General features: G+C 34.4%; 2 protein-coding genes, 3 long non-coding RNA genes and 4 other non-coding genes across 32 annotated transcripts; 7 read left to right on the plus strand and 2 right to left on the minus strand.

Annotated features, from left to right (window-relative positions):
* Positions 1-19,178: 19,178 nt before the first annotated feature.
* LOC110922123 lies at positions 19,179-21,045 on the plus strand. Its single transcript, XR_002582901.2, has 2 exons — positions 19,179-19,640; positions 20,861-21,045. It is a non-coding gene; the product is annotated as an uncharacterized LOC110922123 (long non-coding RNA).
* Positions 21,046-24,975: 3,930 nt separating this feature from the next.
* LOC110922058 lies at positions 24,976-31,034 on the plus strand. Of its 23 annotated transcripts, none has more exons than XR_004881815.1 (11): positions 24,981-25,474; positions 26,178-26,258; positions 27,272-27,360; positions 28,345-28,440; positions 28,547-28,886; positions 28,951-29,020; positions 29,099-29,410; positions 29,586-29,675; positions 29,981-30,058; positions 30,340-30,428; positions 30,625-31,034. It is a non-coding gene; the product is annotated as an uncharacterized LOC110922058 (long non-coding RNA). The 23 variants fall into 23 exon arrangements; XR_004881821.1 differs by having other exon boundaries at positions 24,984-25,474; positions 28,547-29,020; positions 29,230-29,289; positions 29,362-29,410; XR_004881816.1 differs by having other exon boundaries at positions 24,984-25,474; positions 29,230-29,410.
* An 11,544-nt stretch (positions 31,035-42,578) lies between these two features.
* Positions 42,579-44,884, plus strand: LOC118487452. The gene is made up of 2 exons (XR_004881829.1): positions 42,579-44,532; positions 44,614-44,884. It is a non-coding gene; the product is annotated as an uncharacterized LOC118487452 (long non-coding RNA).
* On the plus strand, positions 43,040-43,116 carry LOC118490046. Its single transcript, XR_004888052.1, has one exon. It is a non-coding gene; the product is annotated as a small nucleolar RNA R66 (small nucleolar RNA).
* LOC118490062 lies at positions 43,189-43,278 on the plus strand. The gene has a single exon (XR_004888068.1). It is a non-coding gene; the product is annotated as a small nucleolar RNA snoR118 (small nucleolar RNA).
* Positions 43,487-43,586, plus strand: LOC118490055. The gene has a single exon (XR_004888061.1). It is a non-coding gene; the product is annotated as a small nucleolar RNA snoR69Y (small nucleolar RNA).
* Positions 43,618-43,693, plus strand: LOC118490056. Its single transcript, XR_004888062.1, has one exon. It is a non-coding gene; the product is annotated as a small nucleolar RNA snoR53Y (small nucleolar RNA).
* Positions 44,885-46,470: 1,586 nt separating the features above from the next.
* On the minus strand, positions 46,471-57,630 carry LOC110922048. Its single transcript, XM_022166375.2, has 15 exons — positions 56,500-57,630; positions 55,475-55,669; positions 55,313-55,387; positions 55,058-55,225; positions 54,325-54,710; positions 53,510-53,636; positions 52,790-52,978; positions 52,635-52,721; positions 51,956-52,110; positions 51,748-51,867; positions 48,395-48,620; positions 47,974-48,033; positions 47,093-47,266; positions 46,893-47,002; positions 46,471-46,809 (listed from the first exon to the last, which is right to left on the minus strand). The coding sequence occupies exons 1-15, from the start codon at positions 56,683-56,685 to the stop codon at positions 46,644-46,646; spliced, it is 2,424 nt and encodes an 807-aa protein (XP_022022067.1). The 5' UTR covers positions 56,686-57,630; the 3' UTR covers positions 46,471-46,643.
* A 1,236-nt stretch (positions 57,631-58,866) lies between these two features.
* On the minus strand, positions 58,867-66,036 carry LOC110922037 (dual specificity protein kinase splA). Of its 2 annotated transcripts, none has more exons than XM_022166372.2 (14): positions 65,723-66,036; positions 64,944-65,480; positions 64,435-64,819; positions 63,067-63,673; positions 62,660-62,700; positions 62,450-62,518; positions 62,233-62,333; positions 61,796-61,874; positions 61,594-61,692; positions 61,072-61,140; positions 60,908-60,957; positions 60,730-60,811; positions 59,606-59,700; positions 58,867-59,482 (listed from the first exon to the last, which is right to left on the minus strand). In XM_022166372.2, exons 2-14 carry the CDS (start codon positions 65,426-65,428, stop codon positions 59,323-59,325), a joined length of 2,322 nt encoding a protein of 773 aa, XP_022022064.1. In that variant the 5' UTR covers positions 65,429-65,480; positions 65,723-66,036; the 3' UTR covers positions 58,867-59,322. The 2 variants fall into 2 exon arrangements, with proteins under 2 accessions (XP_022022064.1, XP_022022060.1); XM_022166368.2 differs by having other exon boundaries at positions 64,944-65,483.
* Positions 66,037-72,089: the final 6,053 nt, after the last annotated feature.

A 72,089-nucleotide genomic window follows, 5' to 3' on the forward strand; every position in this document is an offset into this window, starting at 1 on the left:
TTTTCAATCGTTAAAAGAGTTACGCCGATAAACGCCGCAAGCCCCTTGAGTTCGAAGTTGGTGATCACGTACTCCTAAAGGTTTCACCTTGGAAGGGGGTGATCCGATTCGGCAAGAAAGGAAAGCTAGCGCCTCGATACGTTGGACCCTTTGAGATTCTGGAAAGAATTGGCAAAGTGGCCTACCGACTCGAATTACCGGAGGAACTCAACAACGTTCATCCAACTTTCCACGTTTCGAACCTCAAGAAGTGTCTAGCCGAAGAGAATTTGCATGTCCCTCTCGAGGATTTTCAAGTGAACGAAACATTACATTTCGTGGAAAAGTCAGTAGAAATCATGGACCGAGAGACCAAGAAACTCCGACGCGCACACATTCCTATAGTGAAGGTTCGCTGGGAAGGAAAACGTGGCGTCGAGTTCACATGGGAACTCGAAAGTGATATGAAAGCTAAATATCCACATCTCTTCATTACGCATGCGCCTTAATTTCGAGACGAAATTCCCTAAAGTAGGGGAGGCTGTAACAACCCGACTTCCCGGAAGGTCAAAGTCAAAGTCAAGGTCAAGTCATGTCATTACTCAGATCTGACATTTTGTGCTTAATTGACTTGTACTCTCGAGATTCGATAAATAGTTTAACCCATTGCAGTAATCGATATATTGTTTAAACGATATTTTTAAACTATGTTTTACAACGCTTATTCAAAACGCAGTTATCGCAATTAACACTATTACAACGCATACTATTTAAACGCATATTATCGCATATTACATTGCTTGTTTATAATAAACGCTATCACATCGCTATCGCATCGCAATCACGTCACAAGCTCGAATCGCAGATATACGTTATGCATTTTATGTGTTACGTGTGTTACTTGTGTGTTTACTTATTTAATGTTATGTGGTTATCTCAACGCAACGCTTACTCGCAACTCACTTAAATGCAACGCAACGCTCAACGCACGAAACGAAAGTTGGAAAACTAATTCGCACCAGTCGTCTGATCGAATGACCATTCGATCGAATGATCATCCGACTGGATGAACATCTGATCGGACGGCCATCCGATCGACTGGCCATCCGACCCTCGCACTCTGCACCGCCTTATCTCTCTCTCACCCTATAAATACCCACCAGTCACATCACTGTTCACTGATGTGACAGCTCCATCCGACCTACTCGCTCCCAACTCGTTCTCAAGCACATTTCACTCGATTCCAGGCCATTTTCCTAAGTTTTCTTCCTAAATCTTGTACTTCCATCATCACTACACACATCTCTATCTTTTTCACCATGAAACCATCTGATTTAGACTCCTTGAAGGTGACGTCATCTTGGTTTCTTATGAACACTGTTGTGTGACCTCATCTCATCGAGAACGGTTCAGATCTAAAGGATTTCCACACTCATAACTTGAAAACTTGTTGAGATTTCGACATATTCTCAACATTTATCAATTGTTTTCATACTTTTCTTCAACATTTCTTCACTTGTCACTAAAAACCGATGGAATCTAGACTCATTCAGGCTCTCTACTCATTCTCTAGTTGAGAACCGTGGATTTCCACCAAAGAGACGACCGACTCTCGGGTTGAACATGAAACTCCATCAAGAATAGTTAAGTCTGATCGAATGGGGTGATTCCCATCCGATCGGCTGAGTCAAACTTGGTATGACTTCTGTAACACCCCGAAAACGGGTTTGGTAATCAAACCCCGTTAGCACTAAAAGACGGGTAAAATACCGTTAGCGGTAAAACTTACCCGGTAAATATTAGGATTTTAAATAATTAATCCTGATATTAAATAAGAAGTGAATAAAAGCTTTTAATGAAATGAAATTTGTAAAAGTCCGAGTAACGGGACTTAAAATAAAAACGGGTTATGACTTCCCGAACCCGTTAAGTTAACTAGGAATATTAAACCTAGTTAATAAGTGGGAATATTAATGAAAATAATTAGGTTGTGACCTAATTAATAACTAACCAAACACGAGGGACCAAAGCCGGGTAACTTGAAAATGGAATTATAACTTAAAAATATAACACAACACACACACTAGATGTGTGTGTGCGTGCGTGAAGTAGTCCAGGAGAAGGAGCAAGAGCTCCAAACCCTAGCTCCAACAATCTCAACAAATTGAAGCTCAAATCAAGACCCAAATCGATGCATGAACACATATAAATGATCACCTAGTCGTGGGGATCACAAGGTATGTCGAATTTTATGATTTGGTGATACTTTGAGATTATGATGAACAATCATAATCGAAATTCTAGAATGAATATTGAATCTATGAGTGTTATTGTGATGAAATCTTCGTTTAGAAACAAACCCTAGTTGAAAACTTGATGAATTGAGGCCCAAACTAGGGATTTGATAATTACCCTATCATGTGTTAAATGGGTTTTGTAGAAATATGGTGAACACTCGAATTAAGATGCTAAATGGATGAACCTTGATGTTGTGATGCTAGTTCTAGGTGTAGTTCATGTACACTAGACATAGAGGCATGATTTTGATACTAAAACTTGGTTAAAATGATGAACATGATTAGAGAAAATATGCTTGTAAATCTCGCCTACAAGGTGTTTGTTAAAATGCCCGAATGAATATTGAAAAGAGGATTTTATGAAAGAAATGCGTAATTGGCTAGTTTGACTAATTACGTGAAATATGGGTTAAAACGGATTCTAATCATAACGATGATTTAACTTAATTATGCCTATTGGATAATTAAGGGTAGTTGACTCCTAAAAGTCAAATTAACCAATGATGATATCGAATAGTAGTTTTGGCATGAAATCCGTAAAATGAAATAGTCATAAGTAAAGATGACTAATCTAATCCTCTTACGGATTATAATAATAGTTTGACACTCTCTACAAGCTAGGTGGAGGCTTGGGAAAGAAGCGGTCAAACGAATCAAGCACGAGAAGAAAAAGCGTATTCGGGTGCGAGGTAAGTATGGCTTACACTAGTCTTGTATTTTAGAATATCCTCTTATCGTATTAGTTACGAATAAGATAAATACATAATTGCGGTATGATGTTCCGGCGTGTAGACGCACGGAACAAGTTAGATAAGCATGACAAGAAACCATGCTGATGGATTAGAAAAGACTTAAAATCAGTAATTCGATTACTTTATGACAAATGGAAAATGAAACGTTGGAATGGTTGCCTTATAGGGTAAACCAAAACAAACAATAAGGGTAAAACGGTAAATTGGTCACGCGTTGACCATAACTATTGATTTTGAAAGGCACCGTATAACGTAAGCTATGATAGGCTAAAAAAGCGTTAGGGAACGGTCAATAGGTGAAATGACCGCACGGTGTAAACCGGGGCGAGTCGTATAGATGAGTTGGTAATAAATGCCATCTCGTCAACCTAACCGGTCACTTAGACCAAACGGGTCAAAAGGTGAAGATATCACCTCTTGACAATAACGACTAATGATTATTGTCGAGTTATATTATTTCAGGAGTAAATGTGAAATGGGTATTAGCAACGCCATGGATTAGCGGTTATAAAAGCAAGGTATTAAAAACGGGTTGATATATTGATCCGCGCCAGGTATGTGAAAAAGGGTAACACTCATTTAGAATATGTGGTTCAACGAGTGCTAATAGAAGTCAAAATAAACATTTGGTTACTTGATAAGTAAACCGAATGTTTAATATAATGAACATTGCGTTGGGAAGCTTAATGACTTTTCAAACAAAATCATAAGTTAAAAGAGGGATTGCGGGTCGAATATACTTCCAAAAGTCCTTCATCGTAAATGATTGGCTAAACGGACTAAAACGCCCTTATAAGCTAAATTGGACAAACTACCTTTAAAGGTAGTTTTGAAACGAGTTTTACGATCAAGTAAGTAATTGAAATAAGTATTAAGTCGCAAAGGATGTAAACCTTTGGTCAAATGACTCCATACGAGTCTTTGTCGTGAATTTAGTAATCCGACGAGAAAAACTCGGATTATATAGATTTCCCCCTTAAGTCCACCACAAATAAGTTTGTGGTGGAAGATCACTTGATAAGAAATGTTGTATGTTAATGCTAGAAATGAATGAGAGCGTTTCATGATCAAAATATGCATAAACACCCTTAACGGGTCAAAATATGCATATGAGCGTAAACGGGTTTAAGATACGTAAGGAACCCGTGACTTGAACCTAATATGATAGGAGTTATTGAAATTATGATTACCGTGAGAATAAGGATCAAACAAACATGTTTCGTTTGATAAAAACATGAATGGGTCAAAATTACGGCAAATTGGAAAAGCTGGATGCAGAGTCCACCGTAAATTACGGTGCCACCGTAATTTACGGTGGAGATGAAAAGTCTTACGGTAGCCCCCTACTGGTTTACGGTAGGGGCATGTAAAACCAGTGGCCACCGTAAATTACGGTGCCACCGTAATTTACGGTGGAGGTCAGGTTGAAAATGTTGTTTTGTTATCAATTGTTTCTCGGACCCGTTTAGACACGTTTAAAACCCTGTATGACTAAGCATTTCATGTTTATGAAATGTAGGTACACTATGGGATGCCGGAAGACGATCAAACTGAAGAACCGAACACAATAAAGACTCATGCTTCCGCACATTGCCTCGTTGTAAATTTTAACGACGAACCCAATCACGTTCGTAGAATAGCTTATGAATTGTAAAAGTTTTAATTTACTCGGAATTTCCTAAGGATACATAACACTAAATACATGTCTGTATTCGTAATTTATACGAAAACCTTTAAAATAATAACTAGAGTGTTACAACTTCCGTTGTTTGACACGTCGTCACGCCATCGCCGTTAAAACTTCAACTTTTAAAATTAGAAAATTCTACAAGTTTTCAAAGCAACAGGTCGCCGATCGAATAGCCATCCGATCGGATGACCATCCGATCGATGACTATTCGGGCAGGTGATTTGTTCTTTACAACCTTTAAAACTTAAACGATTTGATCAAAACTTCAAAGAATATCACACTTTCAATCGAATAGCCATCCGATCGAATGGCCATCCGTCCGGATGACCATCCGATCGAATGACTGGATTTATACTACAACGAAAACTTCAAAAGTTCAAAACAATTTGCAATACACTCACTCATTCGAATGATCAGCCGTTCGAATGGTCATCCGTCCGGATGATCATCCGATCGACTCACCATTCGACACCTAACTCATTCGACGCACTGTTTACACGCTGTTCAACGCTTACCTATCGTTCTATACTCAGGCTAATCTCCACGCGCTCCATGCAATCCAAGATTGTGTTTATTTACTAAACACGCTCTGTAAGTATACTCGAACCCTTTTTCGCTTAACGCACTTTTGGGTGTTACATACGTTCTCTATATCAAAACACATCAACACACAACGCAAACACTTTTTAATGCTAACCGCTCTCGCATGTTATACGTGACTCGATGAATGCTTGTATGTTATGTTTACACAGTGATTGTTGCCTGACACCTTAGCAACGATAGTACTATAGTTTGGACTAAGCACCTGTCGTGGATAGGGGTTGTTAAGGGTTTTACTTCACATGGTCACAGTGGTGATAGTGTGTTGCGCATTCTACACTCGCAGTCATGTCGGTTGCATATGTCATTGTCGATAGCTTACTTGCTTCACATTTCTACGTGTTACATGCTGGTTATGCGTAAATGCTTTCGCTATACTATATGTTATCAAACTTGTGTACTCACCTTTACACTCTGTGTATTGACTTTATTTTAATGTATGTGACAGGTTGATAGGATGCTTGCTTTGATGAATGAATCGAGTAGGAGGTCTAGAAACCCACCAAATAAGAAATCTGAGTTGTCGGAACAGTTTACTTGTTTTTGAGAAACTCTGTCTGTAATAACTGTTTTTACATTATATGTTATTGGTATGGGACTTTAACGTTAAATATATTGTCATTAATAGTTGTTATGGATTCTCTTGAACAATCTGTTGCGCTCAGTGCCACGCCCCGATGTTTCCGCCATCGGTTGGGGTGTGACATCTCACTCTCTTATTCTTACCATCACTGCTACCACCCTATCATAGAAAGATTTGTCTTGGTCATCGCACCTTCGTTGTTACCGCCACCACCACATTCCAACTTATATAGCACATTAATAAATCAAACTTGATTATTTCATTAATGATGTGTGTCGTGTTTAAGTGTTTTGGTTTAGTTAATTTAGTAACTCTTAGCATGATTAGGTGGGTTAACTTAATAACTTTTAATCATGATTTTTTCCAGTTTTAAATTTATAAGAAATGATTATTACTTAGACTAAACACACACACAATAGGCAAGTGCAACTATCGTTTGTAGTAAAGTTTATGTAAGAACCAAGTATCGAACCCGAAAATACGACTTTCAATACTTAACTTTAAATTACCAACTAGTTGATTGATTATCTTTTGCTATTTTTATATTAAAACCAGAAAATAAAAGCAAGTAATAGAGAATTATTAGAGACTATCAAGAGCACGAAGAGTGGTGCTTTGGATATCCGAGGTCCACTTGGGATGAATCATAGTTAAGTTATTAACAAGTGGTGAGGTTAATTAACTCAAAAACCCGGCTCCTAGCTAAGGTTACCGATGAATTTTTATTAGATTTACAAAATGTGACTTTAAGGTTAAAATAGAATTAGAGCCGATTAAAGATAATTCATTACCCAAGCTTAGAGGAAGGTTCTTTTCAAGGAACAATCCCCTAATCTTGGGTTAGTTACATCCAACTACTCTTCTTTCTTTTACATTGGTCTCATGGCTTGTGATCCTCTAAAGTGCACATCTTCGTCTCACTTCAAATATACCCAAGGATATATCAAAGTGCTCCCCACGTGTGCTAATGACACTTGTGATTAGTTAGGGTGATCGATCTTTTATAACGGGTGACGTTATAATAATAAAAAATATATAAAGACGTATAGTATTTTAATATGGGTTCACCAACTCTTGGTTCGCGCCAAGCCTAACATATAGAACGTTCTAGACAAGTCGCATAACCAAGTTTTGGCTAATCATTAAGGCCTAGCATATAGATCGTGCAGGCCAACAATGATATTCTTGATAAACGAGGGTTGATCTTAAGATGTGCCTTCACAAATGGGTCAACCACTTCTCTAAGTTCGGATTCCCCTTATTAGTATACAGGTTGTTACACACCATGAGTGTATTAATAAGCTTCACATCCCAAGGTTATCAAGAACTCCCACAAGATCAAAGACCAAAACAATTACAAGCTCAATACGAAAGAAAAAGAGTATAAGGAATTATTAAAGACACAACACACCAGTTTGCCAAAGATTAAACATTTAATTCATACCAAGCTTCATCTTCAACCCAAACAACACAAAGAGTTTAGCCAATGACCATAACTTGTCCACAAACAATGATCATAGAGTGGATCAAGTATGAAAAGATCAAATAACTTGAAGAAGGGTTGTTGATTACAAGTTCTCTCTCTTTCTCAAATTAAGCTATTACAAGTGTTTTCTGGGAGTGATCCCAAACTCCCTGGGACACTAACCAATGCCTCACCGCAACAAGCTTTTGATTATCTTCTTGGACCATTACTTTCTCTGATTGAAGATCTTCCAGGTCACGAGAAGCATTCCTGGCACAAACTTGATAGTACTTTAGGACCTCCTCCAGCTGCTCCCGGTCTCCCATCAAATGATTACGCTCCTCGTCCCAACCTGTCTCTTTTTTCAGCATTAACGCCTCCAGGTGATGCAGGTTTTCAGATACCTGAGACAGCTCGGCCTATAACAATAAAGAAAAAGGAGAGGGGAACAAAGATTAACAGTACTGAGAAAGTAGTAGGAAAACAATAACAAGGAAAACATGTCTTCTTCTCAACAAGCGATCTATCGGCATTCACAGTCCGAGACTGAAGAAAGGCACCACGAGATTGGGAGGTGGCCAACCGTTTTACCAAGTCCTCTTTCTCCAGAGCCTTCACACGAGAAAACATCCCTACTCCTTTAGTAAAACCCTCACACAACGCCAAACAATATTGATCCTAGAAAATTCGAGGATCCAAGGAAGAATTGATGTATCGATGGGCTACATGAATGGAGTTCAACATAAAGTCTCGGGCTACCTCCCCGGTATTAACGATAGTTAAGGAGGTGATCTTCTAGTTAGGGACAAGGGGAGTAGCATAGCCTTCTTGAAAAAAAAGGGCTAAAGGAGAAGCACTGGTAGTGGCATGAACCGGTGGGAGATCCAAGGGAGCTTCATCCCATGTTGGTAACTTAAAAGGAGAGGAACTAGTAGCAACATGGGCAAAACCCAAACCCTTAGGTGGATTTTTTTGATACCATCGAAGGAGACGAAACTGGAACGTCAGCAAGGGTCTTAAACAAACTACCCTGATATAAAAAAAGGAGAAATGGGGAGGAGAACACAAACACGACAATATGAATACTTGTAGAAAATGGCAAATATAACATGAATACAAAAACAATTTTCAAAACAAGCCTAGCAGATGGCTTAGAAACTTTCAAATGTTTAGAAAGGGAACCTTTACCAATAACCGAAGGGGCTTTCGAAAAAAATCCCAGAAAAGGGTTGTCACACTCTCAAATTTCACATGCGGAGTATTACCGCAAGATGTGTGACTGACCAGGATCATACCACCAATCATATGAACAAATAATTAAAATATAGAAATCAATCACCATTAAAGTCTAAGTAACTAAATATTCAACACTTTTTCATTATTAGATGTAATGTAGTATGTAAATATTTATTATTAATTATTTTTATTAGATTTTTTAACTTACTCCTATGTAGTTTATGGGTGTATTCTCGGGAAGCGCCAAGCCAAACTCTGATGTCAAGCGTGGGCCCGGTTAAGACAATATAGTTTTGTGCCAGAGTGGGGTGGAGGGTCCGCTAAGCGAGTGCGATACCTATCGCCTGTTGTAGAATATCGCCGTTTAAAAAAAATATAAATATATTAGACGATGAGGGGACACAATCACACAATAAATATGTTTTATTTTCTAATCACAGTTAAAGTACAAATAAAGTATAATTAATCACAAAATATAACCTCTTCTAATTTTTTTTAATGATAAAGAACGACGTGTAAACCACTGTGACACTGGGTGCTGTGGCCAAGGTCGACTACTCGACCACCGCCAACCCCTTGGCTCTTCTAGATACGTGGAAACCCTACCTCCACCTGTTCAAAGGCACGACAGTGGAATAATCGATAAAACTTTGCCTCCCATCAAAGATGAACCGACGCCATCCGTATTCGCCCTTCACTGGATGACGCAGAAAATAACCTCTTCTCCTTTTAGCAAATTGAATTTCTATTTACTAGTGGAAGGATAAGCACGTTTAGCACTAACAAAATGAATAGAGTGAGGTAATTATGATATGGATTTCGTGTTGCCATTTTAGGTTTCATCAATGAATGCTACCACCAATATTTATTACTTTCTAAACAAAAATTATTACTCAACTGTGTCTAAAGTGTGAAAAATAAATATTGTTACTATGTATTTTTTTTATCTAGGGTAAATTATATTTTCCGTCCTTTATGTTTGTATTTGATTGCAATGGATGCCCTTTAACTTTAATAATTACAGTCACAATCATTTATTTGTAAAAACCATTACACACTACGTCCTTTAGCTCTAACATGATTAAAATTTTCAGTTAAATATGATATGTGCTTTGCACATGAGGGTAATTTTGTCTTTTAACCTATACAAGAACTATTTGTGTAATTAAGAAGTCGTTTTGTCCTGCACTTGGATAAGAAAAAAAACAAACTTTATAACAAAACCCCTACTTCATCCCTTTCTCTCTCACCGCCGGCAAACACCACTTCTCCGACCATACCCTATTCTAATTCCCATGGTGCTTTTTCAACATTCTTCTACCCCTACCATCACAAACAAACCACCACCATCTTCAACCACATCTCTATGAACCAAAGAAAAAAAGTTAAATCATTTAAACCATCTTCAATCACATCATCTATGAACCAAAGAAAAAAAATAAATCATTCAACTTTGTTACATAATCATCTAAGAACTAAAGAAAAAAAAATAGGGAAATTGGTCTGTAATAATCTCATCTAGACCTTATTGGCCATTAATAATTCCACCTCAGAATATTCCCCCCACCAGTCCCACCTTTCACATATTTTTCAATGGTCCCCTGTTAAAAAAACTTAACGGAGTTAAGCTTTTTTTCCAAATTACAAACAGATTTTTTAGGGCTTTTGATTAGAACGACGATACGAGTCCATTGATATAAAACTTGCCTCGAAACGGTGCTCCAAACGATGAAAATGGCGCTTCAATTCGGGTGTTTAAATTTCCAATTAACCAAAATCAAGTCATGGAGCACCATTTCAAAGTAAGTTTTACATCAATGGACTCGTATCATCGTTCTGATCAACAGCCCTAAAAAATCTGTTTGTAATTTGGAAAAAAGCTTAACTCCGTTAAGTTTTTTTTAACGGGGGGACCATTGTAGGAAAAATAGGTGAAAGGTGGGACTGGTGGGGGGAATATTCTGAGGTGTGATTATTATTTACCAATAAGGTCTAGGTGGGATTATTACAGGTCAATTCCCCAAAAAAATAAATCATTCGGTTCAAGGGTAGGGAGGATGAGCTCGATGCCAACCGATACCACCGGTTACGGCACCGGTATATGAAGGTAAAAACCGGTAGCGAACCAGTACCAGGAACGCCAAAAGTCGGTACCAAATTGGTACTTAAGATCTTTCGGTTCAGGAAATTCGGTACAGGTACCCAGTACCATTTGCTCATCTCTGACCACTGGTTTCATATGAACAACATCATTACCATACAACTTTTTGTTGATTTCTTTCGGTTATCTTTTAGTGTTTTTTCATTCTTTTTATTCTTGACAGCGGTTCCGTGCGCAACGCGCTCGTAGTGATTTCAAAACACATGTAAACACAAACTAAATAACAAAAGAAGTTCGAGACAACGCGACGACAGTGATAAACCTAGTTATAGTAAATTATTGATTTAGTCCTTGGGGTTTAGTCTAAACTGCAGTATTGATTATTTTTGAACAAATGATCAAAAACACACTATGATTTAAAATTCTTGCTATTTCAATTCATCTCACTAACTCCATCAAAAAACCTTGTTAACTTCTAGTCACGCGTAATTCATATGATGCCTATTTTAGTAACCCCCACACACACACACATTATTAAATACTTTACCTTCTACTATCTCATCTTCCTATCTTTAGTCTCTGTTGCGACTCCGTGAAATTTTTTAACAGTTCCGCATAATATCAACGCCCCGCATCACGTTGGTTAACATGAATATTTCATTTTTATAAAGGTTCGACTCAACGTGTAGGTTTGTGTTAATGTTTTAACGTTATTTTTGTACACTCTTAACACAACGCGGTGACATGCGGCTTTTCGTTTTCTAGTTTAAAAAAAATGTTAAAAGAGAATAAAAAATGTTGTTAAATGAGAATAAAATACAGAAGGTAAAATTACATAACCACTTTTCAAGTCAGTGGAGAAACCAGCAATATAATGAACTATTACTTTATTGAAAAATCGAATTTACTATAGCTAGACTATTTATCTATATTATGGGCTTTTGATTGTTACCATTACCAAAATTAATATATTACGATCTATGGGTTTAATCAAGCACGTCATCTTATATATTTAAAAAAAATACAAAGTAATTTTTTTAACTAAGATATATTATAGATATTTCATCACTAAATAGTAGAAATCTTCACCTATTTAACCAACTCCATTTAATACCTATTTCAACTAGTTACCTCCTTGAAGAACAAAATACACAAGGTAAACTTTGCAATCATACAGATCTTATAAACCATAAATAGATAGTAACATTTTTTTTTTCAATTTTTACATCAATTGTGTAACTTGCTAAAATGATATTTTTATGATAGTTTTTATATCTTTTCGGTGTTTGTTGTAAACTTCATGGCAATTACTTTGAAGAAGACATGGCCCGTGATCTTTGTAGCCCTAGTGCTAGTCTCAGGAACCACTAGTGCGGATATATATCTTGGGTGAAAGGTCGGGTTTGGCCAAACAAAGAATCCAGGAAATACCGAAGATGAAAAAAGTGGCGTAGGAGTGGATAATCATAACTCGTATCATTCTGCAAATCGTCCACAAACTGGCAACTAGTTACTTAAGCAAAATCTTAGGTAACCTTACACGAGGTATGTTCGTGATGTTGTTATGAATGAATAATGTCAATCGAGTGGGATCAAGTCTTATCGAGTGGCCAATGAAAGTTTTCTACTTTTTTCCGTTTGGTTTGGTTTTGTCTGATAAATCAAGAAACAAGCATGTGTGTGTTTTATTTGAGGGTATGTTGTGACAAACCGTTTCGATAATGTTTCAAGCAAAAACTAAAATTCGTAGTAATATTATTGATTTCAAAAGTATGTAATGTATTACAAAATGCTAAAGAGGTGTTAAAAAACGTTTGGGTAGGTTTTAACAAAAGAACCTACCAAACCGGTCTAGTTGGTTCGGTCTAAACTATTTTTTTCTATTTTCTTTTTTCCGTAAAATCATTAGTTTTTTTCTTTTCCCGTAAACTACATAATCCAACACATACGTTATTGCATACTTCAAAATAAATAAAAATAATCATAACAAATGTTAGCTCAAAAGATGAACCAAATCATTAAACCCAATGTTTTAAATACTTGTATGAACCGACTGGTTATACCAGTTAAACCGGATATCGGACACGAGTCTTGTACGATAAAGGCCGGCAAAACCCGAATACGGTATGTCTTATGTATCGGCGGTAAATCCGGTTCTACTGGTTCAAACCGTTGAATCGGTTTGCATTATCTTACGATTTGATTTCTTAATTTTAATAAAATACGATATCAATGTAATATTGATATTCCATATTTCCGGTAATTAATCTAGTGTCTTCTATTCCAATATTTTATCGTTGTTGAAACTTTCATTCACCTCATACAATGCAATATTGTTTATAATTAATAAAAATATTCTTAAAATGCTTAATAGTTTACAATAAAAATAATTGTTTTTAGATAAAACTATGATCAGTTGCATAAATCCTCGTTGAGATTGGATTGTTTTTTGAGATGAATTGTTTTTTGAGATGAATTGGTATTTATGGAATTTATAGGGTTAACTAGTAACGCAGTTCAACCGCCCGATACAACCCGGTTCAACTAGTTGAACCATTTTAGAGCCCAACCAGTAGGACTTAAAAACTGGTTTTTAAAACATTGATTAAGCCCCTTTTTTCAAGAAATCTCAAACTAACCAAATTGATCGTTTAACTTCAATTTAAAAGGTTTTATCGGTTTATAAAAATTACCTGTCTGGCGTATTTCCACTTAGTAGACGAATATGCCTCTTAAAGAAGATGTGTCATGTTCAAACCTAAACAAGAGATAATAGTTTAGGATTATTGGTGTAAAGAACTAAAATTGGTTATCAAATTCATTTAGTGATTATGGTTTTCAGTGTCAAATAGTTATCGAATTTCCCAATGCCATTGTAGAGAAAATATAGTTCTCGAGATAACACAAAAAAACTCTTACTAAAAGCTAACACATACAAACCTCAAATAACAAGTTCATTACACCAATAGGTGTTTGGGATTGCTTATGAAAAATAACTTATTGACTTTTCCAGCTCCTTATATTCTTTATCAAAAAGTCACTCACTCTTAACTTTTCCATTTCCCTCTTTTCAAAGCCTTAAAACCTCTTTTTCAAATCATTACCCGGATATCATTTTCTAAAAAAACTCATTTTTCCAAAATGTTATAAGTCAATAAGTTGTTTTATAAGCAATCCCGGACACCCCTTATGTGTGTATAACACATATGCGCTGCTCTTATTCCAACTCTTCTTATTATATTTTTTTAATTTAAAAAATTAACTAAAAGATCAATACAAAGCGAATATTTCTTAAATCTTCTTTAGAGACTATTTAATATTTTTACATAATTTCAATCATATCTTCTTTCAAAATATTCAATTAGAATTTTAAATGTCATTAATAAATATCTAATATTTAATTTATTTAACCCGTTGGCCGACATTAATTCCAACTTAAGAAACTCATCAGCACAGTCCCAACTTTCAAACTATTTTCTTCCACTGAGCTTTTTTCTAATCGGATTTTAACCAAATTAGTTTTTTTAGCTGACTTGGCTGATGACGTGACACAAAAACATCAATCATTAAAAAAACATTTTTTATATGAATCAAATTTAAGGGACTATTTTATAAATTAATCATCATCGTCGCATACATCTTATCTCTCTCACCATTATTACCATCACCACCACCACCATACCATTACCACCCACATTTGACTACCAGTGTCCCACCGTTATCACCACCACCATACCATTAGCCCACTACCGCATTAAACCGCCACCATCCCCCTCTCCCCTCCTTTCTATGTTTCCCTTTTCGAAAATATATCTACCTCCATCTAAGACCACCACCACATATACCTCTCTCTCCCTATCTCTAAAACGCCATTTGTGGTGGTGGTCAATGGAGTGTTGTTGAACACGTGATGGATTATAGATCTTAGAGATGTGAAAGAAGTGTTGTTGAACATGAGATGGAACACCAAATTTGGTTGTTTTTTGGGTTGAGATTGTTGTTTTCAGAAGGTGGTTGGCGACGAAGGTGGCTGAGGATGGGGATGGGGATGGTGTCAGGTGGTAAACGATGGTAGTGATGCTAGTGAAAGGTGGTGATGGTTGTGAAAGATGGTGGTCTGAGATGATGGGGAACAATGGTGATGGTAGTTAGGTGGTGATAGCCGGAGTTAGCTGGTATGATGGTGGTGGTGGCAGTCTGGTGTGGTTGTGGTAATGGAGGTTATAGGGTGAGACAGAGATAGAGAGAGGGAACTTGTTGCAACATCCACATCATCGTTTACGTCAGCAAATAACTAACTAAGTTAGGCCCTAGTTAGAAAAAGGATTTGTGGAGGAAAATATTTTGAAACTTAGGACTATTCTAAGGAATTTCTTAATTTGGGATTAGTGTCGGCCAACGAGTCAAAATTAGCTTTATTAAAATCCAATTTCTGTTATTAAAATACAACATTGTTAAATGAATTATATGCATGTAAATTTACATGTGTTTGTATATTATAAAAAGTTACATATGTGCAAATTTAAAATATGCACGTGTGTAAGTTTTTACCATTTATATATGTTTACACAACCTTTTAAAAGTAATTTAGAGATAATAGATGAATTAATTGAAGAGGTAATTCATATGTTTATTTTATCTATATACTTTTCATAATAAATAATGATTTTGATTAGTTTATCGTGATTTCTTACAGTTCTCACAATGAAAGAGGGATCATATGACAACTTTAAATATTGTGATAAAAGTGAGAGTTCACGATAAACCAATCAAAATTATTATGTATTATGAAAAGTCTACAAATGCAAAATATTAAAATCACTAACTATTTTTTTCTCAGTTTTAATAGAATCTATACTATATAAAAAAAGAAACCACTTTTGGGACACTTATCATCATATTAGACCATCTCTTATAGATAATTATAATTTTAGTTTATAATTTTAGTTTAATTTCTTCTAATTAATTATAGATAACCCTGCTACTTAATATTATTTAGTTTAATCTATCTCTTATACTAAAGCAAAATAGTGGTTGACTATTTGACTTTGATGTGGCTATTCTCTTTGGCCAGAGAATTGGGAATTTGGGCGGCATTTTCCTCTCCTCTCAATTCTCAATCAATTCCTTCATTCTTCTTTCAAAAGCTTCTTGAATTATATATGGAAAGTTGAATAATTCATCAATTACTGGAAGATCTTTTGCGAATATATAGAAGCGTTTCCATTCTTAATCTATTAAAGATAGATTGGTTCATTTTCTTCATTCTATCTAAAAGTGGTTTGTTATTCATCTGTTTCTGAGTCATGGTTTCTTTCAATCGGCGTTACAGACTTACAATCATCGATCGTTTCTTTCAATCGGTGTTTCAAACTCTTTGATCGTACCATATACAGTTGATTTCAACAGGTGTGTTTATCAGAAACACTAATTTTAGGGTTTCTGATGTAAAATTGTTCATCAGATACACTAATTTTTTGTTAAAGAAAATACAAATTGTATTTTTTTTTGTTGATTCAAGCATAAATACGGATTCCTCAGGAGCGGGTTGGATTAGTCCCGTGAGTTCATCTCTCTTGCTTCTTATTTGATTCCAAAAACTAGGGTTAGGATTTTGATTTTTGTTGATTTAAGCACCTACCAAATTTTTTTTGTTCAATTTGTGTGGTTTCAGGAGACAAGAACGATTGGATATTTTTGTACGATTATGGATTATCTGTAGGAAAGGGAAATTCTGATTGGATATTTTTGTTCAATTTGATAATTTATTTGTTAATTTCTAATTCAAGATACACAAAATATGAGATTATATGTTTATTTTTTAATTTTTGTATTTGATGTGATGTCTTCTAGGTGTTTGATGAAATGCTACATATGATCAAGTGGAGCAGTTGTTAAAATTCTCTTTGTTTTATGATTCTTATGTTTTCCAATTGCCTTTTTTTCTACTAATATAATTATATAACATGTACACTTGCAGACAGTTTGTGCATATGCAGAATGCATCAGCAACAGAGTATGTCTTTCTAATGCGTCTCGCCTGGCTATTAAGGTAACCACCATATCCATTATTCATGATACCAGTTAATTTTTGTATTTGGTAAATGTTGTGAGTCACACATGATTGGTTATAACTAGATACATGATGTTTGATACTTTGATGTAATGCCTCACTGATCCGCTAACAAGTGTGACTGAGTTTTAGTATTCTTCATAAGAAATTTGTAAACTGGTAATGATCCAAAGGTACGCTTGTAGTCGAGTTTATAAATGATAATTATATATTGTGGATTTTTGTGTGTTATGATGTTTGTTTGATGATTTTTGTTTTCTTCTTTCCACTGTAGCTGGTGGTTTAGGTATCAATCTTGCACACCAGATATTGTCATCATTTTTGAATCAGATTGGAATCCTCAGAATGATCTGCAGGTTTGGGAATGTATGATATCTATCTCTATTTATAGTCACTACATACTAATTTCATGACTTTTGTTAGGCAATGTGCAGAGCTCACAGAATTGGACAACAAGAAGTCGTTATAACATATTATAAAGTAGTATAGATTATGTATGATTATGAAGGCTTCAAACTTTGCATTGACATTTGAAAAGTTATTATTTTGTTGGTTTACCGTCATTCTCTAATTTACTAATGCTATATTATTACAGCAAGCTGCTATTGCAATTGTCATGGATGTAGATGCCACCTTGGGGAAGAAAAAAGTTGCAGAGCAGATGGGTTTTTCATGGTCTACATTGACCTTTTGAATGAGGACCTTCATGAACATCAGGTTTGGTTTGGTTAGGTTTGATTCTTATTTCAATTTTTTTTCGTCTATTACAAGGTTTATTTCGTTCGAGTGTAAGAAAACCCTTATACTATTGCTATTGGGTTGTGTTTTATGTATTTTGAATTAACTTGATAGTTTAATTATGTTTAGTTTTGTTTGTTAGTTCTTTAATTTTAGTATGAAGAGTCTGCCCACCAGGTCTTCAGTTATGTTAAAGTTGGCATTTTGAAGCTTATTTGATCTATTGTTTTTACTTATTTCTGACTTGAAAAGGTAGTGGGGCTTGATAGTTTGATTACGTTCTGTTTCTTTGTAAGTTCTTTAATTATAGCTTGAGGAGTTTGCCCATCAGGAGCTCCAGGTGTGTGTCAAAAGTCATCAGTTATGTTAAAGTTGACATTTTAGGCTTATTTGTTCTAATTTTTACTGATTCTGACTAAAAAGGGATTTGGATATTAATAGTTTGATTCTGCCTGGTTTTTTGTTAGTTCTTAAACTTTAGTAGGTAGAGTTTGCCCACCAGATGTTTTAAAAGACATTAATTATGTTTAAATTTTAATTTTAAAGTTTTTTTGGTCTAATTTTTTTACTAATTTTTTCAATGCAGTGCATTCTGATTGCTTTGAACCTGCTTCTTAACCAGGTATTTTTCAACTCGATCCTCTCGGATCGTTATTGATGTTCTCGATCATATATATCCGTAATGTTTGTCGTTTATTTCTTCTGAAGTAATTTATCGTGTTTGAGATTTTGCGTGATTTTAGTTTATCATTCATTCATACATATGTTGTAACGCTTCGCTTTTTCGTAACTTTCCTTATTTAGAAAGCTTGTAATATATTCCTATTTTTAGAAAATTTGAATCTCTTCTAATCGTATTTCGTTTCGTATCATTGTAATCCGAGACTTCGATCGCAAAAAAAAAATTTAATAATAATAATTATTTCATACGAATTCTACTTCGTTTATTTTTACATGCTTGAACGTTTGATCCTTATACACATTTGATACATACTCGTACCCTCGTGAACACCTGCGTAACTTGCAAAGCAATACGCGATTGTAGATATCCTATATGTGCAAACGCTTGATTACACGTTCACAATACACAACCTGTACTTTATTTAATAATAACTTATTATAGTTTCATGTTTTGCATAAATTAAACATTAATCTATATGTATATATATGGTTAATAAATTAGTGAATTATATTAATATACCATAATATATATTGTAATGAATAAAAAGCAAACACAAATTGTCAAATATGAAAGAAAGTTAACTGGCCATTTCGGCCGATCACATCACAGCCAACATGGCTGGATTAACTTATTATTATTTTTTTTTTTATTTCATTATATTCCACTATTATTCTGTTAAGAAAAAATAGAGATTTTTTTTGCCTTTTATATCTAAAATAAGGAATAAAAAAATGGACAAGAGATGAATGCTTTTAGCTGATCTCGGCCAGCATTAGGCGCACCAAATGGGCAGTCCATGCCCAGCCCATAATCAGCACACATTAGGTTCACTTTGGCCCATTTTTTATTTTATTTCTCATTCCACTAATTAAAATTTCTTGCGTTAATATGAAACATGGGGATTTCAATGGTCAATTAAATAAAGGATATCCAACAGATTGTGGCCAAAACTTTAGGCCCAATCCCTAAAACTATAAATGCATCTCATCTTCCACACAAGTAACCCTAGCCCCCTTCTACCCTTTCACTCAAACCTCTGCATCTCTACACTCCGGCAACCAGAGCCGAAGTCCGGCGAGCTCCGACGACCCCCCTTCTCTCCGCTCAAGAACCACCATCACCCTCCCCCTCCCTCGTTTTCATTTTCTCACCAACCGCATGAAGAAAAGTCATACAATGCTCGTTCACCGGAGCTCGTTAGAGATCGAAGTTCACGACGGAGCTGTTTGGCCATGTTTCGCTTGCCGAGCACGTAGCCGAAAACACCTTCCTTGCACCTCTCGGATATCTAAGCTCACCGGAGCCGCCCGAGGTTCGCGACGAAAACACGTCATCGCCACAGTCTCATTCGAACCCCTTCACATTCACCGGAGATTGCCGGAGGACCCGTACTCAAGTCGGAGACGTCCGAAGTCACAACGGGAACCACGCCACGTATCGTTCGGTATACTTTCCTTATCGTACCATTTTTTTATTATTCCCTTATAAATCCTTTCGTATACAATGAACTACTGAAGAACCACATTTGCCTTTTTGCTTAAAAAAACTTTGATTTGGAAACTCATCATTTTGATATTTGCTCGAATTTACGTAAACAGTTACATCTTCTATTAATGAAAGCACAATTTACAATACAAACTGAGTTGAGTGCTTCATAAATACAAGTTATAAAATCAGTTGGGTTGTTAGTGTTTGGTTTTGTTTTGTTTTAAAATGAAGAAGACAACTCACGGGACTATGTTTAAATGAATTATAAAAACCCAACAAATTCCAAGATGAAGCCAGTGGTGGCCGCGTGAACGGAAGGTCGCGGGTTCGATCCCCGGCCTTAGCACGTTCTAGGCCAGTTTTTGGGCTATTTTTAACATTATTTTTGTTAATCAATTTTCCTTTTAATATAACAACCGAAAACAATCCATTTCAGATTGTATTTTTTTTCCTTTTCTTTATTTTATTTTAATCTGTTAATAACCAACCTTAACTAACCCATTTATGTGAAACCTTTAATTTATGTTAAACCCATATTGTTAGAATGAGATAAAAGAAATAGAATATTTGATTAAACAAATTATAAAACTTGAATGTTAGAAATTGTATTTAAGAATACAAGTTTTAACAAATTCGTTATATATTTCCAAATCTCTAGGATAACTATTTCGTTTGTTCTATTGGATTCTCTCCATCTTTACTCGTGCGATACTTCAAGGAACTCTCATACGCAATCAATATGAGTATACTCGTACTTTTCCCCTTTTATTTTTACCACTTTTGGGGCGTAACATGTTTACCTATTGAAACTTACACATGAACTTTTGTCTAAACACATGAACATTCCTATAACATGCTTGTATATGTGATGGCTTGATACTTTAAATTTGGGTGATTCTTATGTGTTGAACTTATCATTAACTTCGTACGAGCCAAACCTTGACATATGTAGCGCTATAGGATTAACGACCCGCCTCTACTGAAACTTTGGTTATGTCATGAGCAAGTTGCGTTTTCTTGGTTTGATATGTTAGACACATGCCATATTTAATGTTTATCTTGAATCGCATGCTTGCTATGAGGAATTGTTCACACTTTTATCTTATGCTATGTATGTACCAAACTTGTATACTCGCCTTTGCTTTTGCATTGAACTTTATTTTAAACATGTTACAGGTTGAGGATGATGATGCTGCTATGAAAAGAAGTAGCGTTGATGCCTAGATACGCATATAGACGTTTAGGTTTAATATGTTGTATCAATTTTGATTATGTTGTTATGTATTTCCTATGAACTTGTTGTTATTCGTATTTCTTGTATTGTTGACAATTTACTTATGAAATGAAACCGGTTTATTAAATGTTGTCACAAATAGCGTTATGAAGTCTCTTGCAATCTTCACACTTCGTCTCATCCCGATGTTTCCGCCACTGGTTGGGGTGTGACAGATTGGTATCAGAGCCATAACTATAGGGAATTAGGAAAAGTAGGAATGCTTTAATCTAGTCTATAGTTTTAGAGCTTTATTCTTATGTTTTACTTGAAACTACTTGCATGCTACCTTATTTGCTTTTATTTGTTCTCTCCTGATCTTTTAAGCATATATGTCCCTTATGTGTTAACACTTGACACGCTATACTTGCCTTATTATGTGATAATACATGTTTTAGTTTCCCACTCATTATGTACTATTCTCGATACGCTTCATTGTGCGTTTATATTTGTTTGTTTATTCCTTTAACATACTCTTTCCCTCATGCATTTTACTCGATATTTCTAAATCCGAAAACACTCATAATACACAAACGAGACGGCTTCACCAAAATAGGCGTGAAACCCACAATTTGATGAACAACTCTCAATCCATCTAATTTTCTTTTTTTATGAAATTCGCGATCAAGATAGGAGTGAAATCCTCACCTTGATGGAGAAGTTCAAATTCTAGTGGACCCTCGTCAAAGTGTTGAAATTAAATTTTGACCCGACGAGTACCAACCACACTTAGGATACGAAATCGTCAAGTTAGGGGTGAAACCCGCACCTTGTCGACTAGTTCCACTCCTTGATTTTTATTAATCCCGCCAAGTCTCGAAATTTCGATTGATCTGGGACATGTAGTAACCGGAAGGGTAAATACCGTTAACTGACTTGTCGGCGAGAGTATTTTACTTATTAGGCCAAAGCATGCTCCTCAAATTCAAAAGACTTTTCGACCACTTTGGTTAGTCAAAGTTCCGTTTTGGAACCATCCAAATTTTGATCAAACATGTGTTTCTATTATTTAGTTTATACGATGCAATCTTTCAAATTCGAATTTACCTTCGATGTTCTCTTTTCACGCACAACATATTGAATCTTTTCATACATTTATACATATGCATGATTTCAAAACGACACTCAATTTTGTTTATATTCTTTATAACACCAAAATGGAGACATATCATCGAGATAGGAGTGATTTCCTTACCTTAACGATTAACTCCACTCCTTCTTTCTTAAAACGACCTCACCAACGAGTTAGGGGTGATTCCCTTCCCTAGGTGATCATTACCAAAATTTTGCGTTCAAAAGAGAATTCATCATACAACACAATCATATTTTACACTTAAATCGTTTTTCATTCGTCAAAACCCATACTTATGCGAATTCCAAAAATTTATTATTTTATCAAACGTATTCCTTAATCTATTTCACGTAAATCATATACACGAAAATTCTTAATCATGTCTTAAAACGTTTTATTTCCCAAATTTTCAATCTTTACAAAATACGTTATGCATAACCAATGAGTACTTTATGTTCCTTTACATTTACAAACTATACTCTACCTTCCCAATCAACTCAATCTATTTTGATTCGATAAACTCAAATAACTATACATGCACGTCATTTCACGTGTTCTAGTTTATACCTCACGACTACTTCACATGTACTACTCAGTTTTGTTTCTTTTATACTCAAACCTCTTAATCTTATATGTATTTATATTCATACCATATATAAAATCATTAACTCATACACTAATAATTGCGATTTATACATTTTACGTTGTACTCATATGTTACACTTATATTCAAATTTATATTCATATTCTTAGAATTATACTTACACTCACGTTTACACTAATATTGATATTCATGACAATACATTTATGCTTATACTCATGTTCATATCATTCTCATACGTCATATGTTTATACATACATTCGCATGCGTATTCATAACTTACACTTATACTCATACTTACCTTTCATACAAACTCATGATTCATACATTCGTGCCCGTACGCGAGCGGAATCAGAGGGATTCGCTTACGTGGGTCCTATACATACTTAAGCATGGACTTGCTTACATACTTTATTCTTATACGCACACATTCTTAGTTTTTGTTTTTGTGTACCTACCCAAATTCATACACAACTAGTACAAGCTATGCGGATCATGCGACTATCAATATAATCACGGGTGCACACGGGATTATAGTGATAGGCGTATGAGAACCATAGAGTGTACTACTGCGTATGGTAAAACACGGAACGTAACATGACCCGAACACGAGACTGGCGTAACGTGGTCAAAACATGGTGGATACGCCGCTGGTAAATTCTATATATAAGTGTTTCCCCATGTTACCAAACTTTCGTAAGACGTGCCATGAGAAATTCAGTGTTTTGTGGACCATTTTAGACCTAATACCAACTTTAAACAACTCACAAACGCGTTACATCCGATTATCCATGACGAGACCTCATCCCTAACCCTACGTTCGTATATCCGATACTCATGCTATTCTTATACTTGTATTCGTTTATTAAAGGTCAATCGTTCACTTTTATACTCCTATTACTCTCCATTATTCTCTGTCTTTTATACGAACCTCGTTTGCAATAAATCAGTTTAAACGTTCGAATTCTAATCTACCTCCTTACTTTTGAAACTACCTTTCGGTTCTTATTCATGTGCAAACACCCGTAGTTGGCCGTTACCTCCAAAACCGTTTTATGTAAACGTAAAACCTTCTCATTCCTCTCAATAAAACAATTTTCTACAAATATGCGATGGAGTACCACCCTTAAACTTTCGTACAAACTACCACATTTTTCATCAAAATACAAACCGTTTTGTCAAATTTCTCTCCTTATGCGATACATTTTGATACATCTCCAATTCGAGTTATTCAAACTTGATTAAACTCGCTTTACCTATACACGCACCTACACGTTTTCACTTATGTTTGATGCCTCAAATCATTTTAGACAAACGAACTCTTTTACAAACCTGTCTCTTCGTTGTTCAAACTTCATACTTTTCAAAACATCTCAGACTTCAAAGTCTCAATTTTAAACAATCCTCTTCTGTTTAACAAAATCCTTTTCAAGTCTTCCTTTTGAATAAATTTCGGGACGAAATTTTCTAAAGGAGGGGAGACTGTAACGCTTCGCTTTTTCGTAACTTTCCTTATTTAGAAAGCTTGTAATATATTCCTATTTTTAGAAAATTTGAATCTCTTCTAATCGTATTTCGTTTCGTATCATTGTAATCCGAGACTTCGATCGCAAAAAAAAAAAATTTAATAATAATAATTATTTCATACGAATTCTACTTCGTTTATTTTTACATGCTTGAACGTTTGATCCTTATACACATTTGATACATACTCGTACCCTCGTGAACACCTGCGTAACTTGCAAAGCAATACGCGATTGTAGATATCCTATATGTGCAAACGCTTGATTACACGTTCACAATACACAACCTGTACTTTATTTAATAATAACTTATTATAGTTTCATGTTTTGCATAAATTAAACATTAATCTATATGTATATATATGGTTAATAAATTAGTGAATTATATTAATATACCATAATATATATTGTAATGAATAAAAAGCAAACACAAATTGTCAAATATGAAAGAAAGTTAACTGGCCATTTCGGCCGATCACATCACAGCCAACATGGCTGGATTAACTTATTATTATTATTTTTTTTATTTCATTATATTCCACTATTATTCTGTTAAAAAAAATAGAGATTTTTTTTGCCTTTTATATCTAAAATAAGGAATAAAAAAATGGACAAGAGATGAATGCTTTTAGCTGATCTCGGCCAGCATTAGGCGCACCAAATGGGAAGTCCATGCCCAGCCCATAATCAGCACACATTAGGTTCACTTTGGCCCATTTTTTATTTTATTTCTCATTCCACTAATTAAAATTTCTTGCGTTAATATGAAACATGGGGATTTCAATGGTCAATTAAATAAAGGATATCCAACAGATTGTGGCCAAAACTTTAGGCCCAATCCCTAAAACTATAAATGCATCTCATCTTCCACACAAGTAACCCTAGCCCCCTTCTACCCTTTCACTCAAACCTCTGCATCTCTACACTCCGGCAACCAGAGCCGAAGTCCGGCGAGCTCCGACGACCCCCCTTCTCTCCGCTCAAGAACCACCATCACCCTCCCCCTCCCTCGTTTTCATTTTCTCACCAACCGCATGAAGAAAAGTCATACAATGCTCGTTCACCGGAGCTCGTTAGAGATCGAAGTTCACGACGGAGCTGTTTGGCCATGTTTCGCTTGCCGAGCACGTAGCCGAAAACACCTTCCTTGCACCTCGTCGGATATCTAAGCTCACCGGAGCCGCCCGAGGTTCGCGACGAAAACACGTCATCGCCACAGTCTCATTCGAACCCCTTCACATTCACCGGAGATTGCCGGAGGACCCGTACTCACGTCGGAGACGTCCGAAGTCACAACGGGAACCACGCCACGTATCGTTCGGTATACTTTCCTTATCGTACCATTTTTTTATTATTCCCTTATAAATCCTTTCGTATACAATGAACTACTGAAGAACCACATTTGCCTTTTTGCTTAAAAAAACTTTGATTTGGAAACTCATCATTTTGATATTTGCTCGAATTTACGTAAACAGTTACATCTTCTATTAATGAAAGCACAATTTACAATACAAACTGAGTTGAGTGCTTCATAAATACAAGTTATAAAATCAGTTGGGTTGTTAGTGTTTGGTTTTGTTTTGTTTTAAAATGAAGAAGACAACTCACGGGGCTATGTTTAAATGAATTATAAAAACCCAACAAATTCCAAGATGAAGCCAGTGGTGGCCGCGTGAACGGAAGGTCGCGGGTTCGATCCCCGGCCTTAGCACGTTCTAGGCCGGTTTTTGGGCTATTTTTAACATTATTTTTGTTAATCAATTTTCCTTTTAATATAACAACCGAAAACAATCCATTTCAGATTGTATTTTTTTTTCCTTTTCTTTATTTTATTTTAATCTGTTAATAACCAACCTTAACTAACCCATTTATGTGAAACCTTTAATTTATGTTAAACCCATATTGTTAGAATGAGATAAAAGAAATAGAATATTTGATTAAACAAATTATAAAACTTGAATGTTAGAAATTGTATTTAAGAATACAAGTTTTAACAAATTCGTTATATATTTCCAAATCTCTAGGATAACTATTTCGTTTGTTCTATTGGATTCTCTCCATCTTTACTCGTGCGATACTTCAAGGAACTCTTATACGCAATCAATGTGAGTATACTCGTACTTTTCCCCTTTTATTTTTACCACTTTTGGGGCGTAACATGTTTACCTATTGAAACTTACACATGAACTTTTGTCTAAACACATGAACATTCCTATAACATGCTTGTATATGTGATGGCTTGATACTTTAAATTTGGGTGATTCTTATGTGTTGAACTTATCATTAACTTCGTACGAGCCAAACCTTGACATATGTAGCGCTATAGGATTAACGACCCGCCTCTACTGAAACTTTGGTTATGTCATGAGCAAGTTGCGTTTTCTTGGTTTGATATGTTAGACACATGCCATATTTAATGTTTATCTTGAATCGCATGCTTGCTATGAGGAATTGTTCACACTTTTATCTTATGCTATGTATGTACCAAACTTGTATACTCGCCTTTGCTTTTGCATTGAACTTTATTTTAAACATGTTACAGGTTGAGGATGATGATGCTATGAAAAGAAGTAGCGTTGATACCTAGATACGCATATAGACGTTTAGGTTTAATATGTTGTATCAATTTTGATTATGTTGTTATGTATTTCCTATGAACTTGTTGTTATTCGTATTTCTTGTATTGTTGACAATTTACTTATGAAATGAACCGGTTTATTAAATATTGTCACAAATAGCATTATGAATTCTCTTGCAATCTTCACACTTCGTCTCATCCCGATGTTTCCGCCACTGGTTGGGGTGTGACATATCTTCATTATTTAGGTTTTAAAAAATTAAACCCTATTGGGTGATTTTGATAAGATATGGAAACATAATTTTGGTGTTTTATTGGTGATCTTATTTTTTTATTGATTTCAATTATTGTTTAGGTAAATATCTCAATAAACTTTTTGAGCTTTTATTTCAATTTGCTTTCTATTCGTTGATCGAATGAATCATTCCTTTAATATAATTTCATGGATCCAAATGAAATGATTTTATTATACCTTTGAATGGAATAAACATTTACATTGTATTTTATTATCTGAACCTAATTGATCCTTTGGTATACAAGGTTCATTGAAATTAACCTGGTCACAAGCATGTTTGCTTGGTAAACAACGCCCGACGTTCGATGCAATGATTCCGCTCTAATTAGTGCAGGTACCTTATCTATTTCGATGACTGAAACAACCATTGAATCTTGGTTTATTAAGATAAACAAAAACTCAATCCATTATGTGTCCTCAATTTTTTTTGCTGTTTAAGAACAAAAAAAATATGGATTGCATTACTATTGTAATATGAAACCTATTGCAATGTTTTTTTTGGCTAAATTTGTTGCATATAGGAATTGTTTTAGTAACATAAACATCATGGTAAAGTTCATAGTTTATGATAATAAGTTTTCCTATTTATATTATATGAGTTTGGAGGATAAAAACAAATTAGTTTTGAAAAAAAAAATGAAAACAACGCATATATTTGAATTGACAGTTTCACTATTGTTAAGATATGGAAAGTATTGTGGGATACTATAAAGTGGATGCCCAATAGAGAAGCCTTGTGATGAACTTGATGCAAGTTGTATGAAGCATGATGCCTTGCATTTTAGCAAACAATAGTGAGTATCATCACTCTTTTTATGGTTTTATATAATGATTTTAAATAACCATTACCGAATTTAAGATGAAATTGGCCATTTGAAAAGAAAAAAAGTACCCGCTAAGTGCTGGTTAAATTGTAAATATCCTTAGAACTTTATGCAAAAGTTCTCATTATTATTGGTAGAATCAGTGTCTTAAAAAATTCTAACATTTTGATTTTTTTTTAGTAGACTTAAAACTAATTTATATGTAGTTATTGGGATGATGGCTATTAAACTAGCAAAAGTAATGACATTAAGGCTTTTGTTATGGTCCCTTGAAAGCCAACGATGTTAAAGGTTTGTTTCTCCTAGATGTGGTCAAATGGGCGAATTGTATACTTGGTCTGAGTTGTTCTGCCCGTTGACCCATTTTGATATAGTTTTTTTTTACAAATATATCATTTGGTTTGACTCACTAGAGATTAAACATAAACTTTGTCAACTCATTCATAATTATATAGGTTGAAAATGTCACTTTTTAACTTTAACTTTTGTTTCAGAAATTAAGGTTCCAACTGCCATATTAGAAGGCAAGCTTGACCAGTTACACTCACAAGAAGAAGTCAAACATGGAACCTTAATTAGAAAATCAAGAAGTAAGTCCCATGATTTATGGTAAAAGATAGGAAGGGTTATATTTTTCTCTGTTTAGGGTTAGGGTTTTAAAGTTCAGTGAATAAAATAGTTTTTGACAAAAGCTAGATTGAGAGCTTTGTGAAGATATTCAAAGGTGTTGGTCATGGATGGGCTTCAAGATATAGCGAGGATAATGAATCTGTTGAGAGGAGTGCTGAGGTGGCCAAGCATGTGATTTTTTAAGCGGGTCGAGTGGTTATTTTTCTTATCTCACTTATGAAGGTGTAACATTATATACTTGAAGCCAAGAACCTTACACTCTCATTCATCATTGTAAAGCATTGTGCTTTGGAGTAGAATGACGAGTTAGCTTCTGAAGTTGGAGACTTTACTTGATGATAGCATGGGGCAAAATGTCGAGTTGGAATTTGAAAGGAGTGGCACGTCTTTGACCGTTCAGTTGGTGGTGAGTGACCGACCTTTACATCCAGGTTATATGCTTTACATTTATCATGTGTTCTTTGTTTCAGGCTGAAGACTTACACTCAATAACTCTTTCGGAGTTAGGAGTGGCACGTCTTTGTGATGTACATTTTAGATGTGAGATTTTTAACCTGTTTACCTACAAAAGTGTTGACTTAAGTTACGTTGTATGTCTAATTAGTTTAACGGTTTCAGGTAAAACCTTTAACCGAATAGGAAACCATTTGAAAGTCTCTATAAGAGTACACCTAGCTGAGTAGCCGTAGAATAATCATTTTTGTTACTTGAACGATTTGATAAACTTATCTCTATTTTTTTATTGCCAGCAAACTTGATCAGATATTAATGGTACGTTGTCAATTCATAGGCAAGTGCTAAGTGATATGGTGGGTTTACTTTATGAAATTTATATTTTTCAATTTGTTGTTATGATCCTTGTGTTGGGCGTTGTTTGGCAGCGGAGCCGCCAATGAAGGCGGATGACCATACATGACAGAACTATATCAGGTTTGGTCCGACTCTCTAGCCGCGTTTATTTGATTATACGTCAAGCCGATCTCTTTGAAGAGCGGTGGTTAATCAATTGCATTGAAAAATTATATTTTTGGTTGCATTAAAACATTAATAGTATAGTTTCGACTCAGTTTTTTTTAATCTTCCTTTTGATCTTTTCCTTATCTAGCCTTAGAAGGACATGCTAAAGAATGCAAATAATCAAGGAACAACCATCCTCTATAATCTGAAGGTAGATTATACTTTGGGAGATTTTGAGGTAAATCAAAATATTCATTTTGTAGAATATTTCCAAGTTTTGTATTTAGTTATAACAAAGTTATGCCATAATGCAATACAATACTAACAAAAAAGTGAAAGATATCCTCTAAGGTGGATCTTTTATAGTGGTTATTTGCTATGTTTTAATTTTCTTGCTTTTGGTCAATTAAAGATGCTAACATTAGTTAGCATGAATTCTCGGACCCTTTGTGATCTTTTACAGTGGTTATTTGCTATAATTTAATTTTCTTACTTTTTGTCAATTAAAGATGCTAACATCAGTTAGCATTACAAATTTTGTAGGTAATTTTATGGAGCTACACATATTGGTGGTTGTTTAGGGGAGTTAACGGGCTCTCATATTCATCGCTTTTCATGGAGGTAAATTGATTTCTTATATCATTTCATATCATTTTTGTTGAGCTGGGTAAAAGGTCAAGATGGGCTGAGACAGGTTGGTGACCTGTTCAGTACAGTTGACCCGTTATAATATATATTTGCATTGAAGGCATCATGCAAGCTGGTTGGATGATCGTCTTTTTTCAAATAATTTGACCCATTATAATTAGTTTTCCAGTTGAGGATAACCATAATGTAGTGAATGTAGAAAGCATATTGTTATCATTCTAAAGTTTGTATTGGTGCTTTAATATTTGGTGCAGAAGGTATATATCCGGCAACCCTTAGATGTGAAGCCCAACTTTGGAAAGGTCTAGAACAAAAATGATGATTTACATGGGCTTCAATGCCGGTAGATATTATATGTTTATGCATTTTCGATTTTCCTATAGCTTTCTACTTTGATTCATGATTTATTTTGTAAATGAAATCACTTAAAGTTTCAACCAATTTTTTAGTTTTTGGCATGAAATTTGTGGACTTGGGATTAAACTCACATTGAATGTTTATTTGCTGATAGGTATTGTTGGGTTTGGTGGTAAATGCAGGTTATTGGACTTGGGTTTGACTTGAATGATGGCTAGAAGCTTGAAGTTTGTTGCTGATGCGTATGAAAGTCGATAGAGTTTTGAAGATTGATGTTTTTTGTTTGAACTGTATTTAGTCTTGATTTTGGTTGTTTTCGTTTATTTTTTGTTTGGATTTTGAATAGGTTTTATGTTTGTAATACTTGGGTTGTGTGTGGTCGCGAGTAGAGTTAGAAGTAGTAATTGTTATTTGTTAGAGTGGTTGGGGTAGGGGTTTGTTAAAACCTGTTCTGTAAGGCCTTAGGCATTTTTGAGGTTGGTGTTCTTGGGATATGTCTCGGAAGACCCAATGCTCTTTAGGTGTAACTATTATTTTTTAATTTTATTAATAAAGTTTTGACGGGGTGCCGTCCCCGTTTAGAAAAACAAAAGATTGAATTAATTACTTTAGTTGCATGCCTAATTTGAGGTTTTCTTTGTAAATAGGCTTCCTTGATTTTTTTTATTATATGGGATGAGTCGGGTTGGGTTGACACGCAAACACAACTCCGATCATCGGATATTTCAACTAGATACAATGTTGGGGCCTTTTTGTTTCTACTCTTAGGGGAATCATTGCTTATGTAATGTGGAAGGCCTTCAACACTAATTCGAGGTTGGATCATTATTTATTTTATATCTATGGAAAAATTATGTTTACGATCAATATACATAACTTTAGGATGTCAAAGAGAAGCACTCAGTTACTCTCTTATAGCTCAATATCATCAGGATGTAATAAAGTATTTACGTATTAAAGTATAATTTTTTTGTTGTTTAGCCACCCGTGTATTACACGGGAACTTAGACTAGTATCTTATATTATAGATAATCCTCCTACTAAATATTATTAGTTTAATATCTTATGGATAATTACTAGAGTTAATTGCCAAAATCGTCATGAGGTTTGGGCACGTTTGCCATTTTCGTCCAAAATTATTTTTTTGTACCAAATAGCCCCCGCCCCCCACCACGTTTGTAACTTTTTGTCATTTTCATCCAAATGCCTAACTGGGTTAGAAACAATCGTTTGATAAGGGTTTTTTTTTTTTTTTTTTTTTTTGAAATTTCACAAGTACAGGGCCTGAAATATAATTTCTTTTTAAACCTAAAACCATCACCCTCTGCTTTCTCTGTCTACAACCTTCAAAACAAACCATCCACTACCACTCACACCGTTACTCACCTCCACCGTGTAATGCTCATAAATAGATATAAAACTAAGATGTATCGACCAGTACCCATCACTATATCACTATATGCCCTTTAACGAAACCTTTTATGTATCGACCTGTACGTAATGAAATAAATTAAACTGAACATATTAGCTGAACTCATATTACAGTTGGGTAGATCATAAACAAAAAAAAAAAGCTAAATGGGTTTAAACTTTCATCACACTACAGCTAAATGAAGTGGTTACCGGTTTCAGCCTTTCACGTTTTTGGGATACACGCATACCTCAGACAGAAAATAAACAAGGAAATTCGAAGTAACTAACAGAAACCATGAATCAAATGGAAATTACAATAATACTAAGACTACCCAGGACATGATTATATTCGGTTTCATAAATTTGTAAAATTAGCACATGATGATATTCTGTTTACAAAATATAATGGAGAGGGATAAGAGGAAACAGAGGAAGTAAACATGAAACTAAGAACACTTGGAAGGTGATGTTCACATGTTTCTTATCAATACGCAAAAAGGATAAATATGTTAAAAATAGGCATATGACTGTAATACTCCAGAGCATATAACTATAATTCGTCAAAACGGAAGTTAAAGATACCATAATAGGCCTATATATAATTCTACAATTATTTAGTTTAATCTCCTTCACATTTATAATATTATTTATTTGAATTAATTATATTTGAACGTTTTGTTTAGTTTGGTATCAAATAGATTTTACGAAACTTTTTATTATTTAGTACAGATATAAAATTAGATTTATTATAGATATAACTTTTTATTATTAGATATATAAAATTAGATTTATTCAATTCGTACAACACACGGGGTTTTTTAAGGATATATATTTTTTGTTATTTAGTACAGAAAATTACATATATTCAAACCGTGTAATGCGCATATTTTTAAAGATGTGATTTTTTTATTATTTGGTAAATAAAATTACATTTATTCAACCCGTGTTATAAATGAGGTTTTTTAAAGATGTATTATTTTATTATTTGGTAAACAATTGTACATTTATTCAACCCAAGCAATACACGTGGTTTTAAAGATATAACTTTTTTATTTGGTATATACAATTACATTTATTCAACTCATACAATATGGTTCTCATAGATATAACTTTTTATTATTTAATATATAAAATTATGTTTATTCAACCCGTATAATAAATGAGGTTTTTAAAGATATATTGTTTTATTATTTAGTATATAAAATTTATTTATTCAACCCCGTGTGGGATTATAACCTAGTTCACTATAAAGTGCCATAAGACGGTTACGTGAAACTTAATTATGCCCCGGTGGGGTGTGACCGGGACCTATATTTGATTTCTTCGTGAGACACTAAAATAATTTTCCCTATTAATCAGTAATTATTTCCTACAAATTTCAAATAAATTTTTGTGTTATAATTGTGCAACAAAATGAAGGTGAATCGATTTCTAATCGAGTTAATGTAAGAGAGATGACTTGGAAACCCGGATAGGGGAAATGATTGGGTTAACCCATGTTTAAAAAAATGTTAAAAAGATAACAAAAAATAAAAATGTTAAATGAGAGAAAAATGTAAATAAAAAACAGCTAAAAACATATAAGCAAAAAATAGAAGGTGAAATTACATCACTTTTCACGTCACTGGAGTAACCGGCAATAAAATAATATTAGTGCTTTATTGAAAATTTTAATTTTAATTTAATATAATTTATCTATAGTGTGCTTTATTGAAAATTTTAATTTTAATTTAATATAATTTATCTATAGTGTGAGATTTTGATTATTACCTTCAATAAATATATGGGTTCAACCAATCACGTCATCTTATATTTTGAAAATACAAATTATTATTATTTTAATTAAGAGTTATTTATAGATATTTAATCATCTAACAGTAGAATTCTCCACCTATTTAATCCACTCCATTTAATTGATATTTTCACTAGTTACCTCACTCAAGAAAAGAATATACAAGGTAAACTTTACAATCATACAAACTTATGATATTCATATACAAATAATTTGATTTCTTCCTAGTTTTGTAGCTTGCCAAAAATATATTTTTTTATGATAGTTTTATATTTTTCTAGTTTCGTAAACTTCATAGCGATGACCCTCAAGAAGACATGGCTCGTGATCTTTGTAGCTCTAGTGATAGTGTTAGGAACAACTAGAGCGGAAGTGGATCTTGAGCGAAAGGTTGGGTTTGCACCAACAAAGAATCCGGTGAGTGGAAACACTGAAGATGGAAAAGGTGACGCGGGAGTGGATAATCATCATACGTATCATTCTTCAAATCGTCCAGAAACTGGTAATTAGTTACTTACGCAAAATGTAATATCACATGAGATATGTTTAAGATGTGGTTATGAATAATGTCAATCAGGTGGGATCAACTCGAATCTAGTGAGTAATGCAAGTTTTCTTCTTTCTTCGTTTGGTTAGTGTGTTTGTATGATAAATAAAGAAACACTCGTGTATATGTAATATATTAAAATTTGTGTGTTTATGATGTAATATATGGTTTTTATTATGTACATATCACAAAACTTTAGTTGTTTTCACGGTTCGGTTCACATAAATTTTGACAAAAAATATGGACCGAACCCACTTAACTCCTTTTTGAAAAGACTATAAAAACCACATCAGTGTGGTGGGTTGGGTTGCCCGAACCGACCAAAACGGTTAAGTGTGGGATGTTTGAATCTTTTTTTTATCAAAATTTTTAGTTTTTATCTATTTCAAAATAATTCATGAATGGCATATCCATACATAAACTACATATTTAAAAAATACAAAAAAAGGTAAACAACCTTTTCAATTATTACATTTGGTTCCAAGTTTCAAAACATGAACTAAACCATTAAACCCCTCGCTTTTTCAAATTGTAATGTGAAATATGAACATAAATACAAAACCTAACTATTTGCTTCAATTGAAACAATTTTATTGATTTTAATGATTTTTTTTTTGCACCCTTACAAATCTAACTTTCATAGTATTATACCTAAAATTATAAGTGCACAAATCGTGTTACCATTTCGGGTTGGAATTGGTTTCGGTTTGGTTCAACTTTGGTCAATACCGATTTTTGTTGAAACCGGTTCTTTAGGGGGGGGGGGGTCGCTCGGTTCGAGTTCAGTTCCAAAACCAGATTTTAACCGGTTCGGTTCAGGTATGCCTGGTTTCAATCCGAATCATGAACCGGTTATGACTATTAAACAGCTCTCTTAAGGAGGAGGGGGGATCTGTTGGTTCGAGTTAAGTTCCAAAACCAGATTTTAACCGGTTCGGTTCAGGTATGCCCGGTTTCAATCCGAGTCATAAACCAGTTATGATTATTAAACAGCTCTCTTAAGGAGGAGGGGGGATCGCTCGGTTCGAGTTCAGTTCCAAAACCAGATTTTAACCGGTTCGTTTCAGGTGTGCCCGGTTTCAATCCAAATCATGAACCAGTTATGATTATCAAACAACTCTTTTAGGGGGGGGGGGTCGGTCAGTTCGAGTTTAGTTCCAAAACCAGATTTTAACCGGTTCGGTTCAGGTATGCCCGATTTCAATCCGAATCATAAACCGGTTATGATTATCAAACAGCTCTTTTAACCTGAAAGTAGAGGTGCACAAAATAATCGGTTATTAACCGAAACCGTAACCGGGTTAATAACCACTTGAGGAATAACTAGTTAGTGGTTATTTTTAACCGTAGGTTAGTAGCCGATTATAAATATTTAGTATAGTAACCAATTTTTTGTACCACTAGGCCGGTTAACCAAAAAAAATTGAGTAAATTGCCATTTTAGTCCCTAAGTTTTGTCCAAATTTGCCATTTTAGTCCAAATAGTTTTTTTTTGCCTCTGGGTCCCTGACTTTTCCCTTTTGTTGCCATTTTGATCACATACACTAACTCCATCCAAAAACTCCATCTTTAACCAGGGGTATTTTGGGGATTTTCATTTTAAATGTTTTCAATTGCCATTTTGATCCAATTCCAAAAAATCAAAAAAATTCCAAAAAATCAAAAAAATTACAAAAAATTCTAAAAAATAATAATAATTCTAAAAAATCATAAAAATTCTAAAAAATCCGTTTCGGTGCGAATCGTTTCGAACCCGAACCGTTTCGAGCTGAACTGTTTCGACGCGAACCGTTTCGACCCGTACGGTTTCGAAGCCGAACCGTTTCAACCCGTACCGTTTCGAAGCCGAACCGTTTCAAGTCGTACCGTTTCGAACCGAACCGTTTCGAGCTGAACCGTTTCGACGGTTCGGGTCGAAACGGTTCGGTTCGAAACGGTTCGGTTCGAAAGGGTTCGCATCGAAACGGTTCGGTTCGAAACGGTTCGCGTCGATAAGGCACGGTTCGCATCGAAACGGTACGGTACGGTTCGAAACGGTTCGCGTCGATAAGGCACGGTTCGCGTCGAAACGATTCAGCTCGAAACGGTTCGGGTCGAAACGGTACGGGTCGAAATGGTTCGCGTCGAAACGGTTCAGCTCGAAACGGTTCGGTTCGAAACGGTCACAGCTCGAAACAGTTCGGTTCGAAACGGTTCAGCTCGAAACGGTTCGCGTCGAAACGGTTCAGCTCGAAACGGTACGGGTCAAAACGGTTCGCGTCGAAACGGTTCGGGTCGAAACGGTACGGGTCTAACGGTTCGCGTCAAAACGGTTCAGCTCGAAACGGTTCGAGTCCAAACGGTACGGGTCGAAACGGTTCAGCTCGAAACGGTTCGTGTCGAAACGGTACGGGTCGAAATGGTTCGCGTTGAAACGGTTCAGGTTCGAAACGGTTCGCGCCGAAACGGATTTTTTGGATTTTTTAGAATTTTTTAGAATTTTAATGTTTTTTTTAGAATTTTTATTATTTTTTTGATTTTTTTTTGATTTTTTGGAATTTTTTTGATTTTTTGGAATTGGATTAAAATGGAAATTGAAAACATTTAAAAAGAAAATCCCCAAAATACCCCTGGTTAAAGATGGAGTTTTTGGATGGAGTTAGTGTATGTGATCAAAATGGCAACAAAAGGGAAAAGTCAGGGAGCCAGAGGCAAAAAAAAAAAAAACGATTTGGACTAAAATGACAAATTTGGACAAAACTAAGGTACTAAAATAGCAATTTACTCAAAAAAATTCAAAGAAAATAAAAAAAGCAAAATAACCGGTTTTTAACCAATAATAACCGGTAAAAACATTAACTGATTAAAGTCAAAAAGTCAAATTAATCGATGTAACCGGTTATTGAAACTAACTGATTTGTGCACATCAACCTGAAAGTGTTATAATAATAACTAGATTTACGACCCGCCGCATTGCGGCGGGTATTCTTTAGTTATAACTAACTTGATTTAGGACGCGCACGTTATGTTGAACCTGTCGAACAGGAAAAAAATAGACGATGTAAAAACGTTCACCCACACACGCACATTGCGTCATATTAACTTGCAAAATTTAGAACGAAACATAAAAACGTTAAACCAAAGACGCATGTTACGATGTGTTAAGTCACAAAATTTAGAACGAAGCATAAAGCGAAAAATTTATGGAAAATGAAAACTATAAAGGACCAAAGTTGAAAGTAAAAAAAGTTAAGAGGACGGATTAAAAAGTTTTGTGTTTAAAGTAAAAAAAAAAACAAATAGTTTTAGTTAAAAGTAATTTATGAAACACTTTTGGGTGAAAAGTAAAAAAAAAAATCATTTTTTTTAAAACCCCTAAAGCCAAGGTTACAACAACCATATGCATAACCATTTTTCCTTTAAAAAAACCCCCAAAGCCAAGATTACAACACATAAGTTAAAAATCATAGTGGTTAAATCGCAAAAGATGGAAGCTTTTGAATTAGAAGTGAAAAATCAAATTAATCAAGGGGTTAAATTGTATAAGATGGAAAATTTTGAATTAGAAGTGAAAAATCAAATTAATCGAAGGGGTTAAATTATCAAAGATTAAAACTTTAAACTTAAATTGTCAAAGATTAAAACTTTAGGGTTAAAAAGGAAATTAAAATTAAAACTTTAAACTTAAATTGTCAAAGAATAAAACTTTAGGGTTAGAAAAGAAAATTTCCATTTTTTTTTGAAAAACACCCTAAGCCAAAGCGAAAAATTTACGGAAAATGAAAACTATAAAGGACCAAAGTTGAAAGTAAAAAAAGTTAAGAGGACGGATTAAAAAGTTTTGTGTTTAAAGTAAAAAAAAAACAAATAGTTTTAGTTAAAAGTAATTTATGAAACACTTTTGGTGAAAAGTAAAAAAAAATCATTTTTTTTTTGAAAAACCCCTAAAGCCAAGGTTACAACAACCATATGCATAACCATTTTTCCTTTGAAAAACCCCCAAAGCCAAGATTACAACACATAAGTTAAAAATCATAGTGGTTAAATCGCAAAAGATGGAAACTTTTGAATTAGAAGTGAAAAATCAAATTAATCAAGGGGTTAAATTGTATAAGATGGAAAATTTTGAATTAGAAGTGAAAAATCAAATTAATCGAAGGGGTTAAGTTATCAAAGATTAAAACTTTAAACTTAAATTGTTAAAGATTAAAACTTTAGGGTTAAAAAGGAAATTAAAATTAAAACTTTAAACTTAAATTGTCAAAGAATAAAACTTTAGGGTTAGAAAAGAAAATTTCCATTTTTTTTTGAAAAACACCCTAAGCCAAAGCGAAAAATTTACGGAAAATGAAAACTATAAAGGACCAAAGTTGAAAGTAAAAAAAGTTAAGAGGACGGATTAAAAAGTTTTGTGTTTAAAGTAAAAAAAAAACAAATAGTTTTAGTTAAAAGTAATTTATGAAACACTTTTGGTGAAAAGTAAAAAAAAATCATTTTTTTTTTGAAAAACCCCTAAAGCCAAGGTTACAACAACCATATGCATAACCATTTTTCCTTTGAAAAACCCCCAAAGCCAAGATTACAACACATAAGTTAAAAATCATAGTGGTTAAATCGCAAAAGATGGAATCTTTTGAATTAGAAGTGAAAAATCAAATTAATCAAGGGGTTAAATTGTATAAGATGGAAAATTTTGAATTAGAAGTGAAAAATCAAATTAATCGAAGGGGTTAAATTATCAAAGATTAAAACTTTAAACTTAAATTGTCAAAGATTAAAACTTTAGGGTTAAAAAGGAAATTAAAATTAAAACTTTAAACTTAAATTGTCAAAGAATAAAACTTTAGGGTTAGAAAAGAAAATTTCCATTTTTTTTTTTTTGAAAAACACCCTAAGCCAAAGCGAAAAATTTACGGAAAATGAAAACTATAAAGGACCAAAGTTGAAAGTAAAAAAAGTTAAGAGGACGGATTAAAAAGTTTTGTGTTTAAAGTAAAAAAAAAATAAATAGTTTTAGTTAAAAGTAATTTATGAAACACTTTTGGGTGAAAAGTAAAAAAAAAATCATTTTTTTTTTGAAAAACCCCTAAATCCAAAGTTACAACAACCATATGCATAACCATTTTTTCCTTTGAAAAACCCCCAAAGCCAAGATTACAACACATAAGTTAAAAATCATAGTGGTTAAATCGCAAAAGATGGAAACTTTTGAATTAGAAGTGAAAAATCAAATTAATCAAGGGGTTAAATTGTATAAGATGGAAAATTTTGAATTAGAAGTGAAAAATCAAATTAATCGAAGGGGTTAAGTTATCAAAGATTAAAACTTTAAACTTAAATTGTCAAAGATTAAAACTTTAGGGTTAAAAAGGAAACTAAAATTAAAACTTTAAACTTAAATTGTCAAAGAATAAAACTTTAGGGTTAGAAAAGAAAATTTTCATTTTTTTTTGAAAAACACCCTAAGCCAAAGCGAAAAATTTACGAAAAATGAAAACTATAAAGGACTAAAGTTGAAAGTAAAAAAAGTTAAGAGGACGGATTAAAAAGTTTTGTGTTTAAAGTAAAAAAAAACAAATAGTTTTAGTTAAAAGTAATTTATGAAACACTTTTGGGTGAAAAGTAAAAAAAAATCATTTTTTTTTGAAAAACCCCTAAAGCCAAGGTTACAACAACCATATGCATAACCATTTTTCCTTTGAAAAACCCCCAAAGCCAAGATTACAACACATAAGTTAAAAATCATAGTGGTTAAATCGCAAAAGATGGAAACTTTTGAATTAGAAGTGAAAAATCAAATTAATCAAGGGTTAAATTGTATAAGATGGAAAATTTTGAATTAGAAGTGAAAAATCAAATTAATCGAAGGGGTTAAATTATCAAAGATTAAAACTTTAAACTTAAATTGTCAAAGATTAAAACTTTAGGGTTAAAAAGGAAATTAAAATTAAAAATTTAAACTTAAATTGTCAAAGAATAAAACTTTAGGGTTAGAAAAGAAAATTTCCATTTTTTTTTGAAAAACACCCTAAGCCAAAGCGAAAAATTTACGGAAAATGAAAACTATAAAGGACCAAAGTTGAAAGTAAAAAAAGTTAAGAGGACGGATTAAAAAGTTTTGTGTTTAAAGTAAAAAAAAACAAATAGTTTTAGTTAAAAGTAATTTATGAAACACTTTTGGGTGAAAAGTAAAAAAAAAAAATCATTTTTTTTTGAAAAACCCCTAAAGCCAAGGTTACAACAACCATATGCATAACCATTTTTCCTTTGAAAAACCCTCAAAGCCAAGATTACAACACATAAGTTAAAAATCATAGTGGTTAAATCGCAAAAGATGGAAACTTTTGAATTAGAAGTGAAAAATCAAATTAATCAAGGGGTTAAATTGTATAAGATGGAAAATTTTGAATTAGAAGTGAAAAATCAAATTAATCGAAGGGGTTAAGTTATCAAAGATTAAAACTTTAAACTTAAATTGTCAAAGATTAAAACTTTAGGGTTAAAAAGGAAATTAAAATTAAAACTTTAAACTTAAATTGTCAAAGAATAAAACTTTAGGGTTAGAAAAGAAAATTTCCATTTTTTTTTGAAAAACACCCTAAGCCAAAGCGAAAAATTTACGGAAAATGAAAATTATAAAGGACCAAAATTGAAAGTAAAAAAAGTTAAGAGGACGGATTAAAAAGTTTTGTGTTTAAAGTAAAAAAAAAAACAAATAGTTTTAGTTAAAAGTAATTTATGAAACACTTTTGGGTGAAAAGTAAAAAAAAATCATTTTTTTTTGAAAAACCCCTAAAGCCAAGGTTACAACAACCATATGCATAACCATTTTTCCTTTGAAAAACCCTAAAGCCAAGATTACAACACATAAGTTAAAAATCATAGTGGTTAAATCGCAAAAGATGGAAACTTTTGAATTAGAAGTGAAAAATCAAATTAATCAAGGGGTTAAATTGTATAAGATGGAAAATTTTGAATTAGAAGTGAAAAATCAAATTAATCGAAGGGGTTAAATTATCAAAGATTAAAACTTTAAACTTAAATTGTCAAAGATTAAAACTTTAGGGTTAAAAAGGAAATTAAAATTAAAACTTTAAACTTAAATTGTCAAAGAATAAAACTTTAGGGTTAGAAAAGAAAATTTCCATTTTTTTTTTGAAAAACACCCTAAGCCAAAGCGAAAAATTTACGGAAAATGAAAACTATAAAGGATCAAAGTTGAAAGTAAAAAAAGTTAAGAGGACGGATTAAAAAGTTTTGTGTTTAAAGTAAAAAAAAAACAAATAGTTTTAGTTAAAAGTAATTTATGAAACACTTTTGGGTGAAAAGTAAAAAAAAATCATTTTTTTTTGAAAAACCCCTAAAGCCAAGGTTACAACAACCATATGCATAACCATTTTTCCTTTGAAAAACCCCCAAAGCCAAGATTACAACACATAAGTTAAAAATCATAGTGGTTAAATCGCAAAAGATGGAAACTTTTGAATTAGAAGTGAAAAATCAAATTAATCAAGGGGTTAAATTGTATAAGATGGAAAATTTTGAATTAGAAGTGAAAAAATCAAATTAATCGAAGGGGTTAAATTATCAAAGATTAAAACTTTAAACTTAAATTGTCAAAGATTAAAACTTTAGGGTTAAAAAGAAAATTAAAATTAAAACTTTAAACTTAAATTGTCAAAGAATAAAATTTAGGGTTAGAAAAGAAAATTTCCATTTTTTTTTGAAAAACACCCTAAGCCAAAGCGAAAAATTTACGGAAAATGAAAACTATAAAGGAACAAAGTTGAAAGTAAAAAAGTTAAGAGGACGGATTAAAAAGTTTTGTGTTTAAAGTAAAAAAAAACAAATAGTTTTAGTTAAAAGTAATTTATGAAACACTTTTAGGTGAAAAGTAAAAAAAAAATAATTTTTTTTTGAAAAACCTCTAAAGCCAAGGTTACAACAACCATATGCATAACCATTTTTCCTTTGAAAAACCCCCAAAGCCAAGATTACAACACATAAGTTAAAAATCATAGTGGTTAAATCGCAAAAGATGGAACTTTTGAATTAGAAGTGAAAAATCAAATTAATCAAGGGGTTAAATTGTATAAGATGGAAAATTTTGAATTAGAAGTGAAAAATCAAATTAATCGAAGGGGTTAAATTATCAAAGATTAAAACTTTAAACTTAAATTGTCAAAGATTAAAACTTTAGGGTTAAAAAGGAAATTAAAATTAAAACTTTAAACTTAAATTGTCAAAGAATAAAACTTTAGGGTTAGAAAAGAAAATTTCCATTTTTTTTTTAAAAACACCCTAAACCAAAGTTACAACTCCTATATGCATAAAGTTGTTGCTTATTTATAATGTTTAATGTTTAATGTTTAATGTTTAATGTTTAATGTTTAATGTTTTTTAATGTTTAATTAATATATACCTACGGATTGGGCTTAAATACCGTCTATGTTGGGCTTTGATTTGGGCCTTCTACACATACCCCTTTTCATCGATGGAGAAAACCCTAATCCCCAAATTCACGTATATAAACCGCAGCTACAATCCCTACAATCACAGACTACTCACCATTGATAACATAATCACTCGTAACCTCTTCATCTACATATTTTATTGCCTCTGTGTGAGAAATCCTTTGAATACTCGAAGTGATTTCTCCATGAATTTACGTTCAACTGAGGCGTATAATCATTGCGGAAGCGTTGAGTCGCTTCGTTTTTGTTATTCACCGGACGCAGCTAATAAAACTCCGCTACATTTCTTTACTCAAGTTTGTTTTCAATGTTTTTTTTTTTTAATTTTTTTTAACTTAATTGTTTTTTTTTTTTTTTTTTTTTTTTGTGTGAATTTGAGTTGTGTTTGGTGATCCAGTGATGGCATGATATCTTTGAGACCTGATTATTTACATTTTGATGACAGCTATAAGCATTTTAAGCTGAGGATCATTTCAATTTTTAATTTTTAAATTTCTATTTTTATTTATATGTTTTTTTTTTTTAATTTTAGTTTGATTTTTGAAGTGATGAAGTTTGCACTGGGCTCTGAGAGTAATTGATTAATTGCTTGATTTGATGCATATTGCAGCCTAGAAAGCTAGTCTGATCACATTTATCTTGATTAATAATAAGTATTATTTAATTTATTTGTTTATTTATTAATTTATTTTAATAATAATTGTGGTATTGCTATGATGATTGAACTTGCATCCCAGCTCACTATGAGACCTTGATATGTTTGAGGTTCTTGATTACAAATGGTTCATTTTAATCTGAGCTTTTAAAATTTTTTATTTTTTGTTTTTCTTTGTTTTTGTTGGTGCAATGATGATGAAACTATCTAATCCCAGCTCTATGAGACCTTGATTTGTTTAAGGTTTAGGAATTACAATGTTTAGTTATTATCTGAGCTTTTTGTTTATTTTTTTAGTTAGAAATTAGTGATTATGTTCCCAATGATTTTAAATTTGACCATGCTAATTCTGATATTGTTGAATCAGTTCACAGTTATTAATGAGGGAACTTGTGTTAATGAGATACTTATCTAAATAAACTATTTTGTTTTTTTTTTTTCATCCATTAACAAATATATTTTGCGTGAACCAAATGGTTTTTTCTTGAATAAAGGTTTTATACAGCGAATCTGGTTTCGTATATTGAGTTCTCATATGCCAGTCTACCAAGTCATTAAGGAAAAAGGAGAAGTATCAAGATGGATCATGTATTTTTTTTTAGTGTTATGATTCTTACCAGTAAATTTTGTAACCTTATTGAATCTGTTATCTCACATTTTTATTTTGTAAATTAATATTCTTTTGTGCTTCATTCATGGTTTCATTTTAGAAGTCATTTTTGCAGCCGTTAAATGATTTTAAATAAGGTGGTAGGGTTGGGTTCAACGGAAACCGAGAAGAACTGATCCTAAACTAAAACCTAAGTTAAACTAAACTGTTAAATTCAAATTATAAACCCTGAAAGCTGATTTCCCCCTTAGACCACCTGTAGTGGTGAAGTGTTTGGGCGTTTTTTGGTTCAACAATGCTCCTCCACGCCCATTTGCCCTCCTGGGCGGTGTTTTTATATCAAAGCCCAACATCCAATTCTTTTGCCCATAAGGCTCCTTGCTGACTGGATCGCCACATACGCAAAATGCCCAAGACTCATCCAAAATTCACAACAGCCATAGCTGGTTGTTAATTAATCACACAGATTACCGACCCTTGTTGGCCTGCTAGAAGTAACATCACTATAGACTTGGTGTGCATGCTTTTTGGCGAAGGGGACGAGAATAGTGATCGTCTTTTCTCCTCTTGCTATATATATATAGCCTTGATTATCTGGGAGTTTATTAGTCGATGGTGTGGTATGTCGATTTTTTTTTTTTTTTTTTTTTTTGCTTTTTCGGTTAAGGATGTCATCACGGCTCACAAGAATGCTTATGTAGATAACAAGAAAAGAAAAGTGATACAAGCTATTACGGGGATGGAAATCTAGGTACGGAGTCATTTTCACTAATAGATCGATGTATAAGAAAGGTGATACAAGCTATTACAAGCATCAAGGTGTTGGATTATTTCTGGATTAAAATAGATCGATGTATAAGAGTATTACGTGGAGAGATTGGTGTAACTTTAAGTTGTATGTCGTGTTTTTTTGCTGGGCCTAGGGATTTTCTATTGGCCGTTTTTAATGATAGGTGCTGTTCAAAAAAAAAATTAATTGCATAGATGACGTTTGATAAGACATCTTAAATCCATTACGTTGTTTGAAACACGAGGTTGGGTGGTGTTAGGGGCTGTTTGTTTACTTGTTAATGAGACTCTTAATGGCTCAGACCTCTTACTGGTTCAGCACTTAATGGTTCAGACTGTTTGTTTCACGAGTAGATGTCTGAATGGTTAAGACATTTACCTCTGAATGGTTAAGATTTATACAGATTCTGAATGTTCTAATCTGAATTAGTCAGACATTTGTCTCTGAACTGTTAAGCATTATACAGGCTCTTAATGGTTCAGACCTCTTACTGATTCAGCATTTAATGGTTCAGATCTCTTACTGGCAGCACTTAACCATTCAGATATTGCCAAACAGCCCCTTAGCTAGCGTTTCTACCACCTCAGCACTTTAAAACTCCCAACACCTCTCCTCGTGCTAGCAAATGATGGGTGCTAAAGAGCGCTCTGGAAAAAGTGGGTTGTGTGTGGAAAGAACCAATCACAGATTTTTTGTATTTATTTTTTTATAAATTATATTATTAGTTAATTAACGTAGATTTTTATAAATTATAATTAACAAGCGTGTTTGCTAAATAACTAACTCGGATTGCAATTAGCTAGACATCTATGTTTTCCAATCTCATGGTAAGATGACAGCGTCCTTGATACATTATTAAAATAAGCATACTTATTTAAATGATTTTAGTTTGCCTTCTCCACAAGATGTCTTTGAGAGAGATTTAGTTTCGTAACGTTGGGGATGTTTTGAACTTAAAATAAGATGATGTTAAGATCCATCTCATTATCCCAACATAATAATTGTTGATCGATATTATTATCTTAATTAAATTATTGGTGGTAGAGAAACCTAACTATGGTAGAAACCGATAACTATTTTATCTTTATTTGAGTTCATCTATGATACCCGATAATCAATTTTATGTTTAGTTGAGTATATATAAATACACAACTAATTTTTTGAGCATCTATGATACAATTGTATTGACAAATACACAACTAATATATTAGAATTTACTTTATTTTATATTTTGTCAACTCTTTTTATTTGTTAAATGTTTATGGGTCGGTTTGGTTTTTACCATCTACTATGACCATAACCGCTAGCTTTGGTTATGAAATTTCTTTAACCATAACCAAACTTTGGTTACAGTTAATCTGTTATAAAGTCGGTTATGGTTCGATTTCGGTTATTTCGATTAATTAACCAAGAAAGTTTTAATATAAACAGAGGTGTTATTAGAGGCGTGCAATGTTTGGACTTAGCTCGGGTGTGTTTTTTTTTTTCTTTGTAAAATAACCAAGACTACACTTTTGTTTACTTGCATACTTTTAAGTTTGATCTTAGTAAAATATCTCTACATGGTTAATGTAAAAGATAAATCCATTTATATAGACTTATAAGTTATAATTACATGTTCAGTTCGGTTTCGGTTAAGGTCATTTTGACGACGATACATGAACTTATGCGCAACATACCTGAGTCTATTTTGAAATTAATGCGAGAAATCGCATAAACTACAAGAGGATTTTTTTCCCTCACGTTACTGTAAATATAAGACATTAAGGAAGGTGACTATTTTCATGATTTTCCATAGCCTTGCAATTTGCCATCTCAATATTTATTTTGTTTTCTTTTTTATGTCCTAACATAACTGTATATAAAAAGAGACACTAAGATTTTGAAAATTAACAAAAGTAACTTAATTCTATGGTCTGATTCCGCCATTAACAAATCGTATTACCTAACAGGAGATGAAAAGAAGATGACAACAAAATAGACAAAGATACCTGCTATCAGAATCCCAGCATATACTAGACTTTGTGATGACTGTTTTGGGGACTTGAACTTGATTTCACAACACTTCATTTTTTCCCTCTCATACTCGAGTACATGTTCCACATACCTGCATTCCCAAGATACATGTCATCACCATCATAAACACACAATGGTTATATATATGTGTGTATACATATAGCGTAAACTCACTGTTGTGTTAAAATGGAGCTTTGAAGAATTTCAGTGCTGTTTGCATTTGCATCTTGTAGACGATGATCATATAGAAGCGAAGATAAATCCACAAGTTGTTCCTCAAGACCCTGTTATTTATTCAACAACAGAAAATACTTTTTCAGCTTTTAGTCTTTCACAAAAAAAAATATATATATAATATTAAAGGAAAAACTTACATCCAAAAACTTTTCAAGCCTGTCAACTAGTTCATGAGGAAAAGGCTCTGGCAAGTTTGTCTCTTTTTTGTAGAACTTTTCGATCCATAACTCGGTGGTTGTCTTGTTCTTCTTCCCCTTTACTGGCTCACCAAGAGGGGTTCTCAGATATTCTCCAGCAAAAGCTTGGACAGACTAAAACAAATTATTAGATTAAGTAAACACATTTTCTGAAAATAACATTAATAATAATAACAAGCGTTTTAAGAGTCGCTAGGCGCTAGTCAGCCGGTGCGGTACCGACTAGACATTAATCGGATTGGGATTTTATATGTAATTTTTTGAAGTCCACATGTTTTAACACATTCTTCGATCCCATATATTGAAGTAGATAGGATCAATTTCCGGAATTTACAGTTTTTGGCCGTAATTTACAGGTTTTGACCGGAATCGCTAGACTGCCACCAATTTTTGGCCGATTAGGACCGGATTTGACCATTGTTGACCGCCTAGTGATTAATTGGCAGTTTAGATGAAAATTACTCACCCATGGCATTATAGCCTAGTGGTATCTTGGGGGTGGGATAAGGCTTATGACCATTAGGTCATGGGTTCGATTCCCACAAAGGGGGTTTTCCCAGATTTATTGGGTTTCCTCCTAAATTGGTGTATAGGCATTATTGCCTACTGGAGATGGATATGATCGGGTGGTTCTGCTGGTGGCACGATAATACTCCAGTGGGCCGTCAGTGATCCAAATTTGCCGTTCAAAAAAAAAAGATGAAAATTACTCGGTGAACCTCCGACTAGCGATTAATCGGAGGCTAGGCACGATTTGTACAACCATGGGGCCCAACAACAACAACATTAATGAGAATAAGAAAATAAACATCATGTTATACCTCTGATGTCTCTCGAATCCTATGAAGAGCAGAATCTACACGGGCATATATTGTGTTTCTCTGTTGGAAGCAAAAATAATTAACTATAATTACAAAAATATCAGTATTACTAAGATAATCTAACTCTTTGATTAAATTGTTTTAAAATGCTATATGTATAAAAATTAGACTTTGGGTGGCGTTTAACCTTTTGACCCAATTTAAGATAATATACAACAATAATCAACCTAATAATAAGCAAACAGGTAGAAAATGCCACCTGTTATACTTCAAGAACTAGGGCACATTACACAAAACATTCTAAAACATTTATACGTGAAGGTGTATTTTGTATTGACCTTGATATCTACTATTATAAATGATAATCATTTAATAAAGGCAAAACAACCAAGGAAGAAAAAGAAGATACTTAGATACGTACCAGCGCAACATCCTGAAGCAGTTGACTGACCCGAGAAGCATTAGAAAATGGTCCAAATGGATGACAGCCAGCAGCCAATAGCCAATTGACAACAGGTCTTTCATGAACATGAGAAGCTTTTTCATATGGTGCGCTTAATCCACCCACAACAGAAGCCAATCCAGCCACTATATGACGCTGCGCTTGTGAGGGAAAAACATGTCTTCTCTCTGTTTCCGACACGTAACTAAACAAAAAAAGTTAGCATATCAGCAAATACATTCAAGAAAAAAAGAGTAAAATGCCAAAATCGTCCCTGAGGTTTGGGCACTTTTTTGTAACTGGTTTCATTTTTGTTGTGATTTCCATCCAAATGACCAACTCAGTTAAAATGTATTGCTAACTCAGGGACAACTTTTATTGTGTATATATATATATATAAACTAGCAGGATGCCCGCGCGATGCGGCGGGAGCAACACATCGTATTGCGATACTCGTTTTTGGTATTTTTCTTATTCATATAATATTTATTGTAGCATCATTGTGATAGATATATATCAAAAGCGAAGTAATCGGGTAATCCATTTCATTGAGCTATGCATGGTTCGGTCGGTTCGGTTATGATCCTCAACCGAAGCCGAAACCAAAGTCATCGGTTAGCCTATTTTATTAAACAATCGATTTTCAGTTAATCACTTCGGTATTCGGTTAGATTAACGGTTCTTGGTTTGGCTCATTTAATTTATGTTAATAGCAAAAACCAAACTTGGGTTAAAACTTTTGCCGAGATATATATAAAATTGAGGTATAAAACTATAAATACATGCAATGAAAGTATAAATATATGAAATAGAGATATAAAATATGAAATATATGAACTGGAGGTACAAAAGCTGTAAATATATGAAAATATGAATGATTCGGTTCAGTTCAACTAATTTTGGTTAAACAAGAGTACAAAAAATTGATAACCAGTTTTTGGTTAATTCGGTTTTCAGTTAATTCAACTGGTTGATTTCGGTTCAGTTTGGTCAGTTTTCGGTTTGGTTTAGGTTAACGAATTAGTTATTGCTCACCGATAAGCGGTTTTGGTTAATAACGATAGGTGCGCATGCGATGCGGCGGGAAACACAGACATTGCCACGGTGTGCATTGTTTGGTTGGTTAGATTATTATCCTCAACCGAAATCGAGGTTATTGATTAGCCTATTTTATTAGCCAATCCGTTTTCAGTTAATAGGTTTGGTTTATTCAGTAAGATTGACGGTTTTTTGTTTGATTCATTTAATTTCGGTTAATTGCCACAACCAAACTTGGGCTAAAATATTTGATTAAAAATACATGAAATGGATGTATAGATACATGAAATGGAGGTATAAATACATAAAATGGGGGTATAAATATGAAATACATGAACTGAAGGTATAAAAGCTAAAAATATATAAAAATATGAATGGTTCGGTTCAGTTAATTTTGGTTAAATGAGGGTACAAAAAAAATCGATAACCGTTATTGGTTAATTGGGGTTTCAGTTAATCAGTTTTTGTTGATTTTGGTTCGGTTTCGGTTAACGATTCAGTTATCACTCACAATCACGTAACATATAAATCTTTTTAATTAAAAAAAGAATTAAATGCCATTTTAGTCCCTGTGGTTTGGGCCATTTTGCCAGTTTAGTCCAAATGTTTCATTTTTAACCTGTGGGTCCAAAAAGGTTTCACAGTTGCCGTTTTAGTCCACTAGGTTAACTTCATCGATTTTTTCTGTTAACGAGAAGGCCAATTTGGTCATTTTGTATGTAATTCTATTAACTAAAAGGGCAATTCAGCCATAAAAAATGACCAAAATTGGCCTTCTCGTTAACAGAAAAATGGATGAAGTTAGCCCAGTGGATTAAAATGGCAACTGTGAAACCTTTTTGGACCCAAAGGTTAAAAATGAAACCTTTGGACTAAACTGGCAAAATGGCCCAAACCACAGGGACTAAAATGACATTTAACTCTTAAAAAAACTATAGCAATACTATACTCAAATTAAAGAGAATAAAATACTTGTTTATATGGTGTAATTTAAAAAAATATATATTAATGTACCAAAAGGTTATGACCGTTTAAAAATCACGGGGAGGGAGGAGTTAGTTTTTTATAAGGGGATGAAATGTAAATACTAACTACTTATCTATAACTTTGCTAATGATGAGGGATTAAAGTGTAATCTAGATGAGAGAATTAAATTGATGGTATTAAACACTTGACATTCTGTAGGCACTGTAGCCATTAGGGTGCACGGTATGAACCTCCGTCCTGGTCCGTCCTCCACCGGCGCCGGCGTCATCCCATCCCGCCCCCCTTCGTCTTCATCCCGTCCCCGTCTTCAGCGTCGAGATGTCGACGTTCAGGACGATCCAAATGGTGGGCCCAGCTTTGTTTGTTTGTTTGTGAATGGGATTTGTACATTAGGCATTAATACTTGTACATAGTTTTGTGGGGTAGGATCCTCTAGGACCATCCTCCCATACCCTCTAGTTTTGTGGTATGGACCATCTTGGGAGGACTATGACGTGGCGCCTACGTGGCGGATCATCCTCCCTTGGAGGACCATCACCATACCCTTTAGCCTTATACGCATTTTGGGATAATGACTAAGTTGTTGGGCTTTAATCAATTGTACACTAAGGCATCATCTACTTGTACCTTTTAATCCACACGTCAATACTGACCAAGATAACTATCGAAACGTCGACAAAAATGAGTAGGTTGTCACGATACTTTTGGAATTTTGTAAAACATTATCGTTTATAAGATATGGCAAGAATATGTAAAAAAATTATAAGTTTGTTGTGGAGAGGAAAAAGTGTAACCAATTACCCATAATTATGTTATAACTCAGGGATTTAAGTGTAATAAGATGAGGGACTAAATTATATATGTTGTTTAAAAGACCAATTTAATTAAGAGAGAAAAAGTTCTTATTTTTTGGGTATCTTAAAATGCCCCTCCCTCATGCATTATAATATAGTATAGATGTGTGTGTATGGAGGATGGATATATATTATAACTATAATTATTTATATTGTTTTTTATTTAAAGGTAACAAAAGAAAAGTTAAAAAACAGAAAAAGAAAAGGGTAAATTGCCAAAATCGTCCCTAAGTTAACGATATTGCCAAAATCGTTGCTGAGTTAACGACACGTTTTAACTGAATTAGTCATCTAGATGGAAATGTCAACAAGAATGAAACGTCAGGGGTCCAGTTACAAAAAGTTCTTATTTCGGATGCAACAGGCAAAAGTGCCCAAATCTCAGGACGATTTTGGCATTTTACTCAAAAGGAAATATGATATAAGGTAGTGTTTGTTATAGTCTATGCTAACCTTAAAGGTATCTTTTCACTTTGATGTTGGAGTACAATAACAACATCGTTACTTGTCCACAAAAGGCTTTCATCATCCATCATAAGGTGTGGATCCACATCAGCTAACGACAGTACAAATCTGCAAAAGAAGAGACATATCTTATTTATCTTTCAAGAAGAATTGCTAGCAAAATGTAAAAGACTCAAAACATGACTGAATTACTCACACAGGAACCACTCTTGTTCCATAGGTACGATGCAGATCCCCGTGTTTCTTTTGCACTTTTTTAGTTTTCTTTCTTTGAGATTTAGGGTTAGTAGCCCATATAGGTTTATGCTTTATAAGTGAATCACTCACACCATCTGACTCTTCCATCCAGTGCTATGAAAAAAGTAGAACTAATGTCAGCTTACAAGTGTGACACTACAACTTGAATAAAATTAATAAAGAGTAAAATGCCATTTCCGTCCCTGAGGTTTGGCCAGTTTTGCAACTTTCGTCCAAAGGTTTGTTTTTCCGCATCTGGATCCAAAAGGTTTGAAATCTTGCCATTTTCATCCGGCTCGTTAACTCCATCCATTTTTCTCCGTTAAGTCAGGGGTATTTCTGTCTTTTTTGTTAACTTAAAGGGCAATTTAGTCTTTTTTAGGGGTTTTCGGTCTTTTTACATAAAGTGTAAAAAACCGAATTGCCCTTTTAAGTTAACAAAAAATACGAAAATACCCGACTTAACGAAAAAAATGGATGGAGCTAACGAGTCGGATTAAAATGGCAAGATTTCAAACCTTTTGGATCCAGATGCGATAAAAACAAACCTGTGGACAAAAGGAGCAAAACTGGCCAAATCTCAGGGACAAAAATAGCATTTTACTCATAAATAAATAATAGGATAGAGTTAGACCAACCTGACGAAGAAAATATTTATCAGAAAGGGATGGCTGTGAGACCTCAAGCAAACCAGCAGCGAGCACATCAGCCGATCGTTCCATTTCCTATATTGAAATATGTACTTGTCTTGTAAGAAGTTAAATTTGTAAAAATAAAAGGTCGTCTATTATACCTCTTTAAGGATTGCACCATCAAGATATGTCTTTGTATGCACATGAAAACGTCCATCTTTTTTTGTTTCTTGGAGAGAATGACCACGCATAGCTTTTGAAACAGCAATCGCGAGTTTCTCATGAAGATGTAACGAATGTGAACCACCAACAATCACTACATCTTCTCCTTTGTGTACCATCTTTTTAACCTGAAGATAGTATGAGAAAATATTACATACTGGGAAAAGGTTGATATCGCTCGTCATTTCTAAGCAACAGAAAGATAAATGAAAATAAACTTTTGAGTAAAATGCCATTTTCCTACCTGAGGTTTGTCCCGACTTTCGTCCAAATGTCTGTGTTTCCACATCTAGATCCAAAAAGTTGAAATCTTGCCATTTTCATCTGGCTCGTTAACACCATCCATTTTTCTCCGTTAAGTCAAAGGTATTTTTTCTTTTTTGTTAACTTAAAGAGCAATTCGGTCTTTTTCATTTTATGTACAAGTATTTAGCATAAAATACAAGTATTCAAAGGACCGAATTGCCCTTTTAGTTAACAAAAAAGACGAAAGTACCCTTGACTTAACGAAGGAAAATTGATGGAGTTAACGAGCTGGATGAAAATGGCAAGATTTCAAACCCTTTGGATCCAGATGCGGAAAAACAAACCTTTGGACGAAAGTCGCAAAATTGGACGAAAATGACATTTTACTCTAAACTTTTAGAAGAAATATGCACCTCGGCCTCAATGGCTTCGATATCTATACTGTAGTTCTGGCCTTTTTCCATGATATTGTAACGGTTATGATTTTGCAGCACAATTATTGGTACAAGTAACCGTGTTGCAAGATCTACAGTCTCAAACCTGCATCCACCGGATACAAATATACAATTGCAAGATTTTAGTAACGAACTAACGAATAAAACAAGGATCACTATAAAACTAGAAGCTGTCACAAATCTTAACCACATATAATTTGGCTTGTAAATGAACCGAACGTTTAGTGAACCATTCGTCAACCGTTCGACATGAAGTTCGTTTATTAAGAAATGGACGAACATGAACGAAACTTTTATATCAATTAGTTAAACGAACGAACATGAACACATGTCACATTCGTTCATTTATGTTCATGAACGTTCGTTTGTTTGTGTTCATTAATTTATGTTGTTTTCATTAAATATTCCTTTATGATTGTTAGGCCCATTATAATTTAGTGTAGTTTATAAAAATTAAAATATCACTCATTACCATTTAGTCTAGTTATATTAAGTCTTTAGGACCAACACATTATTATTCATATTTACTTTTAACTGGTATTAGCTCAGTTATGTTCGTTCGTCTAAGTTCAGTTACGTTCGTTCGTGAACAGTTCATTTATGTTAATAATTAACAAACACGAACTCGTTCATTTTCTTATCGAACGAACACGAACAAGAAAAACCTGTTCGTGTTCGATCGTTTGTTTGATAAAACTTAAATGAACGAACACATCCCGTTCGTGTCCGTTCGGTTCATTTACAAGCCTAGATATAATTTAGAATCGGCATACTTGACATCTGGGGCAATAACATGTTGAACTGTAATGCCAATCAAAGCAGCAAGTTGACCAATAAAGTTGTCATGAGTGGTAGCATGATCATTAGCAGCAATCGAGCTTTTAGGCAACATTGTATTCCGCAAGCGTGGAAGGGTTTTCGAACTAACGCTTCCTTCTTCGGTTTCAATTTTTCCATACGTGCATGGGCCCGCTGAGATATCAATTACAACAAACCTGCCCGATCCAAGCCATACTTGAGATGCTCCACCTCCGTTATAATGATATCGATAGATATAGCCTCCCTCTTGTTGTTTAATATCTTCTTCAGTTAAGTGACTCGGTTTTGCATACATTAAGCTATCAAGATCAATATCTTTATTCTTAGGATCCATTCTAACCTTTAAAATCCATAACCAAAAAAGAAACACATATCAGTGGAAAACAGTGGATAATTATGAGTAAAATACCAATTTCGTCCCTGAAGTTTGGCCAGTTTTGCGACTTTCGTCCCTGGAAAAGACCGAATTGCCCTTTAAGTTAACAAAAAATACAGAAATACCCCTGACTTACTTAACGGAGAAAATTGAATGGAGTTAACGAGTCAGATGAAAATGGCAAGATTTCAAACCTTTTGGATCCAGATGTGGAAAAACAAACCTTTGGATGAAAGTCGCAAAACTGGCCAACCCTCAGGGACGAAAATGGCATTTTACTCTTATAGAAAACAAGAGATGTTAAATCGTACCTTATCAAAATTCACAATAAATATTGCTGTTGGCATAGGTCTGTCTGCCTCGTCAGCATTATATCCCATATTATCATAGTCAAACAAGTAGGAATAAAGCTTCTGAAATTCTGGCTCCACAGCTGATGCATCTACATCAAACGCGGGAACTTCACGTCCAAAATCAGCCTAAACGTAACACATATAAAACGAAAGTTATCACCAAAGTTATCTAACCATAAAATTTACTAGTTGAAGCCCGAAAATTGCACTCACCTCTCTGGCGGTTCCAGCTGGGACCATGGCTGCTTTCATTGCCTTCTCAAGTGCTATGACTTCTGGTTGTGCGGCCTGTGGTAAGTGACAAGCTTACAAATACTTTAAAAGAGATACGGATTGATGGATACGTAAAAGCGAAATGTGGATAGAGGTGCTGACCGGAAATGCATTGAACACCATGTGATGCTCAATATCAAGAGGTTCACCAGTCTCGAGGCAGGAGGGCCTGTGAGACGGGAATCCCACTCGAAGAAATTCTTCCAGTTTCTGTGAATCCAATTGGTATCTGTAACCTCCGTCTCCACTGAAACCAACGAGAACAACATTTACTTCGAGTGGAACTTGGAAGGGAACCTGCATCAAATGTATCACATAGGTAACCAAAATACCCTCACAATTAGGTCTAATATCATTCAAATTAAGCAAATCAACTGTACAGCCATTGAAATTACCTGCGGTTTAATACTTTAACCTAGTTAATATACTAATATTGTATCCAAATACATTCAACTATACGGAATTAAGAATATACTTCCGTGAAACTAACTAAATTCAACAACAAAACATGAAAACCTAAAGAGAACCTACATCAAATACATCCCACAGGTAACCAAAATATCCTCACAATTAGGTCTAACATTTCAAACTAAGTAAATCAACTGTACAGCTAAGCAAATCACCTATGGTTTAACACCTTAATCTACTGAAAGTGTATCCGAATTCATGCTAGTTAATATGGATTAAATAATGCACTTCCGTGAAATTAATTAAAAAAAACATGAAACCTAAAAGGGAACCTGCATCAAATGCATCACTTAGATAACCAAATTACCCTAACAATCAGGTCTAAAATCTGAAATTAAGCAAATCAACTGTACAGCTCTACCTTCAACACAATAACCTAGTTAATCTACTGAAACTGTATCCAAATTCATTCTACTTAACACCGAATCAACAATATACTTTCATAAAATCAACTAAATTCAACAACAAAACATAAAACCTATAATAATATATCAACCGCTAGATGATAATAATCCGATCTAACTAATCCACAAAACTCGTACCGTAATCGCAACTAAGCAGAACCAAAAGTTAACCAATACACATCAAATTATTCATCTCGATAATTCACACAAATCTCCGTTATGATCACATACAATCAATATTCAATAACATGTTACCTCAGCGCGAGAATGGAGCATGCTACGAACATCCGATCGAACACTTTCTCGAACATCGTGAAAAGCGCTGTGGTGCCATTGAGGATGACCTGGATCTCTTCTGTAAGCTTGATTGGGGGCTGATTGTGAGCTTTTTAGTAGCAGAATTGAGAAACAGGCGAAGAAGCTGATGCGAATCGACGCCATTGTTGATGAACCCTAATTTTGGTTGTGGTTCAGTCTGCTGTTGTTTACCGGGGTGGCGTTTACCGGTGAAGACTAGCGCAGTGCGGCAGGGCTTTTTACCAAACTGCCCTCCTTGCTTGAAATGGTTATGAGTTATGACATAGATGCTCTTTATTGAAAGTTTTTTATTTATTTTTTATTTTGACTTTGTTTTGAAAAAAAAAGAGAATGATAGGAAATTAGGAATGATAAAAGGATTTCTGTATAACAAGTAGTGGATGTGATCTAGGCGTTGTTGCGGGGTGAAATTTAAAACGGTGGACGGGGCGTGGTCGGTAACCTTAATCCGGGAAGTATACCTGATTTGATCGGGTACATTGTCGTCAGTCAATCGAATACCCAAAATCGGGTTGGGAATTCCTTGTCTAGTCACCGAAGAAACCTGGTGAATGTGTTTGTGTGTGTGAGAGAAGATGGCAGAGGCTTCGGGTAGCTCGGGAACCCAACCGTCGGTTGATGCTGGTTTTACGGGTTTAATTCGGACCAGATGAGGTGTACACCTCTGATTGGGTGTTGAGAGGGTACTGGTGGATTATGAAATTTATATGGAAACGTAGATAAAAATAATCATGTCGCAACGGTGTGTTTGAATTGTAATAGAATTTACATTGAAGTGTTAAAAAGCTAAGCATGTCACACGAATTTGGATAGAATTTGCATTGAAGAAAGAAAAGAGTTGTAAAAAAATCTATTTGTTAAGGCAGTTTTTACGACTTGTACATTTGTCCTTTGATGATTTTACGCACAACATCATTTTGAAGAAAGTTCATAGCAAAATATAGATGAATATATGGACATTGCAATAGTATAAGATAAAAACGAAAAAAAAAAAGAGATTGTGACTTGTGAGTTGTCATGTGTTAAAACTTAAAAGGTTGCTAGAAAAAAAAAAAAAAAAAAAAAAAAGAATGAACTGTGTAGTGTATAAAGGATAAATGTATTTAAACTTGAGAGAGGCATATTGTAATTTTAAATTTATATTCATGTAATTATGCTTAAATGACTTGTATAAAAGTTCAAAAGCACTTATACATTACTCTTCCATGGACTGTGTAAACCAATTTCTTACATCTATTTTCTATTTTAAGATATAAAGATAAACTATAAATTGAAACATAATTTTTATCCTATTATCTATGATATAAATTTAAGGAGTGTGATACTGTGATTTACCTTTATGCCAAGTTTCCTCCATATTTAATCGTATATTCGTATTGTATGTATGGTCTTAGACTGTGGACTTGAAGATGGGGTGTTATGCGACACATGGATCAGGGCGTGGTGTTAAAAATGGACGGTGTGGCCCGGGGCGTGAAAACGTGGCATTTTCGACACGTGTCACACACCTTTTGTATTATTTATATTTAAAATTATATAAAATGTATTAAACACTTATAGAAATATTACTAGTAGTTAAACAAATACATAACACTAAAATAAAAAAAAAAAACATTACATAAAATAAAGATACGAAACTAAAAAACACATAATTTAAATGAAAAATCTAATGATTTCCCACGCCAAGCGGAGCTTGAATTCACGGTGGTGATCGTGCCTAAAGTTGATGAGAGCCACCTAAATAATGTCGTCCTCCCTGAGGTCACCACCTTCGTGCTCCAAGGCAGTGTGGATCGTCTCGAATCTTTCGCAATCAAGACGGAGAAGACACAGGAATTGACATATAGGTATCCTGTTTTGGACTTAGGCATGATTTTTAGGTTGTTTTAGCAAGAAAAACACCAAACATAACAATTTAAAACACAATGCAACGTATATTATAGGCATGAAATTTAAAACACAACTGAAACACGCTGTTAACACTTAAAACACACTACTCAATGTTCTTGGCATGGTGTTTTAAGTTTTAAGCCTATAAGTCATTGCATTGTGTCTAAGTCATTGCATTATGTCTTAAATTGTTATGTTTGATGGTTTTTTTTTTTTTTTTTTTTTTTATCAAAACAACCCAAAACATCATGTCTAAGTCCAAAACATGATACCTACATATCAATTCATATGCCTTTTCACACTTCTCATGATAAATGTTATCACTACAAGTTGACTAAAAAGTAAAAATTGTTTGTCTAGGGAAGGAAAATGATGACAAGAGTGAGGAGAGAATAGAAACAAATTAAGCTTACATTTTTGTTTTTTCTTTCTTTAAAAGTAATCGCTATTGTAGCACAACCTACAACTGCTTAAAATAGTTCTCACAGTTCACAACATAAATATCGTCCGGATTAAAACAAGTGCATCTGTCACTTGGCTCGACAAAACCGCAAAACTGAACCAAACCAAGAACATATGTCACCCTAAAACTCCAAATCTACATAAACTTGTTTTTACAGTTCTAAAAGTAAAAACCAAGTAATTCATGTACTCTATACAAAACAATCGCGAAGTGTTCCTTTTGGATCACAAAACAATGGCGTAATCGTATAGTGTCCGAATGATCAGACAATGACTGTGCACAACATTGCCAGATCAGCATACAAAAACCAACCAACTCGGATCGATACATGGGCCCCACCACACACATGCAATATACCTTGCAGGAGAAAAAAAAGGGTCTCAAGTCATTTCCACTTGTGTTTCCTGTTATTCCTTTGGGCTGTTGTTTTCTCCGACGGCAGTGGCTGTGGCGGTGCTGGCGGCGGTGGTGGCTGTACGCGACGCCTGAAGTTGTAAGGTGAATTTTTTTTGCAATTCTTTAAGTTTATCTAGTATTTCTTGGAACGTTGGTCGGGACTGTGGTTCACTGAAACAAATGCAAAATATGAAATCAAACATAGTTCATTCTTATTAAAGTCAAATAGTCAAGTTTCCATGTTTTCTTTTAACAAATTGCGACATTGAAACAGTTAAAAGATGAGACACGAACCTGCAGCAGCAGCTTTCGATAAGTGAAGCCCATTGGGGATCAACGTCTTTTGGAATATCTAGTTGTTGATTCATGAACCCTACAGCTCCAATTACCTGCAAGTACGTACAAGCCCGGTTTAACGTTTTTTTTTCTGTATACCATGAGAACCCATTAGGGAAAACGCACGGCCCCACTAATACCCTGCTAACTAGTGGGACCAGGTAAAGCGCAATTTACGACGGGTAGGTGTTTTTCAAGGGGTTAAGGAAACCACTCAACCAATGGAAGTTTGGGACGGGTATTGGTAATCTTAGTCTAATACCCGACTGTATAACTGTGTCCCGTAAGTGTCGGGTACCCCCCCCCCCCCCCCCGGTATACCGGTTACTTTTGTTAAAAGTTACCTGTTGAGATTCTCGAGTATATTTCTTACTATTTTAATTTTTTGTAATATAATATACCCAAGAAATGAATAATAGAAAAACATAAAAGTCGTAAAAGAAAAAACATAAAAAGAACATTTACGGGTATGGTTTGGGTAAAAGGGTATGTATGTTTAGGGTAATCGAAATGGATATCACCTAATACAATACTCGTCCCAAACCCGCAAATTTTTAGTTAATTACTGTTTTCGTCCCTGTGGTTTGTCAAAAATCACTATTTCAGTCCATTAGTTTAAAAATTGCGATTTCAATCCCTGTGGTTTCACTTTCGTAACCATTTCAGTCCCTGTGGTTTCACTTTCGTAACCATTTCAATCCATTTATTCTGTTAGTACAGGGACTGAAATGGTTACGAGGTGGACTGAAATAGTTACGAAAATGATACCACAGGGACTGAAATCGCACTTTTTAAACTAATGGACTGAAATAGTGATTTTTGACAAACCACAGGGACGAAAACAGTATTTAACTCTTTTTTAAAACTACTCCCATAACCATCCTACATGTTTCTGTTTCGGGTTTTCCGACGGGTTCGGGTTCATTTGTCATCCCTAAAGCTAGATTCGAACCTTTCCCAACTGGTTCGGGTTCATTTGTCATCCCCTAGATGGTTACATTTTAACTTTTGAGGTCAAACAAATATAGAAAAACGCTAAACTTGACGTTAAAGTTAGTTAAACTTTGAAAGAAAAGGCGTACCTGCATCGAGTTAAGAGTATCCCAAGGGATCTTCTCGGTGGTGAGTTCCCATAATACCACACCGAAGCTGTACACGTCAGACCTACATATTTCAAAAGAATAGTATTACCAAATTATAACTTTACATGCATTCAAAGTTTATCAAATGGAAATGATCGCTTCCCGGGATAGAGCTTACTTTTCATCAGCCTGTTCATTCCGAAGAACCTCCGGAGCCATCCATTGCGGCTAAAAGTAAAAAGTGATTAAAAAAAATATTAATCAAAGAGATTTGTAAAAATTCCTAAACTGCCCTTGAATGATGGCAACTTAAGGAAATTAAAAAGGGTATATGAGTAATACCGTTCCCTTCCCCGTCTTTGTTGTAAGGTATGTTTCATGCTTGATACGCGAGAGACCAAAATCTCCAACCTATTTATATTGCAAATAAAACCGATAAATAAACAATAAGCAATGTTGTAAGAATGCGATGGTCGGCCAGTGGGGTACGGACCAGCGATTAATCGGGATCAATAGGGATTAATCAGGATTATTATACGCACACATTTTTATGTGTAAATTTTTTAGCAAGACAAGTTTTAACCACTCATCGGCTCGTTTTTTTAAGTAGACAAGATTAATCATCGAAATTTACAAGGTTTGACCGAAAAATGGCGGAAATATGTTCGGATCCGCCGACTATTGGTAGATTAGGACCGCCTAGGGCCGCCGTTGACCGTCTAGAATTGGCCGATTAGAGGAAAATTACTAGGTGAACCTCCGACTAGCAATTAATCAGCAACTAATCGGATGCTAGTCGGGATTTTTACAACCATGATAAAAAGTAAGAAAAACATCATTCATGTATAATCAAATAAAACAAACCTTCACATTCCAATTCTTGTCAACAAGAAGATTTGAAGATTTTAAATCACGATGGATGATGGGCGGGTGACAATGATGAAGATAGTTCATGCCTCGAGCCTGTACGACCACGGAGTATTAACGCTTGCACGGACATATAAACGGGACCCACAAAATGAACATGTTAATATTAACGAACAAACGGACACCACATTTTACTTACTATATCCATGGCCATATGAACTCGACGTCTCCAATCTAATTTAGTTGTATTTCTTTGAAGTAACCGGAACAAACTTCCCCTGCATAAAGTAACATAACTCCATTTAGCACATTAACTAGAGAAACACATTTTTCAAAAGTGTCGTAGAAATGTTTGGGGTCAACCCAGCCCGACCGTTTTGACTCGTTCCACAATTACTAGCTGACCTACCAGTCAGAATTAAACGATAACGGAATTTTGGTTTATACCGGCACTCATTCACATCCAGATCATGAATGTTTGGAATCCTAGTTATGCAATTTACCCGACCCGATCAATTTCTCACCTCTCAAAAAAAAAAAAAAAACAAATACGACTTGTTTATTAAGACGTGCATCGGTTGATGTTATGTCTTACATATATATTAAGTGAGAGGTATAAAGGAATTGGGGAATAACCGTGGAAGGAACTCCGTGACGATGCATAGGCGTTGAGGCGAAGTAACTGCACCCATGAAGAGTAGAATGTTTGGATGCCGAAGTCGTTTCATGAGAGATACCTTCAAGTAAAAACAAATTTATATATAATTACACGATTTTCATTAAACATGCAACATTTATAAATTTAGGAACGGTTTTTAATGTTATAAGTAGTAAATCGTCGACAGAAAAATACCTCCTGTCTGAACGATAATATCACGTCCTCTGAATATTCTTGCCTCGAGAAAACCTTGACAGCAACATCCTGCGTACACAATCACTACAACACTTGACGGAGCATATGGTTTCATACAACTATACAAGCATCTAACTACTTGTGAAATGTCTAAAATACCCTTCTAATTTGTCGGAAAGCATATTAAGAAGCAAGAGATGAAGAACATACCGATCCATACCACATTGCATGGTATACCGTCCCACATGAACCTAGTAAAACATCAAGAAGAAAGTAAAACAATTGTAACATGTTTAATTGTAATCAAAGATTAAAAAAAAAAAAAAAAAAAAAAAAAAAAAAAAACCCTTCAGTATAGTTTAGGGGTGTCAATTGTGTCGGGTTGGCTGTCAAACGGGTAGTAATCAAGTTGTAAACGTGTTAATCGAGTTGTTGGGTTGAAATAAATGAGTTAAACGGGTTAGCAGGTCAACCTGTTTAGTTAATCACGTTGACGGATTGAACTGTATTATTAAGCGAGTTAAGCAGGTCAACCCGAACACGACCCATTTATCAAACGGGTTAAATACGACAACCAAAACATTTTACACAAAAAATCTTTTTTAACGAATGTGTACCTTGCCCAATTTGTTCTCCAATTGTTAGATCTTCCCACAAGATTTCATAATCCAAGCTATCGGTATCCATATCCACTTTATTAATCGCGCTACTATTCGTGCTGCCGCAACTACTAGCACTGCTCGTACTATTAACATTAAACGAAGACCAAGACCCCGTAGCCTCATTCCTATTCATGTTTTCCCACGGTTGACTTTCCACTTTCGACGAACTCGTTTGTTGACCCGAATCATGTTCTTGATCACTATGCAACCAATGCAGACCAAACCGACCCGTTTTCGAATCTCGTTCTCTATCGTTTCCTTTCCACGGCCACGTAATCCCCTTTTTACCCATCCACGCTTCGGCTTTTGAGGATAGAATCTTGTGGATACCGACCTTTGTTTCACTCTCATCGCCAGAGTCTGTCGATGGTTTTGTAGTAAATTGTGATTGAGGAATATCGCCACGTGGGGTGCTCGCTCCACTTGAATATCCATCGTCTTTATGATAAGGGGCGTTAACGTCAGTTTCGGAATCATGACCGTCTTCACTCCTGCCGTCGTGATGCATGAAGTTCTCTCCAGTTTTCATTTTTGATTTGACCTTGTTGCTAACTTTTGAAGCCTGTTTTCGTGTTTTTAATAATCAAGATCATTTATACATGATAAACTATTAAAGTCTATGGGCTTGTTGTAATAATCACAGTCAACGAGTAAAAGTGGGTGCGCGCGCGTGTGTGTATATATGTATAAAGAACACCCTGAGTAGTGATTCTTGGCTTTAAACGCGCGTATTGACAGAACTGCAACAATGAACGCGTTGGGTATCGAATTCAAACAGGCAATTTGGTGCAGGCCCCTTAACCCGAAACTTGTCCAAAATTTAAAACGTTTTCTAGAGTAAAGTACATGAATGGTCCCTGTGGTTTACCAAAATTTTGGGTTTGGTCCCTAGCTTTCCAATAGTACATGGATGGTCCCTGTGGTTTGTAGCATTTAGTCTCTAGCCAACAAATCTCAAGGTTTTAGCATGTCTAAGTTAGGGACTAAATGCGTTAGAAAGTGCAAACCACAGGGACCATCCATGTACTTTTGGAAAAAAGTTGGGGACTAAATGTGTTACAAAGTGCAAACATAGGGATCATCTGTGTACTTTTGGAAAGCTACCATCCGTGTACTTTACTCCATTTTTTATAACCAAGTAATGTATCAAATATGATTATGAAACTTTATGCATAAAAATACACGTTCAGCAACTTTTGACCCATACATGTTTCTCTTTTAGCCATCTTTTTTTACTTTCCGTATGACCCGTTAGAGATAAAACATAACCAGCATAAACACGTTTATAAGTAAATGGGTCAAAATTAACAACATAACACTCACCAAATCTGAAATCTTTGAAGCAATTGCGGTTTGTAGAGGTTGTTGAGGATCAAGCCCGAGTTTAGCTGACGCGATCCTTCTAGGTGCACTAATGTTCCCGACGGGCTTCATTTCCCTAAACGGGCGCGTATCACTTGATACACATATAACCCCGATTAACTTTCCGTTTTCATCACGAAACGGCGTGTGAGTCGCAATAACAACAAACTTTTCCCCTCTTTTGTTCCTAACGGGAAACTGACCCGACCAACTTTCTCCCTTTGATGATTGTTGTAGGATTTCATCGGCTAATGCGTAATCGTTAGGTTCGACTAGAAGCTCAATGGGCGTTCTCGTTAGAGCTTCAGCAGCCGTGTAACCGTAAAGATTTTCAGCCATTCGATTCCTAAAATTTTTTATAATCATCCAACATGTTAATAATCTAAGCAGTTAATGCCGTAAAAATCGGATATCGGTCAAGGACCGAAATTTTTTCTTGATAATCAAACATGTTAAAAATGATAACTCACCAGTATATTATGTGACCTTGCAGATCAAATATATGCACAGACTGACCCATTGACTGCAATATATTCAAATACTGCGTTTCGGTCAGCTTCACCGCAGAAGGTCCGGTAACTCCACCACTCTCCACGGTGGCTGCACCGCCACTTGTGGCGGTGGTAGTGTTATCATTGCTGTAACTAACATCAACGCTGCGAGTTTCTCTCCTCAACGGAGACGAATGCCGAAAAGACGTTGAACCCTTTTTGAAGGCGGCCACAGAACCGCCTTCAAACGCCCCGCCAGCACCGGCACCCATGGTCCTCCGGCGTGGGCGGCGGGGGGATACCGAACTCGACCTTTGCCTGTCGGATTTGTGCTTTTCATCGGAAATCTTTAGTTTAGAAATTTCCTCTTTGAGATGAGATTGACTTTGTTCTAAATCATGAATCTTTTTTAATAACTCTTCAGTTGGTGCTGCTTCATTCATTTTCTTGTTATTTTTATCCATTTTTCACACACTTTGATCAACCCAAATTCACAATCTTCATCTTCAACCTTTTCTGCTACAAGAATAAAAAATACCCAAATCAAAAAAAAAAAAAAAAAAAAAAAAAAAAAAAAAAAAAACAAGTTAATTTACACAACCACCCATTGATCAATTAACCAAATACCCTTTTGACTAACCTTTTATTAAGCAAAAACCCAAATAAAAAAGATTAACAAAACCCCATTTTTATATTGTATACAAGTTAAAAGAGGGAAGAACTCAAGAACACACAGATACACACAAAACACACACTACCTGATTGGTGATGGATCAATGAGCTTATTCATTTGGGTATGGAGAATTGATGATAAGATAATTTTTTTTTTCTAGATGGATGAATATTAATTGAATTGAATTGAATCCTCTTCTCTCTCTCTCTATCTACCCATCTCTTTCTATCTTTTTTATTACATACATACACACATTAAAGAGTAAAGCAACTCATCTAATGTAGTGAAGTTTGTGTGTATATTCTTGAATTGAAAAAGATGAATCAAATGAAAAGAAGATGGTGTCTTGACTTGAAGAACAGACCTCTCTCTCTCTCTCTCTCACACATCTCATCTCAAACCTTTTCTTTCATTTCCAGCTTTCTTTATTTTAAAGTGTTGCAGATTTGACCCTTTGAGTTTTGAAGGTAGGATAACTTAGACCTTGACTTTTTTTTTTTACATTTTTTTTTATTTTTTTCTTTCATGTATCTTTTAGAGAAAATTATCCAATTAGACAACGTTAGTTAAGACTTTTCCAAAACAGATACAATTTTTTTTAATACACATAAGACTTAGTCGCATGGTTGCAAAAATCGCTAAGCGCTCCCTAGTCAGTCGACTGAGGAGTTGAGAGTACTCGTCATAGGCGGAGAGTATTCAGACATGTTAAATTATAAAGAAATTAGTTGTCAGAAATTAAATATATGTCTAATAACATAAATTTACTAATATTTATAACAAAATATTTGAAAATGGTATTCATTATTTAATATGATAGTCATATAAATTATGTTTTATTATTTTTTAAGTCAAACTCGGCCCGAATTGACATACTAGATCCGATTTTGGCCGAGATTGACCGCGTTTGATCGATTACAAGTAATTAAGTGGAGTTAAAGAAAGTCGTCTCAGCAGCCTACCCTGTAGCGACTATTCGGAGAGTACTCGGTCTTAGAAACATTGTTTTACGACCATACTTAGTAGGTACTTTTGACAAAAAAAAAATTCATGTGTTTAGTTTGGAAAAGTCAACAAAGTGTTTTATTTTGGAGAAGTCAATTTCAACTTTGTTTATTTTCGTAATTTTATGTTCATTAATTCACAATATTTAGTGAAACAAGAAGGCACACGTTTGGATTGTATATTTGTATATGTGCAATCGTGTTACGTGTATGGTAGATTTGTTTTTCTTATCTTTTATGTTTTCATTTCAACTTATTTTATATGTATTTTCGTATTTCTTAATTTAGATAATTTACAAATAAGTAACTTTTTTGATTTATTAAAATGTATTATTTAATTTCTCTTTGAAGAGTTGTATGACATTTTTATAAGGTTTCACTATTTGTTGATGTCGTAGTTTTACTAAGAAATACTTTTATTGTATGTGTTTTAATTTTTTTTTAGTTTTACGTTTTTATTGTAATTGTGTGCCTGAGTATGCTGTTTGAAATCTTATGTCTTGGTTATGGTTTGGAGTCGTCGGTCTCACTGGAAGCGGTCTCTCTATCCTTTGGGATAGAGGTAAGGCTTGCCTACATCCCACCCTTTTCAAACCCTGTCAACAGCTTGACTATATGTGAGATTATACTGTGTAAAATTGTTGTATTATTTAAAAATTAAAAGATAGTCTCGGTATCTTTAACATGAACCCAATATAGATATAGGTAAAGGATCAAATAAAAATAAAATTAACGTACGAATTGGGGGAAAAAGCAAAAAGTGGCGGTGGCAATCTAGTAATGATCAGCAACTTCAAAAAAGCAAAAAGTGGCGGTGACAATCTGATAATTATCAGCAACTTCAAAATTACTCTGGTAGAGTAATTTTGAGCATCTGTAGAGTAATTTTGGGAAATGTTGGGGGTAATTATCAAATTACTCTAGTAGAGTAATTTTGACTTCTGTAGAGTAATTTTGAAAAATATATTGTAGAGTAATTTTGTTAGCATTTAGTTATGGAGTTTAACTTTATGGTTTAGTTTTTAGCTTTTAGTTGGGGAGGGGGGGTTAGGTTTTTGGGGGTGGTTTAGATTTTTTTAGGTTTTTGGGGGTGGGGGGTTAGTGTAATTTTGATAATTACCCTACACGACCAAAATTACTCTACATTAAGGGCATGTTTGGCTAAGCTTTTTGAAAACAGCTTATTGACTTATTGGCTTTTTGAAAAGTAAGTATGGAGTGACTTTTTGGAAAAGTCACTTTTCCCTCTCACATACACCCTCATTGCCAAACACCATTTTAGAGCTTATGACTTTTCAAAAAGCCAATAAGTCAATAAGTTGTTTCAAAAAGCTTTGCCAAACATGCCCTAACATTTACAAAATTACTCTACAGAAGCTCAAAATTACTCTACTAGAGTAATTTTGAAGTTGCTGATAATTACCAAAATGTCACCGCCACTTTTTTGACTTTTCTTTTAATTCGTACGTTTCGTACGCTTATTTTATTTTTACAGGAACTTAACTCTATAGATATACAGTTTACATTTATTTTTTATGATTTGTGTCAAAAAATGCATTTTTTTTTTGTATAAAATAACTTTAGATATTATTATTTAAGATACATCTCTACATCATCATTTATTGTATCATTGGCATATAAACTTAAACTATAGTTTACATTTATGTTTTATGATTTGTGTTAAATAACGCATGTTTTTTTTCTATATAAAATAACTTTAGAAATTATTTTAAGATACATCTCTGCATCATCATTTATTACCTCATTGGCATGTAAACTTAAACTATATATATAATAGGCTCGTGTGGTCTTGCATTTGTTAGATTAATAAATTAAATTAAAATATATATTTAATTTGAATAGGCACCGTCCATGACTATAGTATATTTATCCAATTAATGTCATACCGTACCATTTAGGTGATCATAGCTGTAATATTTAATTGCATAAATATTTCTTCAAACAAATTGGCTGGTATTCGTTTATGCGTTTATAGTTTGGTGGAGATGGATATAATCGGAAGGTTTCGCTGGTGATACGATGATACTCCAATGATCCGTCAGTGATCTAAATTTGCCGTTCAAAAAAAAATTGGCTGGTATTCATATTTTAAAAAATAGAGTTAATTGCATGAGTGGTTTTTGTACACTTGCTTCTCAACTTTTAATGAGTAGACAGTTAGTAGTTAACGTTATTAAATTTTCAATTAAATATGTGTAAAATTACTTATTTACCCTTGAAAACAAAAATAAAAGAATATTAAAAAATTACAAATAAAAAAAATAATATGAAATCTGTATGGGTCTCACCTCAACCATCACTTCTTCTTCTTCAACCATCAACAACCACTAGCACCTCCCCCATCAACCACCACCACCACCACCACTTGTAGCCTCTACCACTACCACTGCCACATGTACCGGCAGACCGAACACTCACTATCACCACCACCAGATTTATTTGATTGGGAAAAAAATATGTTGTCACATTTTTTTTATTAAGTTAAAACACGTCATGTTGGAATTTGATTCACCATTTAAAGGGGTATGGTCCCAAATCTCGTGCGCGCAATATAACAACCCTAGAAAATCACCCTAAAACACTCTGAAATCGCAAAACCGGACCCATGGAATATTAATTTTTAATAAAATTGAAAAATAAAAAAAAACCACTGTCGCAGGCCGCGACAGGTTTGCTTGGGGCCAGTCATGAGGCGCGACATAGTGTTGCTTGTCGGTCACCCATGATGCCACGTATCGTGACATGTGGGAAGTCTATGGGGCCACCCGGCAACCCTAGCCATAGCTAGGGTGCCCTCGTGGGCCGTGAAAGGAGAAGAAGGGGGATGTCGCGGGGCGCGACAGACTCCCAAAACTTGTATAAATTGAGCAGAGATGCAGCCTTTCAACCTCGCTCGCATTTTTCTTTCTCTCTTAAATTATACTCCGAAATTTCAAGTTAAAATACCCTCTAAAACACGAAGCTCTGCCCCTTTGTAAGTATTTTAACTCCCGGTCACTAATTCGTTACCCTACCCGATTGATCTAGGACCCAGTAACTCATGTCTAGGCTCTGCCTGACTAAGTCCGTTGGGGTTCTGTCTCGTGTTGTATGGCTAATGTGATTTGGGTTATTTTACTAACACGCGTGCATTATATGTTTTTAATAGAATCTCAAGAAAATAATCAAGAATTGTCACCAGAAAGCCCGTAGAAATACCTAAATTTACAATGTGAGTCATTCTCTTTTTCTACCAAACTGTGTTACAAAATCTCAAATGTTTTCAGTTATACTTACAGAGTGATTGAGTCTTTGTATTCTACAATTAATGCAGGTATGTGGGGTTTTGTATACACTACTAATCAAACGTTAGACAAAGAGTTAGTCAATAGTAATATGACCACGGTCATTGTAACTGCCAATGTCACAAATACTGAATGAGTAATTGGGTAAATATAAACATTGTAATCGCTCTCAATACTGTAAAGTTAGAAAAGCTCATTTTTATAAACTGGAATGTACTCGCCAGTATTTCTTGCTGATAAAATATTTTTAAAACGCGTTTCAGGTAACATGATGTGAAAGCTATTAGAAGCCAGCTATGGAGCACTGAAGGCTTAAAGAAAGTGGCTATAAAGTTACCTAAATAAAGTTTATGTTTTCAGCAACTAGGGTTTATCCCTACAAAGATGTTATGAATAAAATATGGGTTTTATCCCATTTGTTTAATATAAAAGTTTGGTGTTTTGAAACTCTAAAATTTTTTTCCTAAATACGATCCTGAAGTCTCATTTCCGCTACCAAATCAATAAACACCGATACCACCAGCTTGTGTTCGCGGCTCCCGCTCCCGGGGTAGGAGTCGGGGGTTGCGATAGAAGGTGGCATCAGAGCCACTGGTTTAAGCCATTTAGGTGTTCTTTTAAGTACCTAAATTTTAACCAATTATGTTAGGAAATAACTTCTGTGTTATTCTGTGTAAATATATATTATTATTTTATGTCATTTTGACAATTTTCTTAGTTTAAAGTATGAGTGATCAGGGTACTTCTGACGCTTATCGTCATCTACCTCATCCTCTAATGGATGAAGGAACATCCCAGCCAACCTCCGGATACACAGCCGATTCCGAGGATATCTTTCTTTTAAAAGCCAAATCCGAAGAACCTTTTCCCCCCTAAGAAACGGGGGTGGTTTAGTAGAGCAAAAGTAGAGAGGAGAAAAAGGATGAGAAAAATACAACAACAAGCAATAGTGAATAGAGATGAGAGAAATACCCAAAATCCAGAAGCTAGACCTTTATGGGAAGAAGAATTGAATAGACAATTAGCCAACTTTCATATGTTTGGAAATGTAGAAGGAGAACCTGATTTCAACCAAATAGCCGTACCAGAACCGCAATTACTTCCTTTATTTCCTTACCAACCCATGAATTGTCACACCCCGATATTTCCACATATTCCGGTGGGCCCGGTGGGGAGTATCATGACGTAGTTAATATCATCATAGACAATTAAACACAATTATAGCACAGCGGAAGGCTTGGAAGTTAATCACTATTACAATCCAATATGTTCAAAGTTCAAAATGAAAGAATATACAGGCGGTTGTAAAAGAGATCCACAGGCGGACCATTAAATAAACACATAAAACAGAGTTTAACAGACTTTACGCATCTATGGATTTGCAAGTTCCTCTTTATTAATGCCAAGTAACTCTAGCCTAGTTCGTGAGGTACCTGTCACTTAGTCTTTGGAAAATACGTCAGTTTTCACTGGTAAATACAATTAACTGACTCATTTGAGAACATTTATGAAAATTGATTTAAATGCACAAGGCACGAAAATTCTTTTATAACTTGGGACAATTTTATTTAAAATCTTGTATACAGCTTTACATGTTTGTGAATACATTTGGGGCCGGTTTGGAAACTGGACATGATTAACTGACCCGCCACTTATAAAACCCACAAATGAGTTATCCACAACTTGTGGGTAATTTATTATTTAGCACTTGCATCTGTCAGGTGTATCCCTACACCCCGTGCATAGGTCGTGACCATTAATAATTTAAATGAGCCGATGATATCCAGGACACGGTCGTTAACCCCCAATGTTTCTGTTATCAAACAAAACAGATTAAAACAGGTTATGCGGATTTATTAGTCACAATCCGACTAAATGATCCCATACCCGACCAAGCGGTAATAGTTTACCGTATCCCAAGCCCATATAAGGGAAAATAAGTTAAAAGTATTTACTTGGGTTAATATTGCAAAAAATGCTACTCAGCCGTATGTTACTAAGACTTTATGCAAGTATCTTCTACTGAGGCTGCTTAATCTGTAAGGAAGGTTTTATTAACCTATTAGGATACTAACGGGTCTTATTTAAGTCAAGGACTTAAACTCGGTTAGTTTTAAACCGGTTATTTAATTCAAATTTGATA

The sequence above is a fragment of the Helianthus annuus genome, chromosome 2 (genome assembly GCF_002127325.2).
Source record: "Helianthus annuus cultivar XRQ/B chromosome 2, HanXRQr2.0-SUNRISE, whole genome shotgun sequence".
In the NCBI taxonomy this organism is placed as follows: Eukaryota; Viridiplantae; Streptophyta; class Magnoliopsida; order Asterales; family Asteraceae; genus Helianthus; species Helianthus annuus.

What these genes read in the sequence shown, in the direction of transcription:
- LOC110922037 (XM_022166372.2), bottom strand. Translation starts at nt 65,428, where the DNA reads ATGGATAAAAATAACAAGAAAATGAATGAAGCAGCACCAACTGAAGAG. An exon ending in TTCATATGGCCATGGATATA is followed by an intron (nt 61,693 to 61,795) that starts GTAAGTAAAATG and finishes GTGGTCGTACAG; the next exon opens with GCTCGAGGCATGAACTATCT. An exon ending in AATGAACAGGCTGATGAAAA is followed by an intron (nt 60,812 to 60,907) that starts GTAAGCTCTATC and finishes TGAAATATGTAG; the next exon opens with GTCTGACGTGTACAGCTTCG.
- LOC110922048 (XM_022166375.2), bottom strand. Translation starts at nt 56,685, where the DNA reads ATGGCGTCGATTCGCATCAGCTTCTTCGCCTGTTTCTCAATTCTGCTA. An exon ending in TTATTGTGAATTTTGATAAG is followed by an intron (nt 54,711 to 55,057) that starts GTACGATTTAAC and finishes TGGATTTTAAAG; the next exon opens with GTTAGAATGGATCCTAAGAA. An exon ending in ATGGTGCAATCCTTAAAGAG is followed by an intron (nt 52,722 to 52,789) that starts GTATAATAGACG and finishes ATTTCAATATAG; the next exon opens with GAAATGGAACGATCGGCTGA.